This window comes from Papaver somniferum, chromosome 3, assembly GCF_003573695.1.
Source record: "Papaver somniferum cultivar HN1 chromosome 3, ASM357369v1, whole genome shotgun sequence".
Lineage (NCBI taxonomy): Eukaryota > Viridiplantae > Streptophyta > Magnoliopsida > Ranunculales > Papaveraceae > Papaver > Papaver somniferum.
In genome coordinates, this window is record NC_039360.1 from 178,501,261 (window position 1) to 178,573,349 (window position 72,089).

Below are 72,089 nucleotides of genomic sequence, written 5' to 3' on the forward strand. Positions count from 1 at the left end.
ATAGGCGAGATATACTCGGATCAAAATATCAAATGTGTATGATCCAGTCTATATAACATACGACTTTTGTCTCATAAGAAGTAGGAGATAGAAGAGATAGATTTTTGAGTGATAGATAAGACCAAGTCTCCACATACCTTTTTGTTGATGAAGTTCCACAGTTCCTTGAGTATATCTTCGTCGTTGTATGATGAATCTCCATGAATTCCTTGAGCTCAACTACACTTTTTTCTCCTATTCCGAGACTTAGCTATGTAGGCTAGAAATCAAGACTCATAGTTTTGATCACTAACATTGAAAAACATGCTTGAGATAGCAACGCATGCAAGGTCGACCGAGCTATGCTCTAACAATCTCCCCCTTTGTCAATTTTAGTGACAAAACTATTAATACATATGGAATACAAAAAAGATAAACTTTAGTGGCTCCTATTCCATAGTCTAATCTTCAACGTTCCCTGAAATCTTCGTCCTTCCAAGTAATCCAATGATCCCAAAGGTTAAAAGTTTAGCATCACCGTTGTTGAAGATCCGTAGCTATAACAATGAGAGAAATCGAGATTCTCGATCATTATTATACAGTTCCATAATTTTATTATGTATCATCAAAGTCCAATTGTATCACGACTTTAACAATAACAGTATGGTGATATGTATCACTCCCCCTTAGTCAATACTTCATCTCGATCATGGAAACCACTCCCCCTTACACAATGATCCAAAAATCATATGTATTTGTAGTGTGAACTACAATATTTCTCCCCCTTTTTGTCAATAAAATTGGCAAAGGTACAAGAACGGGATCATAATGAAATTTCCACAAGAGACATTTCATAGACTAAAAGAAAAATACATACCAACTTAATTTATATGCAATCATAAAGCCGAAGCTAAATGCATTCATCAAGGAGTTTTAAGATACAAGATAACCCCTATAAAATTCCACAGCCGCACACCCCGCAAGATATTACCATTAGGCACAAGTTCAAAAGAACTCTCCCCCATTTGATATCATTCCCGAAAGAACAACAAGAACGACCTTAATTTCGAAAGAAAAGAAGGATTTTTAAAATGGACACCAAAAACCATGGAAATGATTTTCTATATCCAAAACTCAACCAAATTAATCACAAGAAAACCCATGATTAATTTATTTGGAATACGCAACTAAATAAAACCACAAAAGTGATCAATTTAATTGAAGGTGCTTAACATAAGTAATCTTACGGAGTTACAGCTAAGATAATCATACGGACACGACTAACTTAATCGTTCACATACTCAACATAAGGAAAAACCTTACGGAATATACGACTACATCAAACAATAGAACATGATTTGTATACCCGTTCATATACTCAACACAAGGACTTGTGGAATATATGAAAACTCAACTAGACTAATTACAAGAGAACTTATAATTAATCTAATTGGAAAACAAACAACCAAACTAATCACAAAAGTAATCAATTTAATTGTCAAAGGATTTGGTCGACAAAGGAAGACTTTCAGAGCAAATAACTAAATAACCAACCAAGATGATTAATTCAGTTCATAATGCTCAACATATAGCATCTTATGGAACAACCAACAAAGCCAATAAGAATAATCGACTTAGTTGTACCGTGCTCAACATAAGACACACAATGGAGCCTTCAAGGTAAAACATAACAAAATGGATCAATGAAGATCAATACCGTGGATAACATACAAGGATCTATTCTATTTTACATCATAACGACATAATAGACTTTATCCTTCTCAAACAAAAGATTTTATCCTATTTTCCATCAAATACATGACTGCATAGGCATAAATTTTGTAATTGTCAAAAGTCCATTCGTCCTTTCATCAATACGAATATCAATTTATGAACGACTTTACTTTTGACACAATATGGGACCTTCAAGTTCACGGACGCAAACAATACATATCCCATAATCAAATTGCAATATCACAAAATCATAACGATCAATACTGCAATAACATCATCCTACAAATATTTTTAGAATTTAAAAACCAATAAACCTAAAAAATAACATAAGAAGATGAAAACAAAAATAGCTATGTGTAGTCACAATCATCGCTATTGAGAGCACTAGTTATTCTTCCAACTAAATCAAAAGAAGACTTACTAGGTATCTACACTTCTTAAAAATCATTTCACTTACTTTGAATATTCTTCTCATATTCCCTATATTCTTCAAGCTCATCTTTGATTAGGTCAATCCTTGATTCAAGACTATCCATTTTCTCCTCAAGTCTTTTGGAAGAAACTTCAAGTTCATTTTTCATAGCACGAACTTGTTCCAAGACGAGATTCATGGTTGAAGAGAGCTTATCAAACTGAGAGACAGAAGGGTTCTCATCAGAAGAAGAGACATGTTTGTCATAGCACATCTCATTGTCAGAAGAATCGAAACGAATCTTCTTCGAAGGAAATAGAACCGTCCATACATCACTTTCTTTACTTGAAAGACTAGAGGAGGACATGATAGAGAAGATGAAATGAGAGTGTTGAAGAGGTAGAGCTTTAAAAAGAAATACAGGTGTAGAATTCACAGAAACACCCTTTTTACCAAACCCTAACAAAACTTGGTTATCCAAAAAGCTGAAGCTGTTCACGAACAAGACCTGGTAAAAGCACAAACAGAAAATAACAAGATTATATTACAGTCCTCTTGTATATCATGATTCTTGTATAAGAGGAAGAGAACACAAGAATCATTTTTCAACAAAATTACTGAGCATAAGGCCTCCAATCCAAGGTTGGACTGTGATAATATTTGCAAAGAGATATACCATCCATTCAACTAGGTTTCTGCTTATTCAAAGGAGAGTTATGAAGAACTTTCCTATCCATTGTAATCACAATTTTAAAAAACTTGACTGCAGATCTTTGCAAATCCTGCATCGTTTTTGAAAACACCTTTTTGATGATAGGTAGACTTCCTTTTCTTTTTCAGCATACAACGGTTAGCCAGGCAGGACTGTTTATGATTTATCGTGCCAAGATGATCCTTAGATAAACTCAAATGAACAGAGAGATTTGTTAGATCCTTTTCCAAGAAACTCCTGGAGTTCAACACAAAGTCAGGAGAGGTTTGTTGATCCAACTCATGAGACACATACAGACATGTCATGAATGAATCATGAGAATAATTTTCAGCAAAAATATTGTGAGAGCAATCATAGATTTCCTCAGGACAATAATCAAGAGTATTCATCCATGCTTTAGTTATCTCTCTTACCTCCGTTTCTGGATCTTTCGAAGTGACTTGAACACTTTTATAGCACGTAAGACCAGTTTCCTTAGTACGGCTTTTCTGGATATTCTTATCCTTTACATTGACTAACAGAGTTTCTTTTTGAGACTTTCTTTTGCTACGTCTGAGTATTTTCTTAAGTTTTTGTATAAACAGAGACAACGTAGAAATAAAGCAATTCTCACTTTTCTCATTTGTCAATTTAGGGCGACGGGTCTTACAATCAGGAGAAGTGACATGATTGCTAGACAATTGATGGTCATTTCTTGACATGTATTTGCGATCGAAAATCCTAGGTTTTCCGACAAGTGTGTTTCGCGAAAGAGTATGAAGGTTATTTCCCTCAATGATGGCATGTCTTTTGGATTCGTATCTGGATGGCAGCGATTGGAGGATTTTCATCACAATTTCCTTTTCAGGAATGGTCTTACCCAATGAACATGATGCATTAACAATTTCAGACAGTTTGTGATAAAAATTGTCAAACGATTCTTCTTCTGCCATATAAAGGTCTTCCCATTCGGAATTAAGGTTTTGAAGCCTAGCTTCCTTTTCACTGGGGTTACCTTCAAATATGCTTTTCAAAGTATCCCAAGCTTCTTTAAATATGGTGCATGAGGCCATATGATGTCGAACATTTGGGGTAATAGCATGCAAGATGGCGTTCAGCCCGTCGGAGTTTTGCCTTGCAGCAATTAACTCGGTAGCATCATACATAGAAAAATCTTTAGGTACAAATGCATCTCTTTCCATAACAACTGGAGTTTCATAGCCATTCACAACATAGATCCATGATTGGAAGTCACGCGACTGAAGAAATGTGCACGTAGCAACTTTCCACCATAGGTAGTTTGAGCCATCGAAGACTGGTGGTACGTTTACAGAGATAGCACCTTTGTCCATAGAGTCAGATCGCTACAAACACGGACTTTTTAGGTCTTAAACGTGTTTGCCTGCTCTGATACCAATTGAAAAAGCGGGGGTCTAACAACACCACCCAATATTTCGCTTAATAATCTGTATGGACTAACTCCGAAATACTTTGCTAGAGAATCAACTAGACAGTCAGACTCAATCTAGATAAAAGTATCTCAATGAGTTAATATCTCTCTCTTGATTTGATTTTTACTCAAGCTAAAATCAATAGCGAGTCTTTATCAAATACAAGGAATAACTTGGACGGTACCAAAGACCAATGTCCAAGGATCAATCAATATCAATCAACAACCAAAGGTTGGATTTCCAATTGATGATCAAGAACGCACAACTTGTATTATTTCAATTATATAAAATATAATGCGGAAAATAAATAAAACAGACACCAGAAGTTTTGTTAACGAGGAAACTGCAAATGCAGAAAAACCCCGGGACCTAGTCCAGATTGAATACACATTGTATTAAGCCGTTACAGACACTAGCCTACTTCAAGCTAACTTCGGATTGGACTATAGTTGAACCTCAATCAGTCTCCCACCAATCCAAGGTACAGTTGTACTCCTACGCCTCTGATCCCAGCAGGATACTGCGCACTTGATTCCCTTAGCTGATCTCACCCACAACCAAGAGTTGCTGCAACCCAAAATCGCAGACTTGATAATAAAAAAATCTGTCTCACACAGAAAAGTCTATCAAAGGATAAATCTGTCTCCCACAGATAAACCCTAGGTTTTGTTCCGTCTTAATATATGAAATCAAGGTGAACAAGAACCAATTGATAATCCGGTCTTATATTCCCGAAAAACAGCCTAGATTAATCAATCACCTCTCTACAATCCTTCCTGACTACACAGGTGGTTTGTCGAGGAATCACAAACAGTGAGACGAAGATGTTTGTGACTTCTTTATCTTGCATATCGGAGAACTCTCACGATCTCAAGCCAATCAAAGATTGTACTCGTACAATAGAAGATGCAAGATCAGATCACACAACTACGATAAAAGTAGCATCGGTCTGGCTTCACAATCCCAATGAAGTCTTTAAGTCGTTAACCTGGTTTTAGAGAAGAAAACCAAAGGTTAAAGGAGAATCGACTCTATCGAGCGCACTAGTATCACACAGACGTGTGGGGATTAGTTTTGCACAATGCTAGATGTCTCCTTTATATAGTCTTCAAATCAGGGTTTTGCCTTAGTTACAAAGCAATCCATATTCACCGTTAGATGAAAACCTGATTTAGATTCAAGCTAATATTTCTCAACCGTTAAATCAAAAACTTAGCTTGTCACACACACTTGGGTAGACGTTTACTGGGTTTGTGAAAACCATGCCCAAACGTGTGTGTGTATGTTGGTTCAACATAGTAACCTAAAAGGTTAACCATATGAGAATTTCATATTAACCTTGTTCTTCTTCACCATAACTAGTTCAATTGACTCAAATGAACTAGTTAAAGAGTTGTTCAATTGCTATGAGATCTTATGTAACTACAAAAGACACAATTGAAACAAAGATGATTCGATTCGATTGAATCGGCTCATGAACTTTATAGCCACGGTTTGCATAAAGCATTCCTTAGTAATTTAAGTTTATGTTCAGAGCACATATTTAGATCATAACCTCTTAAGCTCACAAACAAGTTCGCGGACTTAAGACAACCGGTGGAGTTTTCCAAACTCAACAGAAAATCTCGACAAAGAGACTTTCGCCAGTTCGCGGACTAGGTTCATGGACTGAGTTCGCGGACTTACACGCAAACGAGCTTTTGGAAAATCCCAGCAGAAATTCTCGGCACAAGAACTTCCGTCAGTTCGCGGACTGGGTTCGCGGACTTGGCAAAGCCAATTCCTCCGGTTTCTCTCAATCAACAAAGTTCGAAAACTTCGGATTAAGGAATACATGGTTATGTAATCTAAACTCCCATTCCAATCATTGAGACATTCTCAGAGGACGTTATATAGTTGTTATTCACAGACCGTTTCGCGTCAGAGCAATTCTCAAAGTAATTGAAACTTTTGATGACTTTCGTCGCTAGGTGAAGATAAACTTGATCAAAACGAAACGCTTTACCAACACATGATTTCGAGATATAGATAGGAGAGATATACTCGGATCGAAATATCAAATGTGTATGATCCAGTCTATATAGCATACGACTTTTGTCTCATAAGAAGTAGGAGATAGAAGAGATAGACTTTTGAGTGATAGATAAGTTCAAGTCTCCACATACCTTTTTGTTGATGAAGTTCCACGGTTCCTTGAGTAGATCTTCGTCGTTGTATGATGAATCTCCATGAAGTCCTTGAGCTCAACTACACTTTTCTATCCTAGTCCGAGACTTATCTATGTAGGCTAAAAATCAAGACTCATAGTTTTGATCACTAACATTGACAAACATGCTTGAGATAGCAACGCATGCGAGGTCGACCGAGCTATGCTCTAACACTAATATTCATGTAAGTGCAGGAAGACAGTCAGGAATTGAACCTTGTCTTGGCGAAGGTAGATTTTTAGCTTTGTCTTTCATCCCACGAGGACAGCGGAGTGTCGGTTCTGTAGTTATTGAAAATGCATATTGCCTGGCTTGTTGCAAGTGTTCATCCCTGAGTTCCTTAACGTTTGACGAGTTCATGTGGGACCAAGGATTATTGCTCCTCATGTCATATTCCAGCAGTGTGTGGTGTGTATCGTTGTTGCACATTGGGGCAAAAAGTATGACTGCAGTGTTCTTGTACTTGTAATAGTCCTTAACAAGCTTTGGAATCCAAAATTTCGTGAAATCACCGTCTTTGTCCATGTAAGATTTCTGCAAAAACCATTTGGAATATCAAACACACATTTTAAACCAAACGTTACAAATGCACAAGTGATTATGTAAACAGAAGTTACAAATAAGTCCTTATAAATGGATGTGTAACTTCAGATTACACATTATAAATGGATGTGTAACTTCAGATTACATATCACATTTTTCCAACATTAAAAATCTGAGCATGTTATCATAATCTTACAACATCCATTACACATTAAAAATGCAAGAAGATTTTAGAATTTTCAAAGTACTTACGTATGTTTTCGGTGAGAGGAATAACGCTTTGTCATACTTGTTGTTTGAGTTCATCTTTGTCCTCAACAATGTAGAAGTCAATGAATTCTGACTCCAAGTAGGCTTCTTCCTTGGTAAGTTGGAGCATTAGTTCTCCAGATATATTAAACAGCTGGCTACCATCTTCGTTGAATTCCATCCAAGCAATGTTTCTGCAGTACAAAGAAGTAAACTATTATAAACAACATAATAAAATCAAGTAGTAAAATACAACGATCAATAACAGAATCAAGCATGAGTTTTGGTTATAGCTACTTACGTTTTGGGATGAGTACAGAAATATTCAAGCACTTTCTTCTTTCAATCACCATCCAGCCTTTCAATAACTAGGGAATCTTTCACATCCTTTCTCATTGTCCCATCATCTTCTTCAGCAACTTCAGTCATTGTTTCTTCTTCTACTTCTGGAACTGCGGGCATTCTTTCTTCTTCTACTTCTGGAACTGCGGCCATTTTTTCTTCATTAGCAGTCTTCTTAATCCTCTTTGAATTTCTTTCATACTCTTTCAGATCTTGTGTTTGAATTTTTCTATTCCTCAGCATGCGTTGTTGTATGAATGTTGGTTGGATTTCTCTTAGTATATTTGCAACTTCCTTCAGTAACTCTCCTGCAGGTTTTGGAGCTTTATCTAGGCCAAGGCTAAAAAAGTCTTCATGTGTTGTAGTTGTGCAACAAATATAGGCAGAATAAGAAAAAGTAGCACATGTGTAACAGAAAGATACACTAGGTGTCCAAGTATGTAACTTAAAGTTACACAAGCCTAAATAATAATGTACTGTATGTAACCTCAAGCTACACATGCCTTTTACAATGTGTAGCTTGAAGTTACACTTGCATTACAAACAAAACATAAAGGAAAAATATAACAGAATATGTTACACAAGGAAGAGTGTTACCACTTGAGCTAGGTTCTGCATTCTCCATCACTGCATGTCCATGTTCACTTTTGTTAATGCTGCTGACAATCGCATCTAGCATTTCACTCACTTGAAAATCCGTCATATCAGCAGGGTTAGCTCCTAGTTGCACCAACCTGTAGGTCTCAGCATTGTCAGGCTGTGCTTGCGGTGTTGTAGCAGTTATCACCATAGAGTCCTCAAACTGTGTTGAAGCAAAACTGTCGTCAAAAGTTTCAAGTGTTGGATGAGTTGGAGCAGTCATAACCAAACCGTCACCAACAGTTGCAGGTGTCTCTTCATCGAAATTTGCATCATCAACTGCGTTTCTCCTGCGGCTCAACCACAACACCAACTTCTGCATCTTTCTTTTGCGCCTCAGCAGCAATATGTGTCTCTTCATCAGCTTTCTTCTGCGCCTCATCAACAACATGTGTCTCTTCATCAGCTTTCTTCTGCGCCTCATCAACAACATCTGCAGGAGTGCGCTTTTTCTTACCAGTGGGATTCTTCTTTGGAGGAGCCTTGCATGTTGTCACACTCTTGATACTCGAACTGTATGTCCTGAGAGACGTTTGGCGCCCCTCTGCAGCAGTTTGAGCTTGCAGAATTGTTGGCGTATTTCCAGCTGCAAGACTTATACATGGAACTGCACAAGGATTGAAATGAGAAACTTTGTTTATTTAGGATGATGATGATGATGTTAAACTTTAAAAAAAAAATCAAGAAGAATATATCATGTGAAATCGACAGCTACACATGCATATGACTTGGATAACTAGCATGTGTAATTTTTTGGTTGAAAATTTTGTTCATTTTAGCATGTGTAACCAGAAGTTACACATGCATCTAACTAGTGTAACTAGGGATTACACATCCATATGATTAGTGTACTCAACAATTACCAAGTCTAATTTGGTACCTCTAGCAAAAAAAATCACCGAAGTATGAAACTAAAAAGGTTCAAAGACCTTAGTGTCAACTAATTGGGTACCTCTGCACATGTCAACTAATATATCATTATCACTATCAAGTTAAAGAAGCGTATTAGAAATGAACAACTACTTACATTCTTCATGGAAGGAAGTTTCTGTGTCATTTTTCTCTTTCTCTTGCTCAGTCTCTTTGTCGCACTCTTCTTCTTCATGCTCAGTAGGTCCATGCTCAGTACCTCCATCTTCTTGATGCATAAACTCTTCGTGATTCTCAGTACCTCCATGTCCTTGTCCATCATCTTCATGTTGCATAAACTCTTCTTGGGTCACTTTTTAAGGTTCGATACCCATTGCTCTCATAATTTTGCAACTAAAATTGTGAATCTTGAATTCTGGTGTTCCTGAAAGGTTCCCTTCTGATATCCCTTCTCTGGAAATTCCATACACTGCGTCAAACACTGTTTGCTTTGCTTGCATTTGCTCTTTCAGTTTTCCATTCTCAATGGTTTTATCTTCCAGCCACCTTTGCAGGTCGTCCTTGCTTGGTACCACGGTTGATATACCATGCTGCTTTTCAAGCTGTGAAAACTCATCGACAAAGCTAGGAGTTGGCTGTAATTAACAGATGGAGAGGTTAAAAAGAGAAAGCAAAAACAGTTGAACAATCTAAATATACAAATTTTCAATTGTATGTGTAACTTAAAGTTACATAAGCACATTTACATGTGTAACCTATAGTTACATAACAATTTGAATTCGTTGGTGTTATCTTTGCATGTGTAACTATAAGTTACACAAGCACATTTAAATGTGTAACTTATTTACACATGACAATTTTGATTACATCCAACTTATATCTAAATTATAGTACCATAAATTTACAAAACATAAACCAACTAACATATAACACTTACCGAAAACTCTGTCATGTTTGTTCTAGAAATGTAATCTGAAATATGGTATAGATCCCACCTTCCAACCCTTGGTATATCTTGTTCGTGGTTCGCAACTTTCTGGATTAAGCCTTCTGGTGTGTGTTCAGCAAACAGTATCTGCAACATATAAATTTAATTAGTCGATTGAACTAAAATATGCACAATGTAACAGTAAGACTGCTGGAATATAAATTACACACAAGCTTTACCAGTAGGTATTGCACACAAGCCTTCACATTTGACATACAATCAACATTAGTATGAATCTCTTCAAACAAGTGCTCGTGTATTAAATCAGGCCACGACACCTTGAGCACCGTCTCATAAGTTTCAGCGATACTAAGATATTTCACATTCACTCCATTAGCATTTATGTCGCCAAAAAATAATACACATCAAAGATAAAAACCTATCAAACAAAAAAAAAACCTATCAACTTTCTTTCTTCTCCCAGGTTTGGTCATAAGTTGTTTTATCTTCTCTAAAATGTTCTTCTTAGTCACTGTCGTCTGACGTGTTGTAGACTTGATATCAGTGAAGAAATTGTTGTATAAAACATTGTCAATCAAATCACGATGAGAAAAGTACTTTAACAGCTTTTGACCCTTTCTACTTCCAATCCTTTGCATGCAAAATATACCAGCCAACTTTGCCGGTGTAGACTCTATAAACTTATCATCACCAAACTTGAACGAACACGGTGTCTCACAATCTATATCAAAGCAATTCAAAAGCTTCAAGACGCCGTGTTTGTTGGTACTGATTTGTCTTGTTTTACTTGGTTCATCTGCATTATATTCATCGTAATACATCATTACGAGTTTACTATAAACAGCTTTCCTAAGATACTTTTGATCCCTAGCAGTCAGTCCTATAGGTTTTATCACCTTTACCAGATCCGTAACTGCATTCAATGATTGCCTTAATTTTCCTGTACACATCACACACAAAAATAGCATGAGTCAGTATGTTGTGTACTTATCAAATACACTCCTTTTTAACTGCAAAAATCAAAATCATGTTACAAACTATGTGTATTTCCCAAGTACACAAACTGAATCATTCTATTATGTGTTGTGTAACCTTAACTTACACATGCATATGAAGGTTTACAGATGTCATTTTTTTGATGTGTAACTATTATTTAAACACAATACAGTCATAGGTGATATTTTGCATGTGTAACTTTTAGTTACATAGGCAATTGGCAAATCATGGTGAGATTTTGTATGTGTAACTTCTAGTTACACAGTCAATTGGCAAGTTAGTGGTGAGATTTTCAATGTGTATACATTTTTGTAAAGTTACACATTCACTGGCATTACATATGATCAAAACATGAGATTCTAAATGTGTAAATAATAGTTACACAACCCCTTGGCAAGTCAGTTGTGACATCTTGAATTTGTAACTTACAGTTACATAGGCTCATTTGTATGTGTAACTCCAAGTTACACACTCAATATACAAACCACAATACAGTCAGTGGTTAGATTTTGAATGTGTAACTTAAAGTTACACAGGTCCTTGTTTGTATAGTTAAACATTCAAAAGCATTTACATTAGATCATCACAACCAAAATCACATATATAGTTTTTACTAGCATGATATCATAACGACACATATACTCAAATAATTTCACATCTTAATACCTGTTATTGCAGGATCTCCTTCAGGGGGATTCCTTCTTCCTTGCACCATTTTAGTTCACAAAATCTAAATTGAATCTGAATCTGCAGTTTAAACAGTAAGAAAACATCAATTTGTAGTAGTCCTAAACTCTTAAACATGAGATTGAGATGATACATGAACAGAAAACATCAAGTAAAACCCCTAAAACCATAGAGGAAAAGGAGAAGATCGAAAACAGATGCAAACCTTTCTTCGTCTTCTTCTTCTTTCTTCGTCTTCTTCTTCTTTCAAAAAACGACTGAATAAAAAAACGAATGAATCAAAAACAGATGAAATATACTGAGATTAAACAGATCGAAAATATTAAACACGAAGAAGATTTGATTGTAAATCTACCTGTTTTTGGTTTTCGTTTCTTCGATTTGCAAAAAAAGTTCTCTGAAATTTTAATTTTCGGTCTGGAGTTTTTGCTCTGCAGTTTCTCAGGTAAGATCCGGTTTCTCTCTCCTAAAATGAAAACGAATGTGTCTGTTTGAGAGGAAACCTAGGTTAGATAGTTATATAGTGAATGTCATTCTGGTCATTTCGACCTTTATTAAAATCTATTTTTAATTCGGGGCCTAGTTTTAAAACTCTTTTAACTAGGTGCTCATATTATGGGTTGTCCATGGGTTGGGCCTTAGCCTAATTTCCCCTTTTCCTTATTCATTTCACGTCCCAGCTTATTCACGCTCCGCCAGAGCTATTGACAAGAGTCTCAACGCCGGGAACACATGGGGATCGTATGGTTCTCAATGAAGGTTATGAACCGGTTTTAGAAGTCAATACAACCGAGACTCTTGGGTACGAATCTAAAGGAGGAAGTTCAGTTTACTGTCATTGAAATTGGATGTGAATGGTTTACAAATGCAGGAGACTTTGACATGGATTTCGAACCAGAGACATGGGTTTGTGCTAGAATGAATTTGACAACAAGAGATTAAGGAGTTTTGTGAGTTTTTTAGCCGTGACAAAAGAAGATGTCAGCTTGCTGCCATTGATTAAATTGTTGAACGATGAGATTAATGTATGATTTTGAATTCTGAAGTGAGTAGGAGAATGGATTTGTTTTGTATTTGAAATAAATTTGCAGGGAAGGAGATATGAAATGTTTAGATATCAACAACGTAGCTATGCTCCATTGTCAAAGTCAGGCACATCTAATGTTTGTAAAAATGCCTGCACAAATAATTTCTCACTACAATTTCAGTCACGACCAGTTTTCCCCTACTTTGGTACAGCTGCTAGCATGGTTCTTGTGGCTGCTTATCAAGGGCCGAGAGAGCAATTCGCACCCAACAACAAGGCAGAGAAGTGGTTGAGTTACGGGTTAGTCTGGGGCAGAGTTTGTGAATCTAAAATAACCGAAAGAAGAGGAGTTATTCCCATGGTCCAGGGGTCATGTTTGAAGAAGTTAGGACTCGAGTCAGAAACTGGAAACAATACAGAACATTGGGGGCCAGAGGTTTACTGGGTTGGTACAAGGATAGTTGAAGTTTGTCCGAGAAGTCAGGATGCGAGAGTTTATGAGCCAGTAAAACCAAGAATTTGACCTACTGCCGTTAGTTTTGCGTGATGGATGGCCAAGATACGGAAGTGAGTTTGTGCTAGATTAGGAAAGTAGGGTGTTTATCCGATTCGTTATTCCAGGGAATTGAGACTATAAAAAGGGCTGGAAGCTACAACAACCATAATCCTAATACCCCTTCACGACTGCAAACAACCCTAGTTTCAGCGAGCTTTTGCTCGCTGAACAACCATTATTCCACCACCTGCACCTTCCATTCACTTTCAGACCACCATTCGTTCCTGCAGAGAGCTAAAACACCTTCGTAGTCACCAACTACAGCAGCACCAGTTCTTAGATCATCACTACAACACCAAGCCAGTAGTAGTTCTTACTCCGCCATCACCATTCCATCTACTAACAGCAACAAGCACCCGCACCTGCAGTCCATACAACACCACCTCAATTTGTTTGCTTCAACAACACCATTCCACCATTCCACATGTTGCTTGTTTGGGTTTGCTTAATTAATTTTGAATTTTTTTTTTGTTGTTTGCCATGAACTCCAGTAGCTAAATTTTTGTCTGGTCAGGGATACTTCAAAACTATGCGACTTGTTTTTGATATTTCATCCAAGTTAATCTTTCTTTTGAATATTGTTTTTATTGCTTGTCATACTATGCGTATGACCATGAGTTGTTTGCAGGGTGTTTGAGTGGCCAATCAAATATCTTGTTTGATGCTAAAGCTAAATTTTAGAGTCTTAATCTGTAATTGTTAAGATGATATAATCACAAGTAGCAAAACATCAACGCTGCAATGGGGTTTTGTGGATTTTGATGTGTATTTGACGACCCTAAGTTAACATGTCGAACTTACGAGGTGTGGTTAGGATCTATCTGACTCATAGAACATACCGGTTAGTTAAGTTTCACTAGAGAGCTTATTCAAAGTGGTTTTATTGACTAGACACGAGTAGAAAACTTATTTTATGAAGTAATTTTGGAGTTTATTAGACTTGTTGACCTTATATCTAGGATTGTTAATAAACGTATTTTGAAGAAGATTCATGTTCAGTAGTGGAGAAAGACCCCCTAATCATTCTCATCCTCATTGTTTGCATTAATATTTGTTTCGTAGTTTTTGCATTATTCATACTTTCAGAAATTTAATTGACAACTTGGACTCAACTCTCCCTTAGGAACGAACCTGCTTATCATTGTGTTATTTATTAGTGTAAGAAAAGTAAGGAATATATCTTTTGTGAGTTTTACACCTCATCATTAACTTGTACTAGGCTAGAGTCTGTAGCGGCTTAATATAGTATGGTGTTCAATCTGGACTAGGTCCCGGGGTTTTTCTGCATGTGCGGTTTCCTCATTAACAAAATTTCTAGTATTTGTGTTATTTCTTTTCCGTATTATATTTTTATATAATTGAAACATCACAGGTTGTGCATAGTTTAATCAGTTGATATATCCGACCTTGTTTGTTGGATAAAACTTGATTGACACTTGGGCATTGGTCTTTGGTACCGTCCAAGTTATTTCTCATATCAATCAGGCTCACAAATTTTTTTCTGTTTGATTTGCTGATTGTGTTGAGAAAGAGATACAACTCTTTGATATATCTCTTGATTGAGCTCACTTTTAAGTTGGTCTCTCGGAATTATATTGAAGTTTAGTCCATACAGATTGTCGAACAAATTATTGGGTGCGGTTGTTACAACCCCGCTTTTTCATTAAGTGCTATTTCTCAAAGAAACATAAGAGGAATCAATTATCTATTGAGCTCATGTTTATGCTAATACGAGATTTTGAAATTGCTCGTGAACAACTGGAAGCTTCTGTAAAGAATGAGGAATTGCTCGAGTCAAATCTTTTGAAGTTGATTGTGGAGGTGAATCTTTTGAAGAGGCGACTACATCAGCTGAAAGAAAAGAGGAAACTCAAGAACTTGAACACTGAAGAAACCTCGGTGAATAATTAGAGCACATCTAGGGATTAAGTTATACGTTATAGTACTTGATCCCAAAAATAGACTTCAATGTACTGATTTATTTCGATATTTCTGTGTAAGGTCTATTTTGAATAAAACTATCAATATTTATTATGAATAAAATTATTATTTTATGATTTTTGTTTTATGGGATAGTTTTCGATTACATAGCCTGTGAATGAATGTATTTATTTTTGCTATGTGATTTCGGTTTATGAGATGTCTGATTTCGGTTTTATTAACCTTAATATTCGATCTCATATGGTGTAACCCTAATGATTTGTGTGGATTTTTGATTTAGCAGGATTAAGTTCTAGCCTATGTTGGTAGGCTTTAAAGGATCATAAGGTGTTCCGATTGAAACTCGTATGTGAAAAATCACAATATGTTCAATCAATTTATGTTTACATAAGTTGTGTTTAACATAACATATGTGTTTCGGGTTTTCAACTTTTGCTATTGGCACGCATTAGTTAGAACCGACTCAACCTTTCTCTGGTAAAGGTTGCTTTTGTTGTTGTTCCTTTGTTCTTGCAAGAGGATGACAACACACTGGGGAAGAATTCTTATTTGAACTTGCGCTTAATGATATATCTTTCTGGGGAGATGTGGTTGCAGAAATTGAGGTAACAATTTTATTTGTTAGTTAATCGTTTTTCATGTTTAAGAAAAGCTATTTATATTGCATATATTTTGCTTTTGCTTAACAATTGTTTCCGGTTAAGAAAAATTGTTTCAACTTATTTGGCTTATGGTTTGGTATCTTCTTTATTGTTGGGTATCAAGTGTTTTTGCTTAACGAAATTCGGTGCAATTGCGGTGTTGTAATGTATATATTTGTTTCAATTGCTTGCGGTTAAAAAAATAATTCTGCAAGTCAATTTATTTTGGTTTGTATGTATTGTTTTCGGCTTAACAAAATACGAGATTATTTGTTTAGTCCAATTGATTCCGGATAAGAGAAACTAAGTTAATTCTGATATTAGTTAGACTTATCAATTGGAGGAGTTGGTTATTCAAGTCTAATTGAATGCCTTGACAAGAAAAACTAGTTAACTAACCTGGTGTTTTTCTTGTCTAAAGAAAAATATCTAAGCTATTGTCTGAATAATTAGAGCCTGATGAGAAAAATAAAGTTAATTTTGATCTCTATTTTGGTCTTATCGAAACAAGTGATTGTACACATGCAATCGGTCCAACAAGGGAATTAAGTATCTTAGTCGATTTGTTGGACTATGAGGGAAAATTGCTTCAGGAAATTGTTTCCTTGATAACATATTGAAATTAAATTACTTTTGTAGTTTTGGTTTTAATATCGGTTATCTAAAATGGTATGTGAAACCTTCGTGCTTAACTCTTATAGGTTGTATACAAGTCTTATATATAGATTTGTAAAATCCTTTCGGTTTGTCCTTTATTTGCTCGAACCTTTGTCATTTTGTGACAAAAGGGGGGAGAAATATATGGAGTAAATAAGTGATTTTAATCACTGGGAAATGAAATATGTGCTTGAAAGTTATATCTAACGAAAGAGTAAAGCATTGACTAAGGGGGAGAAACATATCATATTGTTGTGTAGTATTTCATACTAAAAAAGGGGAATAACAAAGATATTCAGATTGAATATTTACCTAGCTTGCCTTTAGGGGGAGTAAAAGATTTTGTTATTCAAATGTCAACAACGACATTTATTGATTGAATATATGCAGGTATTGTGTTGTTGAGACTTGGAAGCAAGCGTATGAAGAATGAGTTATCTTGTAATTCGTTTAGCTCCATATGTAAATAGAGTTTTGTTACTAGAATTGACAAAGGAGGAGACTGTTAGAGCATAGCTCGGTTGAACTCACCAAGCGTTGGTATGTCAAGTTTGGTTGTCATATTTTAGTATCAAAACTCATCAAGAGTCGCTTGATTAAATACTAGAGTCAACTTATTTTAGGTTAGACTAGAAAGTCTAGGAATGTTGATACATACAAGTATTACTCCGAAGACCTGTGAAGAAGTAACGAACTACAACGACGACATCATCCTTCCACTTGAGGTTACTAATATTGACTTGAACTGTTTCATTCCTAACGTATCTTTCAAGTCGTGCTATATTGAAAACATAACTACGAAGCTGTATATATTGTACATATTGTATATAATACTCTAGTGATGTAACATGATCATAATAGTATGATCATAGTATTAAAGAATTAGACTACAAAGTATAACGCTTATCTTTTTGAACTTCGTAGATATGACATCAACATAATCTTTATATAGTGTTATGATTATGTGTGTGGGTTTATGGTAAAGATTTCATCCTAGGAAACAATGATTTACATTTGTTTAAAGGAAGTACATTCATGAACTTGTTTCATGAATCGAAAGGGAAATAAATAGTTTTATTGGTCCGGCTATTCATTGCATATTCTTTGATGACCAATATGTGTGAGTTGGTAGAACCGATCTTAACTAAGGTTATGTATCTTGGTATAACGGATCACAATACCTAGACCTATGATTTGGTATGACCGGTCATGGTAATTGGTGTAACCGATCCTAAGTAATCACCATAAGATGATATGATCGATCCTTGTAATTGGTGTGACCGATTCTGGTAATTGGTGTGACCGATCATAAGTGGTTGTGTGACCGATCCTTGTAATAGGTGTGACTGATCGCTGTCGTAGGCGTCAAAAATAATTACACTTTCTCGCTACTCAAAATATATAATGAAGCAAGGGCAAGAAAGGATCGTTCCCACAGAAAGGACTAGGTTGTCAATATGTTTCGGTTTCCTATATAAAACAATGGGGGGATTTTCTGATTTTTATAAACTAAAATAAAATAAAAGCAAACAAAGAAATAAACACGCAAATCAAGGGTGTGAAAATATTGGGTAAAGGTTTCATCTTCAATTGTAAACAAGTATTTGAATGTATGAATAGAATTCGTATTTAATCTCGCTATCATCAAAAGCCCTAGAATACCTTATTGCAAGAATACTCCGTAAATTTCCTAAGTCATCAACACACACATTAGAGATGTGTATGTGAATTCTACCTAAAGAATAACCTAACGCCTTGCGCTAATTAAGTTCAATTCCTATGAGCATTAAGTTTCAGAAATAGGCTAATCAATGCAATTGTCATACATTGCGCATGACAATTCGGACAAAGGTCAATTTCTACATATGACTACAAGAGTGTATCACTACAAATCGTAATCATATCATGCTACTCATATTCAAGGTTATCGCTCGATGATGAACCTAAAATAGTTATAGATATGGATGTGAGTTCAATCAATTCTAGACTTAACTAAACAAACATTCAATCATATTGCAATACGTCAATCATGCAATTATTATAACCCGTAGAAAGTGAACGATGATTTTGAGAGAAAACTAATTCATAAATCAAATAGCGTGCTTGCAAAATCCTATTACATCTTTAACCAATAAAAATAAATCAAGTACTTGTGTTTATGGAGTTCATAACAAAAAGCATAGAATAAAGCATCATGTTCTAAACCCTAGAAAACAAAAGTAGAAGAAGAAAAGATTTTTAGAGATCCTCCCTTTTTGTTTTTATATCCTTCTCTGCCTTTTACGATTTTCTCATCCACTTGCACGTCTGAATCTTGACCCAAATAATTAAAGCAAGCCTAATCCAATAACCTATCAGTCCAATTAATATTTGGCCTGTCAGCCACATGAAACTGACAAGCTACTCCAGCCATTTATCACCACACTCACATTCATTCATACTCCCACAAATTCCATAGTCCTGACTTGCTCCATCAACCAGCAATGCCATCTCCTGCAGTTCATACATTCAAAATTCTGAGCAATACATCACCAAAGAATCATCTAGGCCGATTCCTAAGTTGTGCTAAAACTAGCCCGAAAGCGTGACTCCAAACTCATATATCCCACGGCCGACTCGTGCATCCGACTCGTACCCCCTGCATGATTCACTGAAACTTACCAATCCCCACTTTCGGTTCCAAAATCCGGCAACTGGAACTAGTACCATCGCCGCACCAATTGTGCTCACTTTTCGCATTGTCTCCGCATTTCTGGTTCAGGCACTCTGTCACTTCTCACTGCCTCAGGCCATACCTCTCTGCAATCATTCTGCTCACAGCGCCAGACCCATACATTCACCATCAAAACTCATTTCCTGCAGCATACATAATCACCAGCTCTACTTCTGAATCTCCGCATCCAGTTCCCTTCGCTCATTGCAGTCTGGTACTCGATTACCATAGCAGTCTCATACACAAACCATTCGAGCCATTCTCTGCATCACAGAATCACCACTGCAACTGCTCATACATTCAGCTTCATTGTCTTGCCTAGCCATTGCACTAATAACTCACCCACTCCATTCTATCCACAAGCCATTTCATTACAATTCAAGTTCAAAACTCCATTCCTAGTTGCAATCCATGCCTACATCTTCTAAACACCATGAGTCAACAACATCAATCACCAACTCCCTTCTCCTGCAGCAACAACTCTACAACACAACCATTGCAGCTGTACTATTTGCACCTTCTGCAGCCTCATTCCTACATTCTGCTCAACCCATTCATTCCACTGCAATACCCATGACAATCACCATCACCAATCTCAGCTGTACCTGATATACCCTGACCTGCACCACCAACCATGGCTACATACCAGTTTCATAAGCTGCTCAGCTCATTTGCAACAACATCATTCTTTCTTGCAGCTCATTGCACACGGCATACTCCAACCACAACAATCTCTGTAACATCTCAACTCCATTGTCTCAGCATCATTACAGCTGCCACTGCCACCAGACAACTCTCTCAAATGCCATCAACTGCAACCAGCTGAACCCATCTTTGTCATGAGTTTCTTCTCTTGGCTTCGCTCATCACTGCCTCATACTGAATCACCACCAGACCACCTGCAAGTTACAAGCCTAGCCAGCTCACTGTTGAGACAGCACCGCCAACACCATTCTACTGCCCCAGCAACAACAACCCTTCACCTACGACAGTAAATTGTTCTTCTATCAGTTCGATCACCATGTCTTGCATCTCTGCCTCATACCCTTTACTTCATTGCAGCATTTCAATGCCTGTAACCCATTCTTCTCTGCCTTGCCTGACTATCACCATCATTTGAGTTCTCAACCATTTCTGTTCTTTCTTTGGTGAAACCAACCCAGTTCTTCTGATTTCTTCTTGAATTCACTACCACAATCATCTCCTTCTCAGTACCACACAAATTCATACCAAACCCTATCTGCATCTCAAATTCTCAGAACCCTTCATCTCGGCAGACAATCACAACCACAAACTCATGGCATCAAACTCAAAACCCTTGTGATCTTCTCAAAGCTCAGAAGCAGCATCTCAGTCTTCTGTATCTTTACAAACCCTCAACAGAAATTCCTCCATGGGACACCACAGAGATCTTCTTTTCCCCTGCAATTCACAACACCCACAGCACAATAACTTCGATTGAAGCTCAAATACGAGATAACCCATCCTTCAATAGCAAGGATTCATCAATTCCTTCTTGATTTGCAGCTTCAGCACCAGAACCCTAAATCAATTGATTCTTCTCTGTAACCCTAACTCTCTTGTTCTTCATTTGACTCAAGCTACAGATTCAGCTTCCATCTTCAACAATGAACAATAGTTTCTCGATCTCAATCAGCATCTTTCTCGTTTCTCTGAACATTGATGGAGCCGCCATCGACCTCAGGCAGAGAGAAGAAATAAATGATTGCTTCTCTGAATTCAGGTGTAGGTAATGATGAAAATTATTCAAGGCACCCGCTCTTCTGATAATGGCCACCTGAAGTGGTAGCCCCTGCACTAGAGACAATTTGGCTTCCCCTCGTTGTATGATGATGACTAGGGCTGCACATGGTTCGGTTTTTATCGGTTTTTGGCAAAATCTAAACCGAAACCAAAGTACTCGGTTTTTCAATAATGAAAACCAATGAAACCATATAGCATATTCGGTTTCATTGGTTTCGGTTTCTACTCGGTTTTGTTAAAAACCATACGGTTTTTGGTTAACCGAGTGATTTATAAACAATAATGTGTCGGTGCTTTATAGTTTACACAAACAGTACACCCAATACTACAAGCGGCAGAAAATTTTATTGGCAACATATCAGAGGCATAAATGACGAGCAACTAAAATGACAGCAAAAGGCTTTAACTCGAATAATCCTCCTAAGAGTCCTAACCATTCATTAACTACAATTCATCAGTGTGAAAAAATTCATTCTGCTATGGTCACTATTAATCGGTTAACCAATTGGTTTTTGGTTCGATTTTGAGATAAAACCTAAACCGAAACCAATACTTTTGGTTATCTGAAACCGACAACTATTAATAAACCATAGCAATATGGTTTCGGTTCGGTTCGGTTTAAAATTTTCGGTTCTGGTTCGGTTTTGTGCAGCCCTAATGATGACTGCATTTAGTGATTCCCACATCAGCCCTTGGCCTAGCTCCCAGTAGCAATTGCTCGTGGAACGATGCTTTGCGCTTTTCGCTCCTATTTCTTTTTTTTTGCTCGAATGACTCGAAAAACACCTATATACTCAAAAGTAAACATAAGATACATAATTCACACGAAAAATAACAAATAAAGCATAATTAATAGATAATAAATAAGGTGTTTTAGACACCTACCAGTGACCGATCCTAGTGACTGGTGTGACTGGTCAGAAATAGGTACCATGTTTAGGTAGAACCGATCCTAGTGATTGGTATTACCGAGCTTAACCCATGTATGTGACTTGGTAGGACCGATCACAACTAACCATTATGACTTGGTAGTCTTAGAATATTATTAGAACCATTTCTAAACTTGTTTGGAAGTGTGGTAGAACCGATTCCACAAAACAAAGGGTACATTAGTTAAATACCCCTAGTTTTAACACCCAATAAATATACCCTTATACAACAATAAATATATCCCTATCATTTAAAAATATTATCCATCTAAAAATAGATTACCTTAATACCCTCACTCATGTAATATTTTTCTTTATTTCAAAAAAAAAATAACAAATTTCTTTCTCTACCACTTCGCCTCCGCCGCCACCACCATACCTCCACCACTAGCATCACCACATATCCACCACCACCACCAACATTCAACCACCACTAATCCACCACCAACTAACCGCCACCACCACCAATATTCCACCACCACCATCGTCATCGCCGCCACCACCACCACGACCGCCGCCAGTCCGCCACCACCACCACCAGTACACCGCCGTCGCCGATGGTATCAACAACCGAAGTTGATCCCCAAAACAAAAATCAAAAAATAAAAAATAATATGGCATTAACAACCGAATTTGATCTCAAAATATGGTGTCAACAACCGAAGTTGATCCAAAAAAAAACATCAGAGAAAATAAGAAAAAGAAAAAAATAATAATACGGCGTCAACGACCGAAGTTGATTCCAAAATCTGGTGTCAACAAACGAAGTTGATCCCTAAAAACAAAAATAATAAAATAAGAAGAAAAAAACAATATGCGTCAACAACCAATGTTGATCCCAAATTCTGGTATCAACAACCGAAGTTGATCTACAAAACAAAAATCAGAAAATAAGAAGAAAAAAAATGCGTCAACAACCAAAGTTGATCCCAAATTATGGTGTCAACAACCGAAGTTGATCCCAAAAGTTGATACACCAAAATTAATGAACCTGACGTGAATCGAACACGCATCTTCTGACGTGGAGACAGTTATGCTACCAATGCACCACAGATTCGTCTAATATACCTCAGCCCTGCAAAAAATCACTTTACATAAAATCACACAGACAAGTCCAAAAGATAACACTGATGTGAGGAAAATTAGTTAAATTCAGAATACTAATAAGCATAAAGCTTACCTGCTAACACTAAAGAGGCTAAGAGAGTACAAAATACAACTAACTGAAAGAATAAATGATATATTAGTGTATTACTACTATGACTAGTAACTAAGCGTGAAATTAAACTTCACAAATATGTCATTTCTAACACGATTAAATTGGTAAACAAAGAAAGGAAATCATACCTTGTTAACTGCCCATCACCATCACAAACTATCTCTTAAAGTATATGAGGATTGTACATTGTTAGCTGATCGTTTGTACGGTGTTGGTACAATATGGTATTCACTTATGCATATCTACATGGTCGTGAGTAAAGTGCAAATGTTCCACCTGCAATGTAGTTATACAATCATATTCATATACATACCCAATCCCACTCTTGTACCACTAAATAAGTTCAATATGTTTATGAAAGTATGCCCATGCCAGGAAAGAGTTGTTTTAAATTAGTAATAATGGTCTCAAAGGCAGATAACTACTTTACAGGTGTAAAACATTTCTGAATAGCCAAGCCTGAAGCATAACTACATCCTGAGCAAATGTTCCAACAACCGACGATACTTTCTCGTAATATTACTTGAAAATAATTGCACAATAAAATATAAAAAACAAATCAGTGAGTGATGCCTCTAAGTTGTATTCATGGTTATTAACTCATAGTATATTCAAAACCATCACTGGCACTAGTCAAGAAAAAAAAAAGAAATCAAACCAAATCCATTGCACAAACATGATAGGATTAACCTAAGAATAGCTTCAAAATATTAATAAAAATGCATTCAAATAAATTCCTAAGACATCTAAAAGAAAATTATACTAAAAATAGAATTCATGATAAAATTCATGCAAACATGGTTGATCTTCCTCAAGTAAACATTAGTATTCACATTATATTATAACAACAAACTGATGAAAAGATTATAAAAAGAAAATCTCCACTTTTCAAAATCTCTGTCCTTTTGTCTTTTCTTTTCAACTTATCTCTTCATATCTATCATTATTTCATCATTACCTCAAACTATCTATCTATTTTCTCACTGTCCTCTAGTAAATTTATCTATCTGAATGAGATATATAAAAAAGTACAGAGATTTGTGGGAGACGCGTCAATGAATCATCCCAAATGTAACTAAAATGATGGTTAACTAATTATACAGTATAGAATAAGAAACTGAAAATGATTATGGAAACCAGTATATTGCAAATGCAAATAGCTCAGGTATTCATCCAGCTTATAAATTTTTTAGTACTCACCTCAAAACTGACAGGCTCCTCCAAACCTGTCATTTGTCTCATCGCAAGTGTATCCTCAAAGCATGTATTTGTGAAGCCCATGAAAAGTAGGGGCATTTATTCAATTCCCACCAAAACAAATCCATTTAAATACGAAATAAGGATTTGCAGTCAAAATATGTCAACATACTTTGAACATGAGCAATAACTCTTTTCATTTATTATTCAAAGATATCCCTTGGTACTCAAGGTGATCCTGTGCCGAAATAAATTAGGATAAGAGTTATTGCTCATGTTCAAAGTATGTTGACATATTTAAAAAAATAGATTAATGTACATTTATGCAAGGTGATCATGTGCCGAAATAAATTACTAGCAATTAATCCATAGCTCTAGAGAATAAAAATAGTAATGTACATTTACTAGTTGGAGATTTTCTATGAGAGATTTCGAAAATATTGGACAAGCATTTATTAGAATTAGGAAAACCGAGTTTGGGCATTTATTGCATATCTTGAGTATATTTTCGATTTTGGAAATTCCATGGTGTCCAAACATCCTTGGTCTATAAATACCTAAGTTTGAATTCCTAGCAAAATATCCTAAGAGCTATGAAACCTTCATTTCTTGTTGTTTCTGGTGGAGCCGTCTATTGGGAGAGGAAAGTATCCTAATTAGGTGAAATCTCTTATGACCGCTCGTTTAAACTTATGTGGGATCAAGAAGCTCTATAAGTACCGTTAGTGGGAAACTAGATAATTGCATTGTTATTCGTTTTTGACTGATTTGATGGACTAACGATTGTTGAAACTTTGATTGTACCTAGTTTGTTTATTCTTGAGAATTTTCTCTTCTGATATAAGGTTCACTCAGACTAAATCAAAGTATCGACAGGATCTTTAGAACTGTTGTTAGATCTAAAGACATATTGTGATAATCCATTGTTAACAGACTCCGTTATGTGCGTGATTAATCACAAGAGATTCAAGTGGTGTTGTGCAGGTATTTGAAGGCAATAGAAGATTCGAAGACGGAGAAGAATTCTTATTAGTTTTCGTATCTTGTGGATTTAGTTCATAAACCTTGATCGTCTGGGATCTAACTAGAATCTGTTTATCTTTCATAGGTCTGATTGATTAGTTGCCTGAGATCGACATCACTTTTTAGATTGATCTAACCAGACAAAGAAGTTTATTAGATTAAACATAAGATCCTTTGTCAATAACTCATCTTATCTTGCACCAAGATTGATTAAAGTGGTTACCAAACAAATTCTTCATTTGCTGTTAGGAATATGATCCAAATGACTTGCTATTCACGTGCGTGACTCTAGAATTCGAAGGTGTATGGATACTGAGGGAACTAAGTTGATAGGGGTAGTCTGCTTGGTCTCAATTATACAAAGTTGGTTTAGATTTTGTATAGCGGCTTAATTCTGAGAGTATTCAAAACTGGACTAGGTCCCGGGGGTTTTCTGTATTTGCAGTTTCCTCGTTAACAAAATCTTGTTGTGTCTCTTACTTTGTTTTCCGCATTATAATTTTTTATTATAATTAAGTAAAATACACAAGTACGTTAACTCCATAATACTTGATAGTGAACCTATAGAGTTTCAGTTATTACCGAACCTATTATCAAGTACATACTTTGTTGTTGTATCGTCTCGATTTTGTATCCACAGTCAATCACACAAGTGATCTTGTTGTTGTATTGTCTCGATCTCGTATCCATAGACGATCACACGAAGTGCGAACCGAATTGTCGTATCGTCTCTACTCCATCCATAGACGATCATTTTCGGAAGAGGACTTATAAGTTGATAAATAAACAAAAGATTGTGGTGTATTTGGGTATCCTCGTATTTTCACACAAGTTTCAATAATTCGAACAAGTTCAACTCTAAAGTTACTAGAAAACAAAACCTAAAATCAAACCTCGATCTCTTCGAATCTAGTTTTAAAAATTAATCGTTAGCAGATAAAAAAAAGATCTTCTCTAAATATGAACCATCTGTTGCTGAAGATAGTTTTCAATTGAATCTTAAATTTTTTGGCAGCGGAGAAGGTGGTGATAGTGACAGACGTGAAAAGAGAATGAAAAATTAGACGTGAAATTGAAATGAAAGAGGAAATAAGTGATAACTCGATTAATACATGGAGGGTATTTATGGGATTATGATTAAAATCAATTTCTTCTAAAAAGGTGAGGAATAAAATTATAGGCGGTAAGGGTGTTATGTGAATGCACGTGAGAAGCAGGGTTATTTATTCACCCCCTAGAAGATGTTACTATTTGGAAATGTATCCTATGTACGTATGGAAGCTACGAAGGATGAGGACCATCAAAATGACATGTAATCCAACGACCTTATGAGAGTCTTCACAACCTTCTTATTCTAATCAAACTTATGGAAATCTATTATAGAGCAATCATGACCACACATATCGTGAGTTTTATCATATATTGCATAGTAAAATATTGTTATATTTGTAAAAGAAAACAAAATGAACACAAACTACTTTGCCGTATCTAATTGATTTTCACTTTTCTATAAGAATTTCTTTGGAAGTCAATACTTGTTTTCACCCTACTCTTGCAATTGAAAAGATGAAGATCACTTCTCATAGCTCATTTTATTCGTGTTTCTTCATGTGATATTTATTTGATTTTTGATCTTATATATAGATGGGTCCTGACAGTGTAGGATCACATATTCCAATATGGGAGTCCGGTAAACAATAAGATAATGCCTCAGAAAATATAACCCTTTTTGATGATACTAAAAGTATACGATGAGTCATTAAATTAATAATATAAGTTGGGATTTATTTATTAATAATAGCCACAAAGATACAACGATAATAACTGTTAGATTGTAGCAGATGAAGGTCATGGCGGAAAACGACCAAGCTAAGGCTTGTATATAACATAACCGAACAACCTTGTTATCACTTTTGACTAATATTTTAATTGTTTACTTATTCACTTTGCTTATTTGTTTATTTCATAGTGGATAATAATAAATTTGGCTTGCTCGTTCTTTTGATTGGTTTCCCAAATGGACTGAGCTCGATTTTGTGCAGACTCAAATAAGTTGGTGACATTTTAATCTCTTTTTTCAAAAAAATAAAATAATTTTAAGAAAATAAAATAATTTGAGAGTTATATAACTTGGAGTGAGACTTTATGGCGTGTGAAATTCACATTCTTAGATTCTACTAATAGTAACCACGGGGTTATAACAATAGTAACCGTTTGATTAGAGGTGATGAAGGTCATGTAATGCCGTAAAGCGACCAAGCTAGGGCCCTATCGTCTCAAAATTGGCTATTCGGCCATAACATTATCCAACCGCTTTATTATGACCTCCATAAACAGACAAATATATTAACAATTTGCTTATTTACTTCACATCGCTTATTTGCCGATCTCATGATGGTTGCGTAATAAGCAAAATCACTTGCTCTCCTAAACTGGCTTTCCCTAATGCGCTGAGTCTGATTTTTGCGCGCTCTAGTAAGCATGTATTATTTCAATCTCATTTATTTCCTAATTTAACGAGGAACAAAATATTTAGAACCCATACTAAGATAACCACAATTAACCATCAAGTGGTCTGATGGTTCTCGTACTCCCTCTCACTATGTGGGTAGGGGTTTGAACCCATATAAAAGAAGAAAAAAAAGAAGAAAAAAAAGAAAGAAACTACTACTTAACCAACTGAACACCTGCAATTCGTAGTCTTTAATGGAATGCCCAAAAAATGGTTTCCAGCTCCAGAACTCGGCAAACTTTCCAAATTCACTCTTTCTAGTTTTACACCCTACCCCTGTATATTCCTTAGAAAGTACTACAATTCCCTAAATTTGGTTATAATATGTTAGCTCATCGAATCAAATACCGCCACGTTTCAGTAAAAACCCGGAGTTGGATAAACACCCAACTACCGGAGTACAAAATCCATACTATTCACGAAAACACCGTAAGAATACGAAACACCGCGAGAGAGTTTAAAGGGAGAGAGAAAACGAGGTGTCGCTGGTGGTGGTGGGGGACGTTGTAAGCTTCAGACTCTTCTTCTTCTTCATCGTCTTCTCTTTATACTGGAACATTAAAAAACGTTATCAACAAACTAGAAGAATATTCGAAATCCTTGCGTTTCTTCAGAAACAATTAATCGCCGATTATTTGTAGGTCCAGATTTTTTTTTCCATCCATCAACAACAACATTGTCATTAAATTGGTGCTGAATAGGTATTTCACTCCACTTCTGTCATTTGTATTCAAGAAATTATCATAAAGTTTGAAACTTGGTATAGTTTTAGACAAGTTAGGGTTTGTTCTGCATGCCTCTGAACAGATCTTGAATTCGTTGTTTTAGTTTCTTTTTGTGTGGATTTTCTTGCTAAAAAGACTGAGTATGGATACATGAATGTGGGCTCTTGTTGAATTTTGCAGACGAAAGGTGTATATGGTGGTTTAGGGTTTTTTGGAATTCAGAATGTTGTTGAAGATTTTCTTGGCGCAATTTAAATAGTAAGTATTTTGAATTTACTCAAATGTTGCTAAAATTACTGTTATTATTTAGTTATAATTGGTTAAGGTGATGTACAGATTGTTTTTCTTTTATGTAACTTATGCTGAGCTCTTAAGGTGTACATGTCACGTATGTAGAAGGATCTTGGGGATTCGGAACCTCGGGGTAATGATCGGTTAGGGTTGGTTCTGGTTTAGGGTGTATAGTTTATTTCATAATTTTTGAATGGGATTAGGTTTCAGGTTGCATACTGTTGTTGATGGAGTTGCATTACAAACATATGCTGCTTCACATTTAAGGTTAGTATTAAGAGGGAAAAGAATCTGAACTGAACGAGAAAGAAAAAATAACTGCACAGCTAAAACAACCAAAACTTGGTGATATATGGCAATGTGCAACAGACATACTCTAGGAAGTAAGATATCCATATGTAGATGAATAATGGCAGTGGGATGTTGCTGTGTGTCCCTTGTGTGCTTATCCCACAAGTTATGTTTTTCTAGCGTTTGTTATTTATGTCACTGGTATGCCATCTCCTCAAGTCTACACCATAAGTTATTAAACTATTTGAACATTAAGAGAATTTAACTTAGATGTCTTGAAATGTTAGATAAAACATGATTCTGCTTGTGATTAACAAAATATAGTATGTAGTCTCCCAATGGACACTGTTTGTGTTTTCTATGTGACCTAATTAAATAGTGTTCAGTCGCACTTTCTTAGTGTGAAATGAAATTCTCATTAATCAAATGATTTTCCTAGCGGAAAGAAATGACGTGGACCGATATCATGACAGTAGATTAGCAACTGGGTTTCCGCTGATGAATGTATGAAAATGTCTTGCATTTGCCGTGCAAATTGAAGTTTTTCTGTTGTCTTTATTTTCCCAGGTTTCACATGAGATATGGCCCTTAGGAAGTACCTACCTTCGAGTGAAGCACCTCCTCTTGGTATGGCACCTTTGAAGATACCAGACATCAAGGTGCCAGAGAAAACTCATTTTGCAGAGGCGGAGACAGCTGGCTCTCCATCAATTGACACTGATGTAGATATTGACCTTACAGAAGTTTATTTTTTGATTATGCATTTTCTATCAGCTGGTCCATGTCACAGAACTTATGGGCAATTTTGGAATGAACTACTGGAACATCAACTTCTACCTAGAAGATATCATGCTTGGTATTCAAGGAATGGAACCCGAACTGGTGATGAGGATGATAATGGGTTGTCCCTCCCATTAAGTTACAATAAATTAGCCGAAAGGTGTGTATTATTCTTTGCCTTTGTTCTCTTAATTACTGTTTGGGTTCTTTGTTTCTTTCGTTTTCTGCAGCTTAGCGGCTTAGGCAAGAGGTTACTATAATAGTTTAACAATGCTTACTATTCATTATGTTGTTCGCGTGTTGGTTCAGCTTGTTGTCGGATAATGTGTTTATATAATCCAGAGGAATCCAAGTGAAAATTAATTCCAGCAAGTTAGTACTTAGGTTTTAGGCCCAGTTTCCATTTGCCACCAGTTACACTTAACATGAACCTGTATCATCAGGATAGCTGGTATTCGGCCCTCATACCTAAGGAAATGCCTTCCCCAATTGTGGAAATAGTAATAAGCAAGTGAAAACTTTCTCGGAATAATTAAATGGTTCTATTGTCTTAGGTATCCGCACGTGGGAAAGGATCACCTGGTAAAGCTTCTGAAGCAATTGATCCTGACTACTGCCCCCCCATCTCTTGGCATGCTTGGTGGAAATATTCCAAATGCTGCTGATGTTCCTACACTCCTTGGATCTGGTTCTTTTTCGCTACTGGGATGTATGTTAAATTTCTGCTTTCCTCTTTGAGTGTTATTTCCCAGACACTTTTTGTTGCAAAACTAAGTTTGACGAGTCATCTACCCTCAAATAATTAGTATATAAGTTCTCCCAGTTTATTTTTGTTCCTAAGTAACATGTTGTGAGAAGAGAAAAGTGGTATTTTTTCTTTCTTTTATTGTTGTTTTCAAAGCATAATCATTTTCTCTATTTTCAGCCGACAGGAGAAATGAAGATCAGCTAGTCAGCCATCTCCCTGGTTACTTGCGTTGGCCTCACATGCAGGCTGATCAGGTGCATGGGCTTGGTTTGAGGGAAATTGGTGGTGGTTTTACTAAACACCATCGTGCTCCATCTGTCCGTGCAGCATGTTATGCTATTGCAAAACCGTCAACTATGGTGCAAAAGATGGAAAACATCAAGAAACTTAGGGGACATCGTGATGCTGTCTATTGTGGTACATTTTCGTCTTCCTCTTCATCTGCAATATGTTTTTGCACGAATAAGCCTCACATAATATTCTGGCATATATACTGGCATCTGATTTATCTGCCTGTTGTATATCTTTTGTAGCAATATTTGATCGTTCAGGGAGATATGTTATTACTGGTTCCGATGATCGTCTTGTAAAGATTTGGTCAATGGAGACAGGATTTTGCTTAGCCAGCTGCCGCGGACATGAAGTGAGTTGACATAAAATCTGCGACACGCCAATACATTTAACTTGTTGTATTTGTGTACACTTTAACAGTTCCATTATATGCTTTGAAAGGGTGACATTACTGACTTGGCTGTGAGCTCGAACAATGCTGTGGTCGCATCTGCCTCAAATGACTTCGTAATTCGAGTTGTAAGATTTTGTTGACCTCAGTTATTGTTTTTCTCTTCTTCTGTGATTTGTGTTCTCTGGCGATGAGACACACATTTTGGTGTTTGACAGTGGCGTTTGCCTGATGGGCTGCCGATTTCTGTTTTGAGGGGCCATACTGGAGCTGTGACTGCTATTACGTTTAGTCCGCGGCCTAGCTCTGTATTCAATCTTTTATCGTAAGCGACATTTGTTGAATTGGTTGTTAAGTATGTTGCACTTCTGTTGTGACACTATGAACCACATGATAAAATGTACTATCTATTTGATGCTACGTTGCTTTGCAATTCACATGTCGTTGTTTTTCTTTTTCCCACAGGTCATCAGATGATGGAACATGTCGTATCTGGGATGCTACAAAATCACAGCTTAGTCCAAGAATTTATCTTCCAAGACCTATTGACCCTACAGCTGGTGAGTTTGTTTCATCTTATGAGGTCTTGATTTCTTTACTGGGCTTTGGGGATTGACAACTTAGGGGAATATGCAAACTCACCGCAGGAAAGAACAATGGCCCCTCATCAAGTACTGTTCCACAGAGCCATCAAATACTATGTTGCGCGTACAATGCTAACGGAACTGTTTTCGTCACTGGTAGCTCAGATACTTACGCAAGGGTACGGGCTAAGCATATTCTCCAATAATGATATAATATTTCTTCTTCTTTAGAAGTACGTTTCAAATGTCCACTTTTCAATTTGGAAGTTTATGTTTCTTTATTTGAAGGTTTGGAGTGCTTGTAAATTCAACTCTGAGGACCCTGACCAGCCAAATCATGAGATGGATGTATTATCCGGCCACGAAAATGATGTAAATTACGTGCAGTTTAGGTTAGTTTTCCTGGTTAATCAACTTTTTTTTATTTTTTTATTAATGTTTTTCTTTTAACCATGCTGATCTTTGTTTTGAACTGTTCAGCGGATGTGCTGTGGCATCCAGACTGTCTACCACAGACACTTCAAAGGAAGACAATATTCCAAAGTTTAGAAACTCCTGGTACTGTAGAAGGTTTTCTAGGGTTGCATTTATTGATTAGTTTCTCACCGATACTAATTTACTTAACTTGAATGCTGCTTTTGGTCTGTGTCAGGTTTTCCCATGACTCCATAGTTACTTGTTCTCGTGATGGTAGTGCAATTATATGGATTCCAAAATCACGCAGATCTCATGTGAGTTATTTCCTGTTCGATAGGTTTTACTATGTGTCTTGAGAGGAAACAACATCCTTCTTTATGCAACTCTACCTTATGCCGTGTAACAACGATATGGGTACATATGTCGTTGTCGGGTTGAGTATGGTAGTTGATACCGCCACCAAAGTTTAGGAAGCGGTTTAGGGCCTGGTTACTGTTATGTATTGTTCTTAAGAAAATGAAATGGCTATTTTCAGGGTTGTATTAAAGAATTAGGGAGCCATGTTTCTTCTTATTATTATTCTCTTGCAATGTTTTCAAGCTCTATACAACTAAGTTGCAATGTCTGCGTGTGTCTGACTCGAGTACTAGTGCCGATATGTGTCCATACGGGGAGATTTTGAAAAACAAACTGTTGTTAGACCATATGAGTTCTTGCAAATGTTAGTGCGGTGTAAAAGATTGGTTTCCCTTCTTGATCATTTCCATCTATGTTTCAGTCAAAGATTGTTCGCTGGGTACAGTCGTATCATCTCAAAGTTCCACCCCCACCAATGCCTGCCCAACCACCTCGAGGTGGCCCACGTCAGAGACTCCTTACAACTCCCCGCGGTGTTAATATGATAGTTTGGAGCCTGGATGATCGTTTTGTGCTTGCTGCAATCATGGGTACTTTCTTTAAATTTGTATATGCAGAAACTTATAGTTGAATTAGAATACAGAAAATCCAAGAAGTTTCTTCCTGCTGATCGTCCATATATTCTTATGATTTTTTTTTTGGAGAAAAAGTAAATTTTGATAAAACCTCCGAATTATTTCTTTTGGTTGCAGTATTGCCTGACTTTTTTTTTTTTTTGTGCGTGGCACAGATTGCAGAATATGTGTTTGGAATGCTCGTGATGGTAGCTTGGTGCACTCTTTGACTGGCCATAGTGAATCTGTAAGTGATCTGTAACTAATCTTGATTAAAGAGAAGTTATTTTCCCAAGTCTCAGCAGAGAAGATTCTGAATTCTGTTGTTTTTCTTCTGTTTTGGTTTGTGGTAGACTTATGTTTTGGATGTTCACCCTTTCAACCCGCGAATAGCTATGAGTGCAGGATATGATGGGAAAACTATAGTCTGGGACGTGAGTTTCTGGTTCCTCAACCCTTGTGTTTATATATGCTTTAATTTTACTCCTCTAAGTTAATCCATCAAATTGTCTTTTGCTTTAGATTTGGGAGGGCACACCTATTCGCATATATGAAATTGGACGCTTTAAGTTGGTTGATGGGAAGTTTTCTCCGTAAGTTTAGTACACATGACACCATATATTTGGTCTTCCGCTTGCTCATATTGAGTGAATATCAGTCTTATCCTGTTTCCTGCATGCTACTGCATCTTTACATGTAGAAGCGCATATCTATCTTGTCTTGCATGTTAAAGTCTTTCTCTTTGTTGTTGGGTTTGGCTATTTTGTGCACCTTCATTTGGATGTTTTGTCATTTAGCTGTTTCCTTTCTTCGTTTAAGCCTTCATGGTCTTTTCTTGCGATGTGTTATTCTAATTTGTTTTTATGCTTACTTATCTCCTTTGTTATAACAGGGATGGTACATCAATTGTACTGTCTGATGATGTTGGTCAAATATATGTATTATCCACCGGCCAAGGAGAGTCCCAAAAGGATGCCAAGTATGATCAGGTAATATATGGTCTTACTCTGACTAGTTATTGCATCTTTATGACTCCGATATTGATTTTGTTTGCCCTTTTAACCAGTTCTTCCTTGGGGATTATCGTCCCCTTATCCAAGATACCCACGGAAATGCTTTGGATCAGGTTAGTTGATCTCCATTTCGTTTGCACTACTATCTGAAGCTTTCTTTTCATGTTTAGCACTCATAAGATGGACGATTCTTTTGTTTCTGCAACACATATGTAGTTCAATTCTACTTACGTAGTGATAGCGTTTGAGTTACATGCGCGATCCTATATTTCCTCTATTTTAACTTCCAACCTTGCTTACCATGATGCAGGAGACTCAGCTAGTTCCTTATCGGAGGAATATTCAAGATCAACTTTGTGATGCAAGTATGCGTCGTCATTTTACCTACTAAACTTTGAGTAGAATATGGTATGTTTGAATTGACATCTTTTAACTGGATTATCTTAAATTCTGAATTTCCAGGCATGATTCCATATCCAGAACCATATCAGAGAATGTACCAGCAGAGAAGATTAGGTGCTCTGGGTATTGAATGGCGCCCTTCTTCAGTTAAATTTGCCGTTGGCCCATTGGACATCAGTGGCCTTCAAGAATACCCATTGCTGCCATTAGTGGATTTGGATAGAATTATCGAGCCATTACCTGAGTTCATAGATGTCATGGATTGGGAACCAGAGATTGAGGTTCAAAGTGAAGATAATGATTCAGAATACAATGTCACTGACGAAAATTCTAGTGAAGCGGAGCAAGGCGGTTTAAGTGCCAGTTCTTCTGGTGATCCAGAATGCAGTATAGAAGATAGTGATGGCGGAAACGGGCGTCGCATGTCAAGAAGGAAAAAACACCAGGGAGATGTATATAATTTTATTATACTCAAATTTACTCTGCATTGTTTGTGGACTCCTGGAGTTAATTCTCTTCGTTTCAGGTTGAGTTGATGACTTCTTCCGGGAGGCGTATCAAAAGGAGAAATCTGGATGAGCGTGATGGCACTTTATCCCGAAGTAACATAAGCAAGAAATCAAGAACAGGGCGGAAAGTTAAAGGCAGGAAATCATCTAAATCAAAGTCGTTGCGGCCTCAGAGATATTCTGCTCGGTCTTCTACTCATAAAGGTCCTAAATGGGCCGCAACATCTACAGACGACGAAGAAGATCTAGGCTCAGAGAGCGATTCGTTGGAAAGTGAATCAGTTCCGCCAGATTCAAACATTGAGAGCAATGAGTCGGATGGATCTTTAAACCAGAGACATTCTAAAGGGAAAGCTACAATGTTTGATGAGTCTGAAAATGTACCCAAAACCTTTGTACCAGCGGAATCTCAAGTAACGAAGAGAAGATTGGTCCTTAAGTTGCCGGCTCGTGATTCAAAAAGGCCTATATCTATGATGGAGAACTCCACGCTTGAATGCGATAGGCCAGTGAGCATATTAGGTTCCTCCTCTAAAACTCCTCAAGCAATCACTAGGGAATATATCCAAGATCAGTGGACCTCTTCTGGTAATATGATTGATTCCCTGCAACGAAGTTGTGGCGATATTGGAGTCAGATTGCCTGGAGAACCTGCAAAAGTGGAGGACCAACTAGACTTGTCTGCAGGATACAAGGGATGGGGAGAGGTTAAGACACGGTCAGCAAAGCGTTTTAGGTCAGGAGATCCCTTCCCAATGGGTGGGCTCCCTGTATCCAAGGCAAATCTTGAGCAATCTTCATGCCCCAAGTTAGAAATGCTAACTAACGACTGTAAGACAGACACAAAGGTGTATAACATGGCATCTACTTCAGGTAGTTTCAATATTATAATACCTAAAGACCAGTCATCTGCAGACGACAACGGAACGAGCAAGGGCTCATCTCTAGTGCCCTGTAACGGGAATCTTGTTCTTGAATCTGAAGCCCGACCTGGCCCCAGTGGAAGTGGGTATCATGAGGAGCCTCTGGAAGGGCTTAATTCAGTAATTAATGGTAAAGAGGTGTTTATGAACGGAGCTGACCACTTTCAAGATGTGAAAGAAAATATCCCAAGAGTCTGTACGAAGTTTAAAATTAGATCTAGGTGGAAAGATCAGGACAGTTCGTTGAAGATAAATTCCATTGTTCCAGTGGAAGAAGATATTGTAAGTGCAGGATTTGATTCCGGGGTTGGAACTGTCAGGGAGCAAAGTCTAAGCTTAGGATTGTGTCTGGAGGATGAAGGTACCTGTAGGCGTAGTGTGGATAACGGAGATGAGACTGGCTTCGGTATTAGCGAGTCTCAGACCAGTTTACACGATTCAAGTAGGTTGTGTTCAGATAGAGACAGTAAGATGTTTAGCGCTGTTTATAAAAGGACAAAGTCAAGTAAGGCCAGATCTAATTCTGAAGGTGATGGTGGCGTGGAAGAAAGTACTTCAAATGCCAGCATTTATAATCATGACCAACTAGCTGACTTTCCAGAAGGTGCACGTGGTGGGATAGACAGAAACGGATCCATGAAGGCAAGTAGGTTGGAGCTAACTGGTGAAAATTGTAGTTTTAAGAGAACAGAAAGTGGTCATGGATCAGCTGAGACATCATCAAGAAGAGCACAGAAGTTTACAGTGAAAACAAACAATCAACATCTAGGTAGAGAATCGACATCCAGTCCGAAAGTGGCTGTTGGACTGAGATCGTGTAGAAACCGCAAAGACAATCATCTTGATTATCCTTTAGAAGAGAGAAAATTACATCATAAGATGAACACGCTGTCATGGTTGATGCTTTTAAAGCAGGAGGAGTGGTGCCGGTATATCCCTCAGAAAGGTGATGAAGTTGCATTCTTGAGGCAGGTAAATGTTTTGGTCAATATTTCAGATATTATTATATAAAATACAAATTAGAAAAAAAAAATCCGCTATATTTCCACTCAGAACTTGTTTTGCTTCTCAGGGTTACGATGATTATTTAGAGAGTCCGAAAAATCATATAGGAGCGCGGCGCTCAACAGAACTAGGAGCTTGGAGATCATTGAAGGGAGGTTTAAGAGCTGTGGAGTTCTGTAAAGTTATAGATCTTGATTATTCCACACTTCCTGGTTCGGGAGATAGCTGTTGTAAAATTAACCTTAAGTTCATTGATCTTCAATCCGGTGTGTTGGGTAAAACACTCAAACTGACTATGCCTGAGCCGACTGATTTTCCGGATTTTATCATCGAAAGAACACGGTATGATGCTGCAATTAACAGAAACTGGACAATTAGGGACAAATGCCGGGTCTGGTGGACTGATGCTGCAAATGTGAATGGTGGGAACTGGTGGGATGGTCGGGTTATAACCGTGAAGGCAAAGTCTCCTGAGTTTCCTGATAGCCCATGGGAGAAATATTCCATTAAATACAGGGAAGATCCTACAAGTCTCATTGACCATAGTGCTTGGGAGCTTCATGAACTTGATAGCCAATGGCAGCACCCTCATCTTGATATTGAAACACGAAATAGTTTATTAAAAGCCTTCGATAAGATAGCACAGTCAAGCAGATCAAAGGTATTCTATTTTTGTGTTTTTGCTTTGTATATCTGCTGATTTCTCCTCTTTTGGATAATTATCTGTTATCTTCTAATGAAATTTAAACCCTATTGTAGTTAGATGTTCAAATTGAGTATATATTAGAGACCCTAGGTTTGTAACCAATTTGATTTCTGAAATATTGCAGGATAATTATGGGATTTCTAAATTAAACCAAATCTCACAGAAGTCGGATTATTTAAACAGGTATTCAGTTTCTCATAGTTCTTTTCCCCTTTTTTTAGTGTACCCTGATTGCTGATACTTGTAATTGTCCGTCATAGGGAACTTAATGAAACTTTCATCTTCCTGGATGGATAACATTGATGGCCATTGGATAGCTTAATATAATAAAAGTGTCAATAATTCATAGATCTTTTCATTTATCAGATTCATAAACAAATAGGATAGATAGACTGGTTCATGTCATGATTAGGATAAGTATTAGAGTTGTAAAAGAAGCTTAAGATTGGTTGTTGGATGGTAAACACCATGTTCCTTCGCTGACGAAGAAGCTGCATTTTATTGTCTATTTTTTCAGGTTTCCTGTTCCATTATATCTTGAAGTGATCCAAGCGAGGTTAGCAAATGACTACTATCGTAGTGTGGACGCGGTGGAGAATGACTTCCAGGTGATGCTTTCAAATGTCCGAGCATACTTTGCGAAAAGTGGAGATATTCAGAAGAAGATGGATCGATTGTCTGACTGGTTCAATAAGACACTGTCATCTTTTCATTAGGCCCTCCCCCAGCACAGAAGTTTTTTGTAGAAGAATGATGATTCTTATCTGGGTATACCTTTTTTCTTTTTTCCTTAAAATTGTAGATATTCTTTATATTTTTTGCACTTGTCTTGAAGATTTTGTAAACATCTCATAAAATTTTGAGTAAAGTGGAAGAGCTGGTGATGGTGGTTCAACCAGAGAAAAAGAAATATCATTTATGTATCTTTTACAAACAAATACAACATACAAAATGGACTCGTTAACCTTGTGTTTATATTCAGCATCATTACCATCACAACCATGGTTGGGGGATTTTAAGAAGTGTGACATAAGATGCAAGTTCCGAGGGTTTCTTGAAAGAGAACAAAGCAAAACAAACAATATTGGTTTCCTGATTTTTGTGAACTGTAGTGTAAACTACCCGTGTCGAGGACACTTTTGCCTAGAGTAGTTTTGGAGCGTCGGATTTAAAGTGTAATTCCTGAAATGGCCACTTTGGTTTTTTTCATTTTCTTTGAGCATAAACTTTGGGTCCGAAACTTCTTATCAGAGCATATCATCAAGCTTGTTGCTTGCTATAAACCTTCAATCTTATGAAGATACCTACCTCACTAATTTAAACAGTTACGAAACTTGGTGACATTAGGCATTACAGACAGTGGACAATTTCAAAGAAAAATTACAGACAATGGACAGATATTTAAATTATAGAGTTGGATAGGCATTTGCAAATTGTTTATTGTTCATCTACAAGTAAAAAAAATCACATCTTGTCATTGTAATCACACAGCTATCTTTTTTACTAGTAAAAAGAAGTTGAGGGAAGATACGTCTTTCCCTTGAGGCATGATTTTGTTTCCTGCAACCTAGCAGTGACTGAATCTACTCATAGAATACTACCGTGGTGTCTTCTGAAGTTTATAAATCTCACTCTTAACACATATCATCTTCATCTTTGTCCATGGAAGCAGATAAGTAGCTTAATATGAAGTCGTCAAGATCCCCATCGAGAACCGAGTCAGGGTCTGAAACTTCATAGTTTGTTCTTAGGTCCTTGACCATGCGGTAAGACTATAAACACATAGTAAAAAGAGGATACTCAAAGACGTGAACACAAGTCATAAAGAACAGATGACGAAATAAGAAAGAGAAGAAGAGAAAGCAAAGAACACGTTTTAGCTGAAAAGGCTTACATGTAGAACATAACTCCGTATCTGGTTGCCCCAACTGTTATCTGTAAGGGACTGTGTATGCTGCGCATTCATCTGAGCCTGTCGAACCATCTCAAGCTGGTCTAATCGGGATTGAAGTACAGCCATCGCCATTGCCTTGTTTTGATGTTGTGACCTGTTTATTAAATCTAATTTGTTAAGTTCCCATACTTGTAATATACAAATTGATACTCCTAATAAACAGGGTTTCTGAGAAGTGGCAGCGACTCTCTCCCTCGTAAAAGGCATTTCATTTGACATACCTCTCGTTTTGACAAGTGGCAGTGACTCCTGTTGGAATGTGAACTATTCGGACGGCACTATCAGTTGTGTTAGCATGTTGACCACCAGCTCCCCCAGAACGAAATCGCTCAATCCGGAGATCAGACTCATTTATTTGAACCTGTGCCGATACATCACCCAAGATAGGAGTTACAGCCACAGCAGCGAAAGAAGTGTGCCGGCGTTTCCCACTGTCAAAAGGTGAAATGCGCACCAATCTGTGTGTACCTACTTCTGCTTTGGCGTATCCAAAAGCATATTCACCATCTACTTTAATTGTTGCCCGCTGAAAACCAGTATATAACCCACCTCAGTTATAACCCACATAGCATAAATTTCTAAGTGTGAAAAAAAGAAGAAGGAAGAACCGATTAAGAACGTAGTCAAGAAAGGGGCAATGGAGTAAAAAGAATATTAAGGGACGGAATAGGGAGAAAATCGAGAAGTAGAGAAGAAAACCTTGAGATAATGAACCGAGAATGGATCAGGATTCAGGTTAATCCGAGAATTATGAGATCCTATTTTGTAGTGGTCTTATGCAAACTACTTTATATTATCATTATCATTGTTGTGACAGTCTTGAAACGCTGATGTGCATGAACAATTTTGTGAAAAATACTAGAAGACGAAGACAGAAGTGAACCTTGATTCCTGCAACCTCACCAGCCATTTCATCTACCACTGTGACTCCATATCCACGACGCTGACCCCAACTCTTATACATGTTCATGACCATTGAAGCCCAATCCATGCTTTCTGTACCACCAGCTCCTGGTTGAACCTGCAAAGTGCAACATTTTTCTATTATAAATGAGAAATTCATAACAAATTCGTTTTTCAACAATCTAAAAATTGGAGTAATGATCAACCAGCTGGCCTGCAAAAATGAGGAGAGTAACCTCTATAAAACATGAGCATGGATCATGCTCCCCAGCTAACATAGCTTTGAGCTCTTTCTCTTTCGCACTTCTTCTCATTTTAAGTAAAGCTTTTAAGGATTCCTGCAATGAGTATTAGAAGGAGCCTTTCAGTGCTCAAAGATATTGTACAAGCCATTACCACTTTTGCTAGTAAAACCTCTTTCGAGACAAGTGACAAATGATTGAAAACAACAAACTGAATCAAGAACCAAAAGTCGGAGGTTGACTAACATCCCATAAATAATGACTGCAATCTAAAGTGACTGTTATAATCCAGAGTGGCTGTTATAATACTCCAGTTCCAACTCTCCATATTAAACCATAATACATAGCAGATGAAGTACATGCCTAGAAGTAGTGAGTGCCCACCAATTCCAACTCTCCATCATTCTCTTCCTTGGCAAGTTTCACCATATCGATGTGCTCAAGCAATTCTCTCTCAAATCCATTCACTTCTTTCATTTTACCCATAAGTGAACCATGTTCACGGCTAATCTTCCCAGCATGAACAGGATCGTCCCAAAGGTCAGGTTTATTCAACTGCATTGTCAGCATTTGCAGCCTCATCACTAACTTCTTCCACTGAAACCATACCCACACAATCGTGTCAGTCATCAAACACCTTAGCAGCAATATACAATTTCAATAAATTTAATAATTCATAGCATTAATCTACATGGGAGGTTCTCGTTTCTTTTCAAACTTTACCTGTAAACGCTTTTTGATCAACTGAATAGATTGAGCAACAGCAGAAGCATGACTTCTCCAATCACCTTCTGTTTCATCAAGTATTGGCCATTGACTAGCAGTGATTTGATCAACTGTTAAACCATCAGTGGTTTGAAGTTCATCAGTAACAGCTTGGGAACTAAAAGATCGAATTTTTAATGATGAAACTAGATAATTTTGATGTATCCATCTAGGGTTTCTTGTGTTCTGTGAACTTCCAAGACTACTGGTACTAGCTGTCGAATCTGATGAATTGTTATTTGTTAAATGGGGAATTTGGTGAATTGATTTCGAAATCGAAGAAAGGAAAGTAGATGTAAAAAGGGTTCTTTTTATTTTTGGGTTTTTCAGCAGATGAGATCCCATTTTCTTCAAAAAGAACAAAATGGGGTTTAACTGTGTTTGATTCTTTGACGAAGGTGTTAAAATGGGGGTTTAAGCTGTGTTTGGTTCTTTGATGAAGGGGGGACATTACTAGGCCGGTTCCTGTGCACAAGGCATTTGTGTTAGTTTGCCACAAACCCAAATAACCCGCTAATATAGGCTCTATAGATCGATAGAGTCCTGTCACTCGATGGTCAAAATAACACTTGTTGGTCTTTATAATGTCAGTAGTGATAAGACTGTCGCTCGATATTATATTCGACACTAATTGGTTCATCATTCAAGCTGGTTCATCATTCAACGGTTAGTACCCGATCCTTTGTAAATATTCAATCTCATACAATTCAAATTATACTACTTGTGCACCGAAATTGCTAGTGGTCGCTTCACCAACATAGCTAGTCTTAGTCTTCGCTTCGCTCGAAAAAAAAGATATTTTTCCAGGGTACCAATTGCAAACGATGGAGATTCAATTTAACCATTTTTATTTTATGAGCTAATGTTTCATAGGTTTATGACGTTAGCCGGGAATGAAAATTCAAGAACAATAAATGGAAGCCTTCAAAATTTTTCCTTTATCAATAAGGATGTGAGAAAGCACGTAAAAGTTTTGTGGATGACAAAGAGGATCATCCTGGATTATCCACTGACGAATTAGTGAGTATTATAATAACTTTTTTTTATTTTTTTAACAACACAATTTTATTTAATTAAAATTATATTCCCTCCGTTCTTTTTTAATAGGCTGGTTTTGTTTTTAGAGAAATTTAAGGAAATTAAGAGAACTAATCATTGAAAGTGCTCCTCATGACACTTATCAATAAAAGAAGTGAAGTGAAATGGTCCCCATGACACTTGTCAGCAAAATAAGTAAAGTGAAATGGTCCCCATAACACTTGTCATCAAAATAAGTTAAGAGAAAAGTGGTCCCAGAAAATTAAAGTAACATTTGACTTTCCCAATTAGGAAACTCGCCTATTTTTTTGAAACATTTATTTATAGAAACCAGCCTATTAAAAAAGAACGGAGGGAGTATTAACTTATCATTTATTTTCATAAAATTAAAGCTCATTCTAAATTCACTGAAGCCAACATAAGAGGGTTCAAGCATGATAAATGTTATGAACTCTATAATTTTCACATGCAAGGATTTAACTTTGATTAAGTGTTATGTCATGATAATGCGTTTTTTAATTAAAACTTAATGAAATATACACCCAGTATGGATTTGAACATTAATTTTAAGATAGTTTTCATTAAAAAAACAAAGCAATTACATCAGAAAGATTGAAATTAAGTTGCAGGCATAAACGACCGATTTTCCTAGTCAGTAAAGATCAATCCCGTCAGGTTTTCTGGATCAAGAGTAGTTCAACATAGCATAGATCTCACCGGTTTTCTGGTAAACTGTAAATCACTAATACTTTGATAATTGAATTTATATCGTCATAGATAATGTAATGTTGGGAGTTAACTCATTCAGGTTTTGATATAATCGTTAGAAACTTCGGTTGTGACACGATGTCTATTCTGAAAGAAAATGAGAATTACGAAGAGTGAAAGAATGCAAAGTGACAGCATCTCTCACAATCAACGCTTTCTAAATTGCTAGAAACACCTATTCCCATCCCATTATGCCTTTAAAGTAATAAAGCATGTCACTCATTTTACAAAGTTCTTCTTTAGTAAACATGATTTGCACCATCCTACGATGCAAATGGTATACAACCCATTCTTTCAACAAAAACAAGGTGATATTTGTGAACATATCCACGCAGAAAAAAAAACTCCAAAAATCCATTTTCTAACAAGTATGGCATCCAATAGCAACGATCACAACAACAAACGCGACAATCACAATAACAAACGCAACAATCACAACGAAGAAACACTAGAATTCGTGGTATACGATGGTTGAAGACGAATCACTATGTAGAAATTATGTATTATTTACAGTAGATCAAATCAATGGTTGCCAGCAAGAAAATAATACTTTTTATGGAAAGATTTTTCAAAAAATTTGTGAACGTAACATCAATAAACGTTGTCTCATCGTTTTCACGCAATTAACAAAGATGTTACTGAATACGTAGGTTCGATCATGCAAATGTGGTACTCTAAAAGAAGTGGTGAAGGTGAACCGAATGTGGAATGAAAATGCCGGAAGAGTGGAAAAGATCCACAAAACTAGTTTCCAACATGAATCTTGTTTCACCACTCTGAAGTGCTCAACAAGTTTAATCCCTACTTGTTGGAAGATAATCAAGTGTCTGCGAGATCACTACATGGTCCAATCTCGCAGGATTTTCAGAATGGTGGGCCTGCTTCCTTCCTGAAAGGAAATGACAAGTCTATATTTTCTTGCCGGACGACCATGCTGCACCATAAGCCTCGGTCTCAAATCTTCATATGGAAAACTAGTCCAGGTTGGGTCACGTGTGGTTTCCTCAATGACCATGTTATGCATAATGATGCAAGTCAGCATAATTTTGTTCATTTCTTGAAGTTCAAAAAAGCGTGCCATCCCAGCTATAATGGCGAACTTCCTTTTCGGTATGCCAAAAGTGCGTTCAAAAACCTTCCTGCATTTCATTTTTTGGCGATTAAAGTACTTCATACCCTTCGCATTCGTCGGTCCAAAGATTGTATGAGTATAAGCTTGTACCATAGTTGACCATTCTGGATAGATCCCGTCTGCTAGATAATATCCTTGAGTGTAGTCATGACCGTCAATGGTGAAATTACAGTGCGTCGCGATCCCATGCTTAAGATCTTCAAACAATGGTGACTTATGCAAAACGTTGAGATCGTTATTTAAACCCAGGAGTCCAAAAAAAACATGCCAAAACCAACAATTATAAGAAGCCGAAGCTTCCAAAATTACAGTTGATTTTGGATAAACCTTCCCATTTAACCGGACACGCATGCCACATCCAATGCATGCAGTCAAGACTACCTAGCATTCCTAGAAAACCCCTCGTGGTGTTTTCAATAGTGATTATTTGAATATCTTCCTGAGTAGGCTTTCTTAAAAAATTTGGACCAAAATGCTCGAATATTATTTCGCAAAACAATTTGAGATACCTAAAAGCAGTTGTTTTGCCAATACGGATGTGGTCATCTGTGGAATCCGCTGGCATGTCGTAACATAGTATACAGAGGGCGTCGTGACCTTTTGTCCGGGACTAAATCCTCGTACATATCGTGCAACATACTGATAATTAAATAAAGGTTATACTTGACAAAGATCGGCAATAATCTTGTGCGTCAAGTTGCGCCTATACGAAATCGACGCTGAAAATCCTCATCCGAATAGACACATCCATAATTAAAATAATCTTGCATCATGTTGTCGTGGTAAAAATCTCGATCTCGCCATGTCCATCTTCTGGTCAACCTCATGTGGCTCTAACGACTTTGGTATCATCCCTGATTGTAATTGCATTATAAAATTTCGCCTCCTTCTATCTTGAATTGCGTCTTTATCCATTTGACGCAAAAACTTTATATGCATTTCTTCCTCTTTTTCATACAAGGCTTCATCCATCTCCATATCTTCCTCAGATGAACCAAACTCGGGATTCATGGTTGAAAATTGAAAGCGATCGTAATTGAGAAAAGATTGATTGGATGAAAGATTGTTGTGAATTTGGGAGATCAAACTCTAATAGTAGTTATTGGGGTAGAAAACTAGTCGTTCTGGTGACCGTTTAAAAGTAGTCCGCGGACTAGGTAAACCCGCCAGCGGGTGTACATTAACCGCCAACGGATCTATGTCCACCTCGCGGTCTTAGTTAACCTGCGTGTCTGGTGTTCGTCCGCCTACTGCAGATTCCATAGTACATAAACCAGTTTTCCCATCCACCTTTTTCTTATAAAAATAAAATGAATTAAAAAAACAGCTAACCAACTTGGTCACCTGAAAGTCTTACAATATTTGTGTAACAGAAATGTAAAGCTGGCTCAATAAATTTTATTTTTTTTTGCCAATTGCTATAGGAATGCCCTAACAAATTTAGTATAACATATTCTATTATAGTACAAAAAGTTTAGTTTACTCTTTGAGATATCTGAAATGTGGCACCGGAGCGAATTGGTAATAGCAAGCAACTCAAATGTCGCCCAAGATTTACTTTAACCACTATAAGGCTGGCTCTAACGGTGACCCAAGATTCAACATTCTTGGGTCACACATGTCATCAAAATTCAACGTCCAAGCATACTGGGGATCCAAGATTCACGCTCGGGACACCGTTTCTAACAGCGCCACACGACAAGAGAACCAGCGTCTCCTAAAAATTAATGAAGGAGCTCACCTTGTTGGCGTCTTAACCTAACCAAATGGTCAAAACGCCAACCCTAATGGCGTCAGACGCCAACCCAAATACCATCCCAGATTTACTGAAAAAGTTCGCTCAGAATAGAAACTCTCCATTCTATTTTTTTTCTTTTCTCTTTTCTTCTTCCATACACGAAGAACATGATTTTGCATGGCTAGATTGATGGGGATTTAGGGTGTTTTTGTAGGAGACTTTAGAAGGGTTTGTGCTAGTTGCTATGGAGAATCTATTGATGGTATTTTGGGAGATTTTCATCAACAAACAAAGTCTAGGTATGAAAATTAAGTTTTGATTGATTTTATTGATGTTACGATTTTGATTTTGGTTATAAACGTTTAATTTCGATTCTATTGAATGTATTAAGTTGGATATGTTGTCATGGAGCAGTAGCTCAAGGTTTCAATTGAGTTGAAAATTTGTAATATGAATTTAGGGTTTTGGAAATTTGGGTTCATTTAGAGCAAAAAAAACTTGATTGATAAATTTGTTATGAAACTTGATTGATAGTTACGCTATGATACTTGGTATGATTCAATTGTGTTTTGCCATGAATAATGTATTTGTAATTTGATATATATGTTAACATAACTTTTTGGGGCATTTTTTCATGAGTTTCAGGATGAACTTTATTTAAGTTTATGTGTTAATGATTATGTATGTGGAATTGATGTTGTTAATATGATTTTGTTTGAGGGTTTTCATAGGAGCATTGTGCATACCTTAATGTGAATTTGTTTGTGGGTATTCATATGTTAATTGTGCATACCTTAGTATTATTTTGTTTTTTTGTTATTCAAATGTTGATTGTGCTTCCCTTAAAGTTTGCATAATAGATAATGGAGGAAATCGATTTGTCTAGGTTTGAGAGGTTATCTGAAATATCTCAAAGAAACGGACCGATAAAACATAAATGTGAGAAATTAGATTTAAAAAAGTTTAAATTTTGGAGTAGTTGGTCTATGGTGAATAACTTATACAATATAGTGGTTAAGGACATCCTTCAAGTAATGGTCCTTCTTCAGATTTGTGGTTTTTCTTCCATTTTTCAATTTAATTTCAAGTATGCGGATCAAAGATTATACGAAGACTTGTTAAAGCACTGCTCGGTCGAACTCGCAAGCGTTTTTATCTCAAGCTTATTTGTCAAGTTTAGTTAATCAAAACTATATCTTGATTTCTAGTCTACTTATAGCTATTGTTAGAGCATTGCTCGGTCGAATTCACATGCGTTGCTATCTCAAGCATGTTTGTCAATATTAGTGATCAAAACTATATGTCTTGATTTCTAGTTTACTTATGACTAAGTCTCGGTATAAGATAGTTAAGTGTAGTTGTGCTCCAGATTCCATGACGATCATCTTACGAAAACGAAGAACTACTTGAGGAACCAGTGGAACTTCATCCGACTAAAAAGGTATGTGGAGACTTGAACTTATCTATCACTCAAAAGTCTACTCTATCTCCTACTCTTGAGACAAAGTCGTATAAGTATGATAGTTTTCATACATACACATTTGCTATTTCGAGCCGAGTTTACTCGCCTATCTTTTTCTCAAAATATGTGTTGGTAAGCTTTTGATTTAACCACATTCATCTTTAACCGTGACGAAAGTCATGATGACGTTTCAATCTTGAAAATAGCTTTGATGACGATAGTCGTGAATCACGATTGTTATAACATTATAGAAGAATGTTTCAATGATTGAAATGTAGAGTTAAGATTACCAACTATGGATATAAGCATATATAGTGTGTTCGCACATTAGTGTATAAATCCATGTGCCGGAAACTAAGTGTGTGCATATGTGTGCAGAAGGTATTGGTGAAGGAGACAGGTTGCGTACGCGTACCAGCGGAAGTTTTCAACCGAAAATTTCTGCTGAGTTTGTAGTTTGCAAACTAGTAAACCAATCACCTTAGGTACGCATACCCGTACGCGGACCCACGGAAGTTTTCGAACAGAAAATTTCAGCTGAGTTTGTAAACTCAAATCCGGTAGCTAAGGTAAGCATACCCGTACGCGTACCCAAGCTGGTTATTTCTCAAATCGGTAGTTCATGAACTTAAAACAATAAATTATAAGGAATGCAATCTTTGCAAACCGTGGGTATATTGTTCATGAATTGATTCAAATGGATCAAAATGATTTTGTTTCAATTGTGTCTATGAATAAAGACCTAAGCAATTGAACAACTCTTCAACTAGTTCTTATGAGTCATTTGAACTAGTTATGTGAAGAAGATGAATACGGTTAATATGAAAGTGCTCATATGGCCAACCATTGGTTAACTATTTGTGAACCAACTAAGTGTACACGTTTAGATACGGTTACTCAAACCTAAATGAATTACATTTCATTTGTGTGTGATAAGATAAGTTTCGATCTAACGGTTGAAAGATATTAGCTTGTTAAATCAGGTTTTTCATATAACGGTGAATATTGAATGCTTTGTTACCAAGGTTACTTGGATTGCAAATCCTGATTTGAAAATTATATAAAGGAGACATCTAGCAACTGGAAAAACTAATCCCAATACCTCCTGTGTGATACTAGTTGGTTTTGCTAGAGTCGATTCTCCTTTAACCTTAGGTTTCTTCTCGAGACCCTGTAGGTTAACGACTGAAAGATTTCATTGGGATTGTGAAGCCAGACGAAACTACTTTTGTTGTAGTTGAGCGATCTGATCTTGCCATTTTATATAGTACGAGTTCAACTGAATAATTGACTTGAGATTATATCTCCGATAGGGCAAGATAAAAAGAATTCACAAACATCTTCGTCTCATCGTTTGTGATTCCGCAATATCTAGTTTCGCCACCATATGATTTAGATTATTGTGAGGTGATTGATAATACTAGGCTGTTCTTTGGGAATATAAGTTTGGGTTATCAATTAGTTCCTGTTCACCTTGATTTATCAAAAGATGGAACAAAAACTCATAGGTTTATCTGTGGGAGACAGATTTACCTATTATCATAGACTTTTCTGTGTGATACAGATTTGTTTATTAAAGTCTTCGACTTTGGGTCGTAGCAACTCTTGGTTGTGGGTGAGATCAGCTAAGGGAATCAAGTGCGTAGTATCCTACTGGGATTAGAGACATAAGGAGCGCAAATGTACCTTGAATCAGTGTGAGATTGATTAGGGTTCAACTACAGTCCAGACCGAAGTTAGTTTGTAGTAGGCTAGTGTCTGTAGCGGCTTAATACAGTGTGGTGTTCAATCTGGACTAGGTCCCGGGGTTTTTCTATGCAGTTTCCTCGTTAACAAAACTTCCGGTGTCTGTGTTATTTCTATTCCGCATTATATTTTTTTATATAATTGAAATATCACAGGTTGTGCGTTGTATCGATCAATTGTGAAATCCAACCTTTGGTTGTTGATTGGAAATTGATTGATCCTTGGATATTGGTCTTTGGCACCATCCAAGTTTATATCTATAGTATTTGATAAAGACTCGCAGATTGCTTGAGTAAAGATCAAATCGAGGGATAGAGATATTAACTCCTTGATATACTTTTTATTAAGATCGAGTCTGACTGTCTAGTTGATTTTCTTAAAAGTATATTAGAGTTAGTCCATACAACTTGCTAATTGAAATATTGGGTGAGGTTGTTGTACCCCTGCATTTTCAATTGGTATCAAAGCAGGCAAACACGTTTAAAGACCTTACAAGTCTGTGTTTGTAGCGATCTGACTCTATGGATAGAGGTGCTATCTCTATTAACGTACCACCAGTCTTCGATAGATCTAATTACTTATGGTGGAAAATTGATATGCGAGCTTTTCTTCAAGCGCGTGTTTTTCAATCATGGGTATATGTTGTTAATGGATATGATGCTCCCGTTGTGGCAATAGGTAACGCTACTGTTCCAAAGAATATTGGCGAATACGATGCTGCTGAGATACTTGCTGCAAAGAAAAACTCCAACGGTTTGAATGCCATCATACATGCCATTACCCCAGATCTTCAGCACCATGTGTCAAATTGCACTAGGTCTAAAGATGCGTGGGATATCTTAGAAATTGTATTCAAAGGTAATACCAGTGGAAAGGAAGCTAGGCTTCAAAACCTTAATTACGATTGGGAAAACCTTCATATGGAAGATGAAGATTCATTTGATGATTTTAATCACAAAGTGTCTGAAATTGTTAATGCATCTTTTGCATTGGGTAAGACTATTCCTGAAAAGGACATTGTGATGAAAATTCTCAGATCGCTACCATCTAGATACGACTCTAAGAAGCATGCCACCATTGAGGGAAATAACCTTGATAATCTCTCCAGAAATACGCTGGTTGGGAAGCTTAAGATCTTTGATCACGAACATTCATCCAAATCTAAGGATGTTGCATTCAAAGCATTAAAAGACACACATTGCTTGATAAAAGTAAAAATGTGTAATCTCTGAAGACGATCACTCTGAGACTGATTCATCAGATGAAGATCTTGACAAATCGGTCTCGATGATCACAAGACAGTTTAGAGATATTCTGTTGAAGAGAAGTAAACGGTTTTCCAGAGATAAGCCTAAAGCATCAGTCAAACCTCATAATCGTATTCCTCCTAAAAACAGGGACACAGATGAAACTGATGACGAGGATATGCCTCAATGCTTTAAGTGTAAGGGATTTGGTCATTTTGCAAACAAGTGCCCAAATCGTAGAAAATACACTGGGAACAAAGGTCTTGCTGCGACACTTGATGAGATGTCTGACAATTATGATTCTGATGAAGACAAAAAAAATCAAGTGTTGCTCTTCTATGTGAAAATATTGATTTTGATAATTGTATCAATACATACATCAATCTTGATAATCTTTTAGAATAGAACCCAATCAAGATGGAAGAATCATTTGACCCCTCTGTTGGAAACTCTATGTTTAATGTTTCAGGATCAACTATGTGCCTAGCAGCCTGCACATCTCGGGCACCTGAACCGTCTCATACGTTGACATGCTCCTATTGTTCTATCAAGGGTCATTAGTTTTCAAAGTGTTTCAAATACAAACACAAGATGAGATATGTCAACAAGATTCGACGAAGAGCAGATCCTCTAGCCACCAAGCTTAAACTCGCGGAGAAAACATCTGAGGTATGTAAGATCTTATCTTCCTCGGAATCAAGTGCGTAGTATCATACGGAAAGGCATGTCTCCATGAATTCCAACCAAAAGGGTCATGGTGGACAAATTGTTATTCACCACAACACAACTTGATTGTGTTGTCATGTGCATCTTGTCTCATGTGCCTGTTCAAAAGAGACAAGATCTTGCACACATTAGGCTTTAAAAAATAAAATTGTTAGTTTTTTTTAGCTTTGCGTTGTTTGGTTTTTTGGAATTCCTCCATATCACTGTGATTGCGGAAGGACCAGTTTGCCAAAAGAAGAGGGTTATTATCGATAATTCTACTCTTTATAGGGTTGTGAGTTGTATGTGTACTTACCTATTAAAGGTTTCGAAACCATACATTCGTTTTTCCTTCTCTGATACTCTTTACATCTTAAGATTGCTTGTTGAGGTTTGATTGTGAACTCCTCTCACAAAACCGTGCTTTCATGGATACTCCAAGCACCATGTCTTCTGATGGGAAAGATATCAATATGATTGTTAAGCCATCAATCACTGAGGAAAGAGAGAAATCTCAATTGTCTCCAACTTTAAAAGAAAAAGATGGAATGTGAGGAAGCCAAGAGCTGTTCCTTCAAACTTTCAGAACTTTTCTGATGTTCTTGAAGAGTTGAAGCTGACAAGAAAAGAGATTCATCAAATAAAGGCTTGCGTTCTAAGATCATTGGAGATTCAGAAGGCCCTGGTTCGTGATGTATTTTCAAGTTGTTGTAGACATAGTGGTAAAAGTGGGTTCTTTTCAGATTTGTGAAGATAACAAAATTTCTAGATTTAAATAAAATTTAGGAAAATAGCAAACTGACGTAAAGTTTTATGGATAAATAGGGGTTAAGATTCCACCATTCAACAATTCTTATGTGATCTAATATTTTTTTACTATGCAATTTAAATAATTGGGTTGATTCTAAATATTGCCAAAAGCAGATTAAATATCAAATGTTAATCACAAGTATAATGCATCAAGAGTCTAAAACTAAGCATGCATTATCCAGGGAAAACACAGTTGATTAATAAAAACCATTTAAATCATTTTTATCAATGCAATTAATCATATAAAAATATTGCATAAATTAATAAAATATAGATTACCACATAATTATTGTGAGAATGGCTTCCTCTGTCACCCCTGGGATTGGGTTTAGCTACTCATGATGAAAAACCTCTCAAAAGATTTCATTGATGCTCAAAAGTGTTTTATAATGAAGAGAAAGATAAGTAAATAGTATAAAACAGGATTCTGCGACACAGAAGGCGTCCAGAATCAACGACACAGAGATAGTGTTGTTGGTACAACGACTCAGTCGCGGAAAGGAGTGGAAAAGTGTCGCAATAAAGCGACAGTTTTTAACGACCTTCCTGCCTCGTCTATTGTTCTTCGTGTTCTTCAGTTCCAGCAGCAGCATAAACTTTCTTCACAACGTCTGGTTCTTTGATTTTTACGTCTCTAACTCTCTCCCAAATTCTCCCTAAACTTCCTAACCCTTTCTCTGACCTCCAAGGACTCTATTTAAACCCGAAGCATGCATCGAATCTCCTCCATAACTCCACAAATCCTCGGCAGTGAAAGAAAATATTTTCGGATATTTTCTTTCCTGTTTTAGCTTTTCACGCGTTTTCTATGGTCCAGCACGCTCCAATTCGATTACACATGCTCCAACAGGTTGCTCGATGCATGAAACACGAGCAGAACACACACAAAATCTTCCAGAAGTCGTAGAGAAACTCTTCTGCATGTGTTTTACCTGTTTTGATCCCGTGAATTGGCTAGCCAATTCTAGCCAAATTTGAGCTAAGAGAACACTCACAACAGCTTTTCCATGTTAAATCACAACTTCTCACCAATTTCCAGCGATTGAATCGCACTAGAACACCTTCATTTTGCTGATTGAAAATCTGTCAGGAGTGAAAATGGTTTTCCCGCCAAAACACAAATTTGAATGTTGAAGATGATATGCCCCCTATCCTGAACTGGGGTGCGAATAGCAGATGCCTTGGGGGTGACCTGGGGGTGCCCCTTAGTAATTAGGTTACCCCTTATCCAAAAGCGAGATTCCGATTAACACTTGTCCTCTGGGTGCCAAAATCAACTTTTCGAGCCGAATTTTCCCAAAATGTTTATTTCCTAAAAATACATAAAAACACAATATTAGTACAAAAATAGAGTTCCAACAATACAGACATTGAGGACAAAGTAGACACAAAAATGTGTCTATCAAATACCCCCAAACTTATTATTTGCTAGTCCTCGAGCAAATCTAATCTAGAAAGTAAAATGACTATACTTAGCACGTGCAGCAAGCCGTTAAACCACTAGGTGGCCGTAGTAGCGGAGTGTTGTCTCCGGAGGGTTTACCAGAGGTGTACCCACAAAACCTTTACTCCAGACCCTAGCTATCTACAACGAACCTTGGAAGGCACTAAAGAATCTCCTTGGTTGGCATACAATCATTGACTATAGGAGGAAGTACCCTGATGCGAAATTCCAATTGTTGTACACGAGTTTGCACTCAAGCATACTAAAATTCATATAAAGTGACAGAGCTCTACTCAGATAGTTGCACTATGGACATCATATTCGGAGTCAAACTAATCATATGGATAGAAAAAGGAGATGGAAATAGAAAAATCTAGATGGTTTTTATGTTAACCAAATGATCGATGTTTCACATATCTGTCTGAAGGACACTGCCAGAATGAACCTATCCTAATGGACTGATATACCGGTCTGACTAATATCAACACAACTAGCATATACAAGGGAACCAGTGGTCAATAACTTAAATCTAGATCAACAAACTGGCAAATACAAGGGAACCAGCAGTTGACTACACAGAACAATAACCATTTTTTTTTTTAACTTAACGGCATGAATAGATCTTTTTGATCCAAGCACATGCTTCTTGTCAGCAGATTACACGATAGTTCCCACGGGTCCTGCATTCCACGCTTGCTTAGGCGACGGAAACAGGAAGAACACACGCATATTGCTATCCAAGTGTTAATACTTATTCCGATTGGTCTAACTGGTCCGTTTTTTTTTTTAGTAACTCAGTCACTCTAATTCATCCTAGCAGTGGTAACAACTTGAATCGTGTGCCCCACCTAATCACTTAGAGAAATATAATTTAAAAATGAAAAAATAAAATAAAAAAAAGAAATGAAAAGGACTCAACAAGATATGGTGCAACTATCATGTTATTTCTAACACCTGAGATCTGTGCTTTTATGAATAGACTCTATAGATGTTTCCATCTAATCAGATTGGTTCCTCAACTCCTACAACCAAGATGCTTCCATCCAGTTAGATTAGTTAGTGCCATCCTGAATACCCATAAATTTCTAGGTTCTGGAGTTTATTTATTGCAACTAAAATCTAACAAAGAGTTTCTTCCCCACCCCCAAACTTAAATCTAACATTATCCTCAATGTTCTAAAGATAAAAATAAAGAGCATGAACACAGAGAGACGTTACACACTAGAAGGAAATGAGGAAAAATATTACCGTGTTGCAAGAGCAAGGGATACCTCCCAAGGAGTGCTAAGTTTAAAGTCTTCAGCCAGACATCAGATACCTCAAAAAGGATCTTCACCTTCCAAAGTCGTATACCAATAGGCGAAACAATTGTGGGTCCATAAGACCAAATAGAGCTAACACAAATATGAGACAACTGCATTGGTTTAGAAAAATGAATAGAAGGAGCACATCCTCGTCTAAGGTTTCGGTCAAGACAACTGGGTTTATCTGAGTAGCATAGTTGAGCTTTAAATGCATATATTTATCTGAAAAACGGGTCTGTAATACCTGGGTTACCTCCTGGACAGTATCAGGAGGATTGGGTTGCGGAGTCTGAATAGACTCATGTAATATCTCAGATGCACAAAGCTCGAGTCCCAAGTTAGGGACTCTAATCATGGATATTTGACGATTACAAGAACCATCACTACCCCCAAACTTAGGGTTTTCACTATTCACAGACAAACCTCTAACTATTGCTTGAATTTCCGGATCTTCAGATTCCTTAAAATACTCAAGAGATTCTTCTAGTTCTCTACCCTCAATCTTAGGATTTTGGGTGCCTCTATATAGACTAGTCAGAATATTCCTAATTTCTAGACAATTGGGTTCTTGAAAAAGGTCGATTGCTTTCTCTAAGTTATAATCAGGTGGTTCATCCTTTACTTGCTTCATAGCTGCTATGGTCCACTCCAAAGATTCCTTGTTGTTTTGAAGGACGGTTACTAGCCTACTTTCCTGATCACTATCCAAGTCGGATGCTAAAATTACAGGTAAAGTTTCAGATGGGCCTAAACACATATACTTTAGAGCATCTGGCAATGGTTTAAGGTCCAACTTAGGAGGCTCTTCTAACGAAGGAACTAGGGTATACTTAGAAACTGGTAGTGGTTCGAACCTTGGCTTCCATACATTACTAGTGTCTAACAAAGGGGCTGAATCTAACAAAGCATTTACCTCATTAATCACATTATCATCATCAAAATCAATCCCAAAGTGAGCTAGGCATTTCTCTAATGGATCTTCTAATAAAGTGTTTGGTAATGACTCCTCGACTAGTGTTCCTATCATGTTTACCTCTTCTACGCTTGATTCATCTAGCTCAGAGGGTAGCTTACTAATGTTGAAAATGTTCAACTCAATAGTCATATTACCAAAAGACAAATTCATTAAACCATTCCGACAATTAATGATCGCATTGGATGTAGCTAAACACGGGCGACCTAAAATGACTGGTATTTGGTTCTCTGGGTCAGGGACAGGTTGGGTATCTAGGATAACAAAATCCACCGGATAAATAAACTTGTCGACCTCAATAAGAACATCCTCGATAACACCACGAGGAACTTTAACAGACCTATCAGCTAACTGGAGTATCATCTGGGTAGGTTTCATCTCACCAAGGCCTAGCTTAAGGTACACATGGTATGGCATTAAGTTCACACTGGCTCCTAAGTCAAGTAACGCTTTCTCAACACGGTACTTACCTATTGTACAAGCAATGGTAGGGGAACCTGGGTCTTTATACTTAGGAGTAGTGGTATTCTGAATAATAGAACTCACATGACTAGCTATGAAGGCTTTCTTCTGGACACTGAGCTTACGCTTTCGCGTACACAAGTCCTTAAGGAACTTGGGATAAGAGGGAATCTGCCTAATTGCATCTAATAATGGAAGGTTGATATTAACCTGCTTAAAAACCTCCAAACTATCATTAAAGTTGGACTCCCTCTTAGTCGGAACTAGCAGCTGGGGGAACGGGGCTCTGGGAACAAAGTCGGGCTCATCAGGACCCTCATTGGTCTCTTTGGAGACTCTATCAGTCTCCTCATTTTCTGGCTCATAAGGGTGAACTACAACATGTTCACTATCAGGCATCACAACCTTATTGTCAACTTTCTTTCCACTCCTAAGGGTTGTGATAGAGTTCACATGATTGTACGATTTCTCTGCTTTAGGATTGGGTTGAGTTTGACTAGGAAACTTACCTTTTTCCCTCAAAGATTCATTTATCTGACTAACCTGGTTTTTTAACTCAGAAATAGCTTGGGAGTTAACATAACCTATATTTTTACTTTCTTCTATCCCTTGAGCAACCATTAGGTTGATCTTATCAGAGTTTTTAATAAACGAGGCTAGAGTGTCTTCTAAACTTGTGATCTTTTTATCCGAAGGGTTCTGAAACTGGGGTTGACCTGAAGAGTTATTAGCATAACCAAAACCTGGGGGAGGCTGAGAATTACTAGACTGACCTTGATTCTGGCCCTTAGACCAAGAAAAATTAGGATGGTTTCTCCAACCAGGGTTGTAGGTTTCTGAGTATGGGTCAAACTTCTGACGGTTCTCAAACCTAGCATTGTTATAGACAACATGGGCTTGTTCTTCACTAACATGACCTTCCCAAAACGAGTTATTGGGCTCTACTCCACAACTAGAGACTTTAGCGGCTCTAATCCTATCATTAGGTTCAACAAGAGACCTATGATTAGGCTGATTCAATTCCAAAGCTTCTAACCTTCTAGAAAAAGCATCAAACTTAGCATCTGACGCAAAACTCGTATCTACCATATTGGTGCTACTTATATTGACCAAGAGTCTTTTAGGGGGTTCAACACAAGACTCCCACTGTTGGGATTTTTCAGCGATAGCTCCTAAGAAGGTAAAAGCATCATCAGCATTTTTACTAGTTAACTCACCATCGCACATAGACTCGACCATAGCTTTGGTCGAATAGACTAAAACATTATAAATAATCTCTACAAGTTTCATCTTATCAAATCCATGGTGAGGACACTGGGATAGGAGATCATTGAATCTCTCTAAAAACCTATAAAGAGACTCTCCCTCTTGTTGCACACTAGTACTAATGTTCTGCCTAACAGCTGCAATTTTATGATTAGGGTAGAACTTCATATAGAAGGAAGTGATAAGTTCCTGCCATGTTTCTATGGATTCAGACGGTAGGTTGATCATCCAGGTTTTGGCTTTGTCTCTCAAAAAAAAGGGAAACATCTTAAGTTTCAAGACCTCATCAGTAAGGTCTTTTATTCTAATTGTCCCACAAATTTCCTCAAAGTCTCTAATATGAAAATAAGGGTTCTCATCATCCTTTCCTAAGTATATATGGATCATCTGAAGAATACTAGGTTTTATCTCGAAATTAGCCGTAGTGGCTGGCAATTTAATGCACGAAGCTCGGTTGGTCCTAGTTGGGAACATGTAATCTTTCAAAGTTGCCATCGCTGGCACAGCTGAAGTACTAGGGGTACTTTCCTCACGAAGACACAGATTCTCAAAACTAAAGTTTCCAAAAACAGGGCTCTCAAAAGAAGAGTCTTCGAGCTCCCCGCTTTCACGAGAAGAACTTCTAGGCTCGTCACTAATCAAACGGCCAAAAGTATTTCTTTTCCAAGCCCTTTCGGGCATACACTAACAAAAGAAAAAGAAAAAAGTCCTAAAAGAAAGGGAAGTTCTACGCAAACACAAACAAGGCTGACTCCACCACGGCAAACCTACTGATTTCTAGCAAACAAAAAGCATGATGGCTCCACTTAGATTGTTTCTAGACCAGCTTCTAATCCTTTGAAAAGGAATTCGTTACAATCTGAGCAAATTCTCTGGAATCAGTACGAGTCAAAGTGAGTTGAATAGAGGCGAGGGAAGCTCAGTGGAGCTTTGATACCCAAGGCCTCACCGATATTCAAGGCGGCGCAGTCACACATTCAACTCAAAGAAACTATCCTGAACTTCGAAGTATGCTCAAAAGAGTAACTAATATTTTTCGAGTGACTGTCCTATTAAGCTCGTTACCCTATAGGTCTCGTTCTAGTCAAAATTTTAGGCTTAGGTTCGCGTTAGGTTTCGTTTTCCTAAGGCGGGCAAGAAGGGAGCGGTGATGAAATCCGAACCCTTATCTTGTATTGGCCAGGCCTTGCCCTTTACTAGGAATTTAAAAACAGTCCAAATTCGTCCTCAATCAATGAATCACCTTAAGGAATACAGTAACTCACTTACAGGAGATTCGCGAGTGTTTCGATGGACTTACCTCCCGTACCAGACGGGGGATGAACCGTTGAAGTCGACTCGGGCCACGACTCCTATGTCGTGTACGAACCCGAGGGTTCGAGACGATATTATAATCGTCGTCCTTCCCTGCAAACAGTTTGAATTTAAGGGTACCCTTCCGTAGGGTTTAAAAAAAAAAAATTTCCAAATGTCCAAAGTCCAAAGTAAAGTGCAAAAATATTACAAAAATTTCCTAATACAATTCTAAAAAAAAATAATAATTAAAAAAATAATAATAAAACTAAATCCTAAAAAATTATTTGTCTTCTTTTTTTCTTTTCTTTTAGCTTTGAGCTTTGTTCCAAGTCCTTAGTGTCCAATCTTCAAACCTGCAAATCAAAGACACAAACAAAGAAACGTAAAGAGGAAGAAATAAAAATAATAAAAACCTAAAAATTCTACCTAAGCACAAATCCGCATCGGCGGCGCCAAAAATTTGATGTATTTTCAAGTTGTTGTAGAGATAGTGGTAAAAGTGGGTTCTTTTCAGATTTGTGAAGATAACAAAATTTCTAGATTTAAATAAAATTTAGGAAAATAGCAAACTGACGTAAAATTTTATGGAGAAATAGGGGTTAAGATTCCACCATTCAACAATACTTATGTGATCTAATATTTTTTTACTATGCAATTTAAATAATTGGGTTGATTCTAAATATTACCAAAAGCAGATTTTCCAAAATATCAAATGTTAATCACAAGTATAATGCATCAAGAGTCTAAAACTAAGCATGCATTATCAAGGGAAAACACAGTTGATTAATAAAAACCATTTAAATCATTTTTATCAATGCAATTAATCATATAAAAATATTGCATAAATTAATAAAATAGAGATTACCACATAATTATTATGAGAATGGATTCCTCTGTCACCCCTGGGATTGGGTTTAGCTACTCATGATGAAAAACCTCTCAAAAGATTTCATTGATGCTCAAAAGTGTTTTACAATGAAGAGAAAGATAAGTAAATAGTATAAAACAGGATTATGCGACACAGAAGGCGTCCAGAATCAACGACACATAGATAGTGTTGTTGGTACAACGACTCAGTCGCAGAAAGGAGTGGAAAAGTGTCACAATAAAGCGACAGTTTTTAACGACCTTCCTGCCTCGTCTATTGTTCTTCGTGTTCTTCAGTTCCAACAGCAGCAAAAACTTTCTTCACAGTGTCTGGTTCTTTGATTTTTACGTCTCTAACTCTCTCCCAAATTCTCCCTAAACTTCCTGACCCTTTATCTGACCTCCAAGGAATCTATTTAAACCCGAAGCATGGATCGAATCTCCTCCATAACTCCACAAATCCTCGGCAGTGAAAGAAAATATTTTCGGAAATTTTCTTTCCTGTTTTAGCTTTTCACGCGTTTTGTATGGTCCAGCACGCTCCAATTCAATTACACATGCTCCAACAGGTTGCTCGATGCATGAAACACGAGCAGAACACACACAAAATCTTCCAGAAGTCGTAGAGAAACTCTTCTGCATGTGTTTTACCTGTTTTGAGCCCGTGAATTGGCTAGCCAATTCTAGCCAAATTTGAGCTAAGAGAACACTCACAACAGCTTTTCCATGTTAAATCACAACTTCTCGCTAATTTTCAGCGATTGAATCGCACTAGAACACCTTCATTTTGCTGATTGAAAATCTGTCAGGAGTGAAAATGGTTTTCCCGCCAAAACACGAATTTGAATATTGAAGATGATATGCCCCCTATCCTGAACTGGGGTGCGAATAGCAGATGCCTTGGGGGTGACCTGGGGGTGCCCCTTAGTAATTAGGTTACCCCTTATCCAAAAGCGAGAGTCCGAGTAACACTTGTCCTCCGGGTGCCAAAATCAACTTTTCGAGCCGAATTTTCCAAAAATGTTTATTTCCTAAAAATACATAAAAACACAATATTAGTACAAAAATAAAGTTCCAACAATACAGACATTGAGGACAAAGTAGACACAAAAATGTGTCTATCAGTTCGACATCATCATCCAAGAAGGTTTATTTCTATTGACTCATTCCTCCATGAACCATATGTTCCAATGGTTGTTGACAACAAGGAGTTCGGGGACGACAAGGAATTTTTCAAAGATCTTAATGTCTAGTAAAACTTCTTAAGAGAATTTTATTCTTGTTTTTGTTTAAGAAGGATAACTAGGGTTTGTAATAGCCATTATTGTGAGTACACATAGCTATGTCCAACGTTTTCATCTTCATGTTTTTAGATTTATTTATTTAAATTCTAAAGTTGTTTGGGAAGATGATTTTTGCAGTATTAATCTTTATGGTTTTATGTATTGCAATATGTTATGGGATATGTGTGTTTGCGTCCGTGAACTATTATTGTCCCATACGATGTCAAAAGTTATCTCTTTTATATGTCGATATGCAAGTATTGATACAAGATCGATGAACTTTTGACAAACAAAAGTTAAGCCTATTATGTCAATTATTGATGGAAGATTGGTTAAAATCTTTTGTTTACAAATATTATGTCTATTGTATGTCATTGTGCAAATACTGATGGGAAATAGAATGAATCCTTGTATATTCCGCAGTATTGATCTTCCCCGATCCACATCTTATGTATATACTGTGCGGCTCCATAAGTTCTCTTATATAAGCATTTACAACTAAACAAATCATAGATTCGTTTGTGATTAATTTGGTTGTGTATTCCGATTAAATTAATCATGGGTTCTCTTGTGGTTAGTTTAATTGAGAATTTTGGATAAAAATCATTTTGTGGTTTTTGGTATCCAAAGAAATCCTTATTTTCTCGTAAAAGTAAGGTCGCTCTTGTTGTTATTTCGGGAATAACATCAAATGGGGGAGAGTTCTTTTGAAGTTGCGCTTAATTTCCATATCTTTGTGGGGAGTGCGACTGTGGAATATTTGAGGAGTTATCTTGTATCTTTATAAACTCCGTGATGAATGCATTTAGCTCCAGCTTTATGATTGCATCTAAATAAAGTTGATATGTACTTTTCTTTGGTCTTGAAGTGTCTCCATGAAAATTTCATTAGGATCCCGTTTTCGTACCTTGGCCAATTTTATTGACAAAAAGGGGGAGAATTAATATGTAGTTCACACTACAAATACATATGGTTTTCGGATCATTATGTAAGGGGGAATGGTTTTCGTGTTGAGACGAAGTATTGACTAAGGGGGAGTGATACATATAACCATAGTATTGTTGTCGAAGTTGTGATATAAGAACTTTGATACTGTGTAATAATACTATGACAATGTATAACAATGATCGAGAGATTTTTTTTTCTCATTGTTATGGCTACGGAACTTCAACAACTATGATGCTGAACTGAACATATGGAATCTTGGGAGTACTTGGAAAAGACAGTTTTCGAGTAATGTTGAAGCACCAAGGAGATCAAGCATGTGGACGAGAAGCTACAAAGTTTTATCTATTTTGTAATCCATATGTATTGATAGTTTTGTCACTAAAATTGACAAAGGGGGAGATGGTTAGAGCATTTCTCGGTCGAACTCTCATGCGTTTATATCTCAAGCATGTTTGTCAATATTAGTGATTAAAACTATATGTCTTGATTTCTAGTTTACTTATTACTAAGTCTCGGTCTAGGATAGTTAAGTGTAGTTGAGCTCCAGACTCCATGGCGATCATCTTACAAAGACGAAGAACTACTCGAGGAACCAGTGGAACTTCATCCGACTAAAAAGGTATGTGGAGACTTGAACTTATCTATCACTCAAAAGTCTACTGTATCTCCTACTCTTGAGACAAAGTCGTATGAGTATGATAGTTTTCATACATACAAATTTGCTATTTCGAGCCGAGTTTACTCGCCTATCTTTTTCTCGAAATATGTGTTGGTAAGCTTTTGCTTTAACCACATTCATCTTTACCCGTGACGAAAGTCATGATGATGTTTCAATATTGAAAATAGCTTTGATGACGATAGTCGTGAATAACGATTGTTATAACATTATGGAAGAATGTTTCAATGATTGAATTGTATGGTTGAGATTATCAACTATGGATATAAGCATATATAGTGTGTTCTCACATTAGTGTATAAATCCATGTGCCGGAAACCAAGTTTGTGCATATGTGTACATACGGTATTGGTGAAGGAGACAGGTTGCGTACGCATACCAGCGGAAGTTTTCAACCGAAAATTTCTGCTGAGTTTGTAGTTTGCAAACTAGTAAACCAGTCACCTTAGGTACGCATACCCGTACGCGTACCCACATAAGTTTTGGAACCGAAAATTTCTGCCGAGTTTGTAAACTCAAATTCGGTAGCTAAGGTACGCGTACCCAAGCTGGTTATCTCTCAAATCGGTAGTTCATGAACTTAAAACAATAAATTATAAGGAATGCAATCTTTGCAAACCGTGGGTATATTGTTCATGAATTGATTCAAATGGATCAAACTGATTTTGTTTCAATTGTGTCTATGAAAAAAGACCTAAGCAATTGAACAATTCTTCAACTAGTTCTTATGAGTCATTTGAACTAGTTATGTGAAGAATATGAATACGGTTAATATGAAAGTGCTCATATGGATAACCATTGGTTAACTATTTGTGAACCAACTAAGTGTACACGTTTAGGTACGGTTACTCAAACCTAAATGAAATACATTTCATTTGTGTATGACAATCTAAGTTTCTATCTAACGGTTGAAAGATATTAACTTGGTTAAATAAGGTTTTCCATCTAACGGTGAATATTGAATGCTTTGTTACCAAGGTAACTTGGATTACAAACCCTGATTTGAAAACTATATAAATGAGACATCTAACAACTGGAAAAGCTAATCCCCACACCTCATGTGTGATACTAGTTGGTTTTTCTAGAGTCGATTCTCCTTTAACCTTAGGTTTCTTCTCGAGACCTTGTAGGTTAACGACTGAAAGACTTAATTGGGATTATGAAGCCAGACGAAACTACTTCTCTTGTAGTTGAGCGATCTGATCTTGCCATTTTCTATCGTACGAGTTCAAATTGAATAATTGACTTGAGATTATATCTCCGATAGGGCAAGATAAAAAGAATTCACAAACATCTTCGTCTCATCGTTTGTGATTCCGCAATGTCTAGTTTCGCTACCATACGATTTAGATTATTGTGAGGTGATTGATAATACTAGGTTGTTCTTTGGGAATATAAGTCCGGATTATCAATTAGTTCATGTTCGCCTTGATTTATCAAAAGACGGAACAAAAACTCATAGGTTTACCTGTGGGAGACAGATTTATCTATTATCATAGACTTTTCTATGTGATACAAATTTGTTTATTAAAGTCTTCGACTTTGGGTAGTAGAAACTCTTGGTTGTAGTGAGATCAGCTAAGGGAATCAAGTGTGTAGTATCCTGCTGGGATCAGAGACGTAAGGAGCGCAACTGTACCTTGAATCAGTATGAGATTGATTAGGGTTCAACTACAGTCCAGACCGAAGTTAGTTTGTATTAGGCTAGTGTCTGTAGCGGCTTAATACAGTGTGGTGTTCAATCTGGACTAGGTCCCGGGGTTTTTCTGCATTTGCGGTTTCCTCGTTAACAAAACTTTTGGTGTCTGTGTTATTTCTATTCTGCATTATATTTTGTTATATAATTGAAATATCACAGGTTGTGCGTTGTATCGATCAATTGTGAAATACAACCTTTTGATCCTTGGATATTGGTCTTTGGTACCATCCAAGTTTATATATCTAGTATTTGATAAAGACTCGCAGATTGCTTGAGTAAAGATCAAATCGAGAGATAGAGATATTAACTCCTTGATATACTTTTTATTAAAATTGAGTCTGACTGTCTAGTTGATTCTCTTAGAAGTGTAATAGATTTAGTCCATACAGATTGCTAATTGAAATATTGGGTGAGGTTGTTGTACCCCCGCATTTTCAGCTAAGTCTCGGATTAGGATAGACGTATGTAGTTGAGCATTATACTTCACAACGTTCATCAATTGAAGAAGAAGGTCTACTGAAGAGTTTGGAGGAACTTCGATGACAAAAGGTATGTGGAAACTAAAACTTATCTATCACTCAGAAGTCTATTATATTCTATCTACTAATGAGACTAAGTCGTATAGCTATATAGACTTTGTGTTATACACATTTGAAATTTTGAGTCGAGTTTATCTCGTTTGTATAATTCTCTAAATATGAATTTAAATCTTAGAATGCTTCATCATCTACTTGGAAAATTTAGTTGTAAACAATTCATTTGTTGTAAACTAAATATAAGTCAAGATGATCATGTGAAAATTACCTTGAACATCTTACATGATCTGTGTGAGATAATCATTTGGTGTTAACTTGGGATGTTTCGTATTGATCAAATAATCATTTGAAAATTACTTAAAGGTAGTGGTAAGAGTAAGATTACCATTGTCGTCTTCTAAGGATGTTTAAATCGATTAACGAGAGTTTTAGAACTACTGCCAATGTCTGGATAGTATACGAACTGTGAAGTACTAGTTCGGGTCCAGAACTCTTGTTTGCGAACGAGTTTATCTGTGATGGGTCCGGAACTGTGGTTTGCGAACAATGATTGCGAACGGTAAAACTAGGAAAGGTCCGGAACGGTATTTCGCGAACTCAGTTTGCGAACTCAGTAGTTAGGTTCTAAAATCAGTAAGTACGACAACTTGTTCACATACTCTGTATGCTAACTATTGTCTATACTCATGAACTCACGTTCGTTTGCAAACTCTGTTTGAGAACTGAAGTCCCTAGATTCTTAATGCTTTAAGGTATGTGAACTCGGTTTGCAAATCGTGGCATTATGTTCATGAATTGGTTCTTGTATTAGTACTTTGTACACTTACAAACCAAGACGAATATGTTTCAAATGTTTCATATATATTTCTATGAGATAGTGAATATTTGAACAACTCTATCAAAATACATTTAGATACATTTGATTATCTATCATGATTGATTGTTTATCAGGTTTGTATTAGAAGTGTTAGATGAATGTAGCTAAGTTAAAAGTGTTCATATGGCATACTTAGGTTAACCATTATTGAGCCAACTCGTTATACACGTTTAGGTACGGTTCATCCATATCTGAATATAAGCATATTTCATTTGTGTGTATCATGCTAAACCATCTAATGGTGGATATTGATTGTTTATTTTCTAAGAAAACTTAACTTGAATCTTAAATCAGGAGTTCATCTAACGGTGAATATGAATTGCTTTGTTAATAAGCTATCTTAGCGTTGATTATAAGAAACCCTGATTTGAAAGACTATAGAAGGAGAAGATCTAGCATCTGGGAAAGCTAATCCTGACACTTTTATGTGTCCCAGGTGCAAACTAGAGGCGATTCTCTCTTAACCTAGGTTTCCAGTTCTTCTGAAAACCATTACTAGGTTTAACTACTTGAAGACTTCACTTGGGATTCGTGAAGCCAGGTCCAACTATTTTCTTTGCAGTTGCGTAGCTTGATCTTACTTTTTCTGTCGTACTGAGTTTAATTTTATCTAAGATTTTCTCGAGATTTATCTCCATAAGTAAGATATAAAAAGCAATCACAACAGTTTCTTCTTCTCAGACTCTTGTGATTCCGCAATAACTTCTTCTGTTAATCAGTTAGGTTATCGTGAGGTGACTAATATTCTAGGCTGCTCTTCGGGAGACATAAGAGCGGATTAGTAGTTGAGTTTCCTGTTCACCTTGATCTTTATCTTAAGACGAAAACAACAAATAGAATAGACTTATCTGTGGGAGACATATTTGTTTATAAGTCTTCGACTTTGGGTCATAGCAACTTCTAGGATGTAAAGGACGTCAACTAGAGGAATCAAGTGCGCAGAGTCTTGCGAGATTCAAGAGGCGTAAGGAACGCGACTGTACCTTAATCGGTGTGAGAATTCGTTAGGGCTCAACTACATTCCAGTACGAAGTTAACTTGTAGTAGGCAAGAGTATGTAGCGGCTTAATATAGTGTGGTGTTCAAGTCTGTACTAGGTCCCAAGGTTTTTAGGCATTTTCGGTTCCCTCGTTAACAAAATTTCTGGTGTCCATGTTTTTTTTTTCGTATTATATTTTATTTGTATAATTAAAATATCCCAGGTTGTGCGTTGTTCAATCATAGTTGATAAATCCGACCTTGTTTGTTGAATAGAACTTGATTGACACTCGGACATTGGTATTTGTACCATCCGAGTTATTCTCGTAAAAATCAGGTTCACGGATTTCTATCTGTTTGATTTACTGATTGTGTTGAGAAAGAGATAAAGCTCTTTGATATCTTTCTTGATTGAGTTTGATTAAGTTGATACTCTCGGAATTATATTGGAGTTTAGTCCATATAAATTGCCGAATGAAATAGTTGGGTGTGGCTGTTGCACCCCCTGCGTTTTCATGACTAGAACCTTTTCGCTTCCGTGAGTTTGAGATAGGTTTGACCCCTTTGGATTTCTTTCGATTGACCGTTATTCCAATCGGTAGAGGTAAGCCAATCCCAGAACTACCCAATAAAACATTCACGTCAAAAGATTATGAATCTCTGGATGATAGGTATTTCTGAGGTGTGTTAGATCATTTGGAATTTAGAAAAACAAGTAGGTTGGATCATGGATCTTATGAATCAAAGAAAAGTACCATACGTATCTCTCATTTGGATAATTACATACAAAGAAAGAAATGGACTAGAGAAAATCCGGTTAACATAACTACTAAATTTCCGAGGAATTGACTAGAATGTTCTTTCTTTGGTGTGTCGGAGCCTTTTTGTTTGCATATTGCAGTGGAAAAGTAGATAAACATTGGTGTATAGTGTTGGATAATTTGGATGAGGTTGGGTTTTATGATCGGGGTACTCCCGCTTTAGGTAATCTGTACAAACGTTTGGACGAGCGGAGTTTGTGTAACTGTTCAGATATGAGTGGCATGTGGATGATCTTTGAATTATGGTATTATTTTTATTTCTGTAACTGTCAGCCGGTGTTGAGGGAGAACTTAAGAGATGACCAACTAGATTTCAGTGTCACCCTGCTATTTGTCTATTTCATGAGTCGAACCTTCGGGGCAGGTAGATCTTCACAAACATTTAGTGACTGATGCATGCGCCCAGACTGACATGAGGATGGGAGCTGTGGTTATTTGGGACCCCTGGTTCAATGAAAGTGTACACCAACACATTGAAGAATGTCAAACAACACTTCAGCTGTCTAAGAGGAGAATTGTTTTCAAGGACGTGCTTAAGGGAACAAGAGTTTCTGCTTATCTGGCCGAGAGATGTATGAGGCAGGTGCAAGGGGAATATTTATCCCATGCAACCCTCCTAGTTTGGATTCGGTATCTGAAGATGATGTGCTTGAGATTGGTGAGCACTTTCATTATGTCCCGGAAGACTGGTATTCCCGATTCTGGAAAAGCAAGAGCGTCGGAGCTCTAAATACAGAAACAACTCACGTAAATACATGTGATGATATCGAAGTGGGCCACATCGGTGTACCTTGGAGTTTGATGCCCCAATACCCACCTCCTACCATGTCATCCCAGTCATACACAAATGTCCCAGCCGGACAACCCCTGACACAACTCCCAATCATACAATGGGACGTGTCTTTCTACAAAAATTCTTTTGAAGATCTAGTTCCAGTGCCAAGGCCACCGGAGAACCCATATGATTTTTCTCATATCAATGCCACACCGGTCATTCGTTTTAAGTTTCATTTTTTAAATATTATCTCCTTGTTATTTTTTTTTGTTAATTTATTTTAGTTGATTATTTTCGTTATTTGTAGGAAGAGTTATCACACTTTACCGAGGAGGCTTACTTGTTAGAGCACTACTTTTTATTAAGATTGAGTTTGACTGTCTAGTTGATTCTCTTAAAAGTATATTGGAGTTTGTCCATACAGATTGCTAAGCGAAATATTGGGTGTGGTTGTTAGACCCCCACTTTTTCATTACTGGTATCTCCAAGATACTAGACAGCTAGTGTTTGATGAGTCCCATCGTCGTGAACTAAGTAATACCCCCCAACACATCGTTCCTCCCAAACATCTAATGGTCTGTTAACCTTTAGTCAAGAAGAACATACTTTTGCGAGCATTTATGATCAAGGTGGTGTCTGGCAGGAAACCCAACATCGCCGTAAGCGTCAGACATGATAACCCTATATATCACATGATTATTATGTCCCGTTTGGTGTTGCCGTTACATGAGGTGCGCCACAACTGAAGATACTAATAGGCTATTAGCTGAGAACGAAGCTCATGGTTTTCCTGGAATGCTTGGTAGTCTCGATTGTACCCCATTGGGAGTCGAGGTGTTGTCCTACTGAAGAAGCTGGACTACACGTGGGACATCATAAGACACCAACTCTTATTTTACAGGCGGTAGCCTCATTTATAGATGGTTCTGGAATTATTATTTTGGGGATGCCGGGGCTAACAACAACATAAATGTTTTGTGGAATTCGGGATTATTTGAAAGAGAGCTGAGAGCGGTAGCTCCTCCTTGTAATTTTTGCATCAACGGTCACGACTACAACCAGGGATACTATTTCGTGGAAGAGATCTACCCTGAGATATCAGTGGTGGTCCATGGTTATAAGAGACGAGTGACTATGCCGCCGATCCATAAAAATTTTAATGAATACCATTCCACCAAGAGGAAGGACGTGGAGCGTGCTTTTGGTGGTCTAAAGTCCAAATGGGGTATAATTAGGAATCCTTATCGTTATTGGTCTATTTGTGACGTAAAGACAATTATGAGAGCTTGTTTAATAATGCATAATATGTGTGTGGGGTGTGAATATCGTGATAGAGAATGGGCAAGGTATACAGGACACGAAGCAACACTACCCGTACAAGGAAAAGTCACATGGGCCCGTGCGTATTTGGCCAGCCATGCCCGATGGAGACACTTGCAAGCAGATATAACCGAGCACATTTAACATCGTCACGTATAAGGATTGTGAGATGGTCAACTTCACCCTACTGAGATGTACGATGCCCTCCCCACTTCCGATGAGGGTAATACCAATGTGGATGAGAACGTGGATGTTTATTCAACTGATGATGATAACTTTTATGAGAATGGAGAGTAGACTGCAATTATGTTTTATTTCCTAAGACTTTTTTGTTTTTTAATTTAAAATCAAATTAGACTTTAAAAACCAAGCAAAATTTAGAATTAGATTACTACTTTAATTATAAATTATCATTAGACGTTCATCATTAATTAGAAATTTAAATTAGACGTTCACATGTATTTGGTTTTTCATTCCGAAAATTACATTATTCATACTCCCATACAGGTATGAAACAACTCGTTGGCGCCACAATTCGAGAAAGGACGTCCCTGGTCTTTTTCTTATAGAGCCATCGCCGCTTTCCGATCACCGTTTGCGAGTACACAACATTCCCTAGAAAACAACCAATTCCTCTTAAGTGTTGAAATGCGATGTACCGTACATTTCAAAGTCCTATGGTTAGAATTTCCATTGTTAACAACAAAGTCTTCATTAACACCCCTCCAGAATCCCTTACCCGTCTGCTCGAAATCGTTAAGTTGGCCTATATTAAAAAATTTGCAGTAACTTCTGACAAGATCGTTGTCTTCCTGAACTGAATATCGAGCCATTCAAAAATTTATGTCTGTAAAACTAAGAAAAAAAATTCACAAGTTTGGGGTTGTAAATTGGTTTTACGATTAGAGTTTATATAATATGGTGGAGGAATTAGCCGTTCTCTCACAAAGTGCAAAGAACACCACTCACAAAAAAAATTCAAAAACGACCAATTATATGCACCTTCGGATTAATTGTCATGTTGGTGATATAACGGTGCAAATGTAATCATAATCATAATCATAATCATAATCCCTTGTGGGCATGACCGAAGATACTATTTTTGGTTATATAAATGTTGATGGGTTGTCACTACCAGGCGTGATTATGATTACATTTGCAAAAAACCTCTATAAATATTAGGAAATATTAGGAACGTATATATCGCTAAATCATTTTTGAACGCATATCAACGCAATATCATCACAATACTAGATGTTATTAGTGAGTGGGATCTGAGCATGACACGTGATTTTAATAATAATCAGCCAAAACATATACAATTGTGAGCCAATTTTATTCCCATATAAAATGTCGATACCTAAACTCCCAATATAGTCCCAAGATTTCATTATCTATCAACTCAAGTTCTTAGTAGTGATAGGGTTGGTGGTTTAATATTAAGTGTTAAAAATTTAACATGGAGGGCGACGATCCTTTGGGAGATTTCGACGAAGAAGAGTTAGCTTCGGTGTCAGATAGTTACTCCGATGTGAATCTACAAAGTTTGGTACCATCCACTATTAGCACGCTTTTCATTGGTGAGCACTACAACCCGACTGAGTACCGCAATAAATCGGTTATTGTCGATCTCATCCCATGTCCCATGGTGAAACAATCGAAGATGTCGTTATTTAACTCCCGTGGATCCTCAAGTAGCCGATAGAAAATTTCCGGACCTGCGGGAGAATACCGGGATCTAAAAGATATGAAATATAGGAGGAGAGAAATGTGAGAGGAATATGTATCTACACAAGTTCTCAAACAATTAGCGAGGGATGAAATTGAGGGTGTTAACGATAGCCAATTCCAAAGTAACCCTTGGTTTCTTGCACAAAGATTTTACGCAGAGGGGATAACTCTATTGGGATCAATAAAACCAGAACTCCATTGGAGGAGTGCCGAACAGATGGTCTCGGTAGCCTTTTGCTGAGGGTGAAGGTGATATTTTAGTTATGTTTGGTTATCTATTTAGTGAGTCCAATTTTGGGGTCGTAATCAAAGGTAATATACATTGTTTGTCTTTGTTTTTTGTTACAG

General features: G+C 37.0%; 2 protein-coding genes across 4 annotated transcripts; one reads left to right on the forward strand and one right to left on the reverse strand.

Moving 5' to 3' along the window:
• Positions 1 to 28,356: 28,356 nt before the first annotated feature.
• On the forward strand, positions 28,357 to 38,936 carry LOC113358146 (PH-interacting protein-like). 2 transcript variants are annotated; one of them, XM_026601674.1, is made up of 26 exons: positions 28,357 to 28,629; positions 28,834 to 28,911; positions 29,803 to 29,894; positions 30,010 to 30,175; positions 30,570 to 30,724; positions 30,941 to 31,180; positions 31,297 to 31,406; positions 31,496 to 31,573; positions 31,664 to 31,770; positions 31,911 to 32,005; positions 32,093 to 32,208; positions 32,318 to 32,421; positions 32,510 to 32,587; positions 32,682 to 32,760; positions 33,225 to 33,393; positions 33,594 to 33,664; positions 33,771 to 33,851; positions 33,940 to 34,010; positions 34,310 to 34,406; positions 34,484 to 34,543; positions 34,741 to 34,795; positions 34,893 to 35,284; positions 35,359 to 37,236; positions 37,337 to 37,930; positions 38,100 to 38,158; positions 38,493 to 38,936. In XM_026601674.1, exons 5-26 carry the CDS (start codon positions 30,649 to 30,651, stop codon positions 38,689 to 38,691), a joined length of 4,809 nt encoding a protein of 1,602 aa, XP_026457459.1. In that variant the 5' UTR covers positions 28,357 to 28,629; positions 28,834 to 28,911; positions 29,803 to 29,894; positions 30,010 to 30,175; positions 30,570 to 30,648; the 3' UTR covers positions 38,692 to 38,936. The 2 variants fall into 2 exon arrangements, with proteins under 2 accessions (XP_026457459.1, XP_026457458.1); XM_026601673.1 differs by having other exon boundaries at positions 29,803 to 30,175.
• Positions 38,937 to 39,342: 406 nt separating this feature from the next.
• On the reverse strand, positions 39,343 to 42,326 carry LOC113358148 (peptide chain release factor PrfB2, chloroplastic-like). 2 transcript variants are annotated; one of them, XM_026601676.1, is made up of 8 exons: positions 41,798 to 42,326; positions 41,459 to 41,671; positions 41,069 to 41,170; positions 40,813 to 40,950; positions 40,402 to 40,455; positions 40,151 to 40,290; positions 39,870 to 40,023; positions 39,343 to 39,747 (listed from the first exon to the last, which is right to left on the reverse strand). In XM_026601676.1, the coding sequence occupies exons 1-8, from the start codon at positions 42,182 to 42,184 to the stop codon at positions 39,610 to 39,612; spliced, it is 1,326 nt and encodes a 441-aa protein (XP_026457461.1). In that variant the 5' UTR covers positions 42,185 to 42,326; the 3' UTR covers positions 39,343 to 39,609. The 2 variants fall into 2 exon arrangements, with proteins under 2 accessions (XP_026457461.1, XP_026457460.1); XM_026601675.1 differs by having other exon boundaries at positions 40,151 to 40,455; positions 41,798 to 42,324.
• Positions 42,327 to 72,089: the final 29,763 nt, after the last annotated feature.

What these genes read in the sequence shown, in the direction of transcription:
- LOC113358146 (XM_026601673.1), top strand. Translation starts at nt 29,817, where the DNA reads ATGGCCCTTAGGAAGTACCTACCTTCGAGTGAAGCACCTCCTCTTGGT. An exon ending in TCGTGATGCTGTCTATTGTG is followed by an intron (nt 31,181 to 31,296) that starts GTACATTTTCGT and finishes TATCTTTTGTAG; the next exon opens with CAATATTTGATCGTTCAGGG. An exon ending in GTTGATGGGAAGTTTTCTCC is followed by an intron (nt 34,011 to 34,309) that starts GTAAGTTTAGTA and finishes TTGTTATAACAG; the next exon opens with GGATGGTACATCAATTGTAC.
- LOC113358148 (XM_026601675.1), bottom strand. Translation starts at nt 42,184, where the DNA reads ATGGGATCTCATCTGCTGAAAAACCCAAAAATAAAAAGAACCCTTTTT. An exon ending in ATGATGGAGAGTTGGAATTG is followed by an intron (nt 41,171 to 41,458) that starts GTGGGCACTCAC and finishes TACTCATTGCAG; the next exon opens with GAATCCTTAAAAGCTTTACT. An exon ending in GCCACTTGTCAAAACGAGAG is followed by an intron (nt 40,024 to 40,150) that starts GTATGTCAAATG and finishes TTTAATAAACAG; the next exon opens with GTCACAACATCAAAACAAGG.